Source organism: Nematostella vectensis, chromosome 9 (genome assembly GCF_932526225.1).
Source record: "Nematostella vectensis chromosome 9, jaNemVect1.1, whole genome shotgun sequence".
Classification (NCBI taxonomy): Eukaryota; Metazoa; Cnidaria; class Anthozoa; order Actiniaria; family Edwardsiidae; genus Nematostella; species Nematostella vectensis.
In genome coordinates, this window is record NC_064042.1 from 12,666,377 (window position 1) to 12,722,539 (window position 56,163).

At 39.7% G+C, this 56,163-nt stretch overlaps 3 protein-coding genes, 1 long non-coding RNA gene and 1 pseudogene across 6 annotated transcripts; 4 read left to right on the top strand and 1 right to left on the bottom strand.

Annotated features, from left to right (window-relative positions):
- Positions 1-1,082: 1,082 nt before the first annotated feature.
- Positions 1,083-21,335, bottom strand: LOC5506790 (transmembrane protein 145). The gene is made up of 17 exons (XM_048732993.1): positions 20,323-21,335; positions 20,122-20,196; positions 19,790-19,861; positions 12,951-13,077; positions 12,214-12,284; positions 11,081-11,159; positions 10,475-10,546; positions 10,141-10,209; positions 9,662-9,821; positions 8,624-8,717; positions 8,010-8,084; positions 6,596-6,693; positions 5,373-5,432; positions 4,885-4,945; positions 4,742-4,801; positions 4,271-4,432; positions 1,083-2,255 (listed from the first exon to the last, which is right to left on the bottom strand). Exons 1-17 carry the CDS (start codon positions 20,428-20,430, stop codon positions 2,091-2,093), a joined length of 1,608 nt encoding a protein of 535 aa, XP_048588950.1. The 5' UTR covers positions 20,431-21,335; the 3' UTR covers positions 1,083-2,090.
- Positions 21,336-27,763: 6,428 nt separating this feature from the next.
- LOC125572263 lies at positions 27,764-28,522 on the top strand. Its single transcript, XR_007313719.1, has 2 exons — positions 27,764-28,156; positions 28,253-28,522. It is a non-coding gene; the product is annotated as an uncharacterized LOC125572263 (long non-coding RNA).
- Positions 28,523-31,666: 3,144 nt separating this feature from the next.
- Positions 31,667-45,004, top strand: LOC5506791 (protein capicua homolog). 3 transcript variants are annotated; one of them, XM_001627423.3, is made up of 8 exons: positions 31,667-31,966; positions 33,026-34,722; positions 36,509-36,682; positions 37,906-38,005; positions 38,897-38,934; positions 39,003-39,146; positions 39,376-40,544; positions 40,833-45,004. In XM_001627423.3, exons 2-8 carry the CDS (start codon positions 33,034-33,036, stop codon positions 41,314-41,316), a joined length of 3,798 nt encoding a protein of 1,265 aa, XP_001627473.3. In that variant the 5' UTR covers positions 31,667-31,966; positions 33,026-33,033; the 3' UTR covers positions 41,317-45,004. The 3 variants fall into 3 exon arrangements, with proteins under 3 accessions (XP_001627473.3, XP_032231114.2, XP_048588539.1); XM_032375223.2 differs by having other exon boundaries at positions 36,509-36,604; XM_048732582.1 differs by lacking the exon at positions 31,667-31,966 and adding an exon at positions 32,760-32,923.
- A 1,847-nt stretch (positions 45,005-46,851) lies between these two features.
- Positions 46,852-50,300, top strand: LOC5506800 (soma ferritin). Its single transcript, XM_001627424.3, has 5 exons — positions 46,852-47,055; positions 48,426-48,518; positions 48,819-48,872; positions 49,744-49,869; positions 49,969-50,300. The coding sequence occupies exons 1-5, from the start codon at positions 46,957-46,959 to the stop codon at positions 50,110-50,112; spliced, it is 516 nt and encodes a 171-aa protein (XP_001627474.1). The 5' UTR covers positions 46,852-46,956; the 3' UTR covers positions 50,113-50,300.
- Positions 50,301-51,299: 999 nt separating this feature from the next.
- On the top strand, positions 51,300-54,847 carry LOC116614355 (annotated as a pseudogene).
- Positions 54,848-56,163: the final 1,316 nt, after the last annotated feature.

The window sequence follows — 56,163 nt, forward strand, 5'->3', positions numbered from 1 at the left end:
AACAATTCTTAAAGTGATTCGGATAGCAAACTTGCAAGGAAATGATTGGAAGAAAGCGCTTGATGATTTCCTCTTTCAGTATCGCACAACAAACCATGCCGCAACTGGATGCTCGCCAGCCGAACTCCTAATGGGAAGGCAGCTCCGAGACAAGCTACCTAGTGTAAAGATTCCGAAGGATAGAGCGACAGAGTCAGAGTGGCAACACAAACTTAGGGACAGAGACGCTCTATCAAAACTCAGACAGAAAGAGTATGCTGATGCTAGAAGACATGCTGAGCCAAGTGGAATTGATGAAGGCGATGAAGTACTGCTGCGACAGACTCGCCGCGAGAACAAACTCTCTCCAGTTTTTGAGCCTGAAGCTTACAAGGTTTTGCAGAAGACAGGTAATGCAGTTGTACTGGAGGATTCTGATGGAAATAGGAAGATGAGGAATGTAGCACAAATGAAGAAGTTCATCAAACCACAGGAAGCAGTCGCCGCAGACATGCTGCCTACTCCACCTGAAATCGCGCAGGAACACCAAACCGCACCTGAGACCCAGAACCAGTCCACACTTGATTGTACAGCTGAAATGCCAGCGTCTCCTGGTTCTCTAGCCAATCAGCGATTTAGCTCCTAGTATGGACTTTAATGCTAAGTAAGGGGGGGATGTAGTGTCCGCCGCGTTGCATTATGGATTGTTAAGGTGCGCAATGCACCATGGTAAAACACATGTTAGAGATCCGCCATCTTGTATTAAATGTGGAAGACCACGAGTCTGTTTCTTTTTGCTTTGTTCCTTGCCGAACACCACAGGAAGGAGGAGAGGGGACGGGCAACGATACAGAGACTCGAAGGATGGACAAACTATGCCCACACCGGGGTCATTTCCTGATGATCTTGAAAATCAGGGAGAGGGGTGGGGGCAAAAGCCCCCAGGCCCCTCCCACTGCTACCGTCGAGGATTTTTATGAATGCACACCAGGTTATGGAAAGTGTGAATCGCTCAGACTCTGACCTTTCTATTTACGGACCGAAGCAACCCTTCGGCCCCAAATGGTTCCGCTGTTGGTGGTTTAAAGCAAGAATGAACTCTCTCAAGATAACATTTTACTTTCTATGGCATTTATCTACAGGTTAATTAAACTCGTACTATCAAGAAAGAATAAGATAAGAGAGGAACGGCTGATACTAAAGAGTCTCTTATCTTATACTCTCTTGGTAATCTTTCTATCATTCTCACCATGACAATATCAAAACAATGGCATTTCCTGACATGACCAGCACTTAGGTTATCTATTTTAACATTCCTGTCACTACACCTGTAACATATCTAACATCTATTAAAATAATTTATACGAATGAAATCGTTATGAATACTATTAACAATTTGAATAATTACATTCGAATATTCTACAAGAATGGACACGTGTTGAATTGTAAGATGTTATACTGTGCGCGTTTGAATTCCGATTTAGCCCCCCCGAAGTTTTCCCGTTTTCTTAATATAAAATAGAAAACGATTGATGTCGGCTAGAGAAGGAATTAATTTTTGTTATACAACTTCACTGGTAAATCGCGCGCTTTGATTGGTCAAGTGACCACGTGTTATTGGAGGACACACGCACACTTGGTGTCAGCATGCGCGCGCCCAAAACTAGATTGTAATGTAAGATAACTTTTTGTAAAAAACAAATGGATCTCATTTTTTGTGCGTCTGTTCTCTAACAGTTGCACAGGAGACGTCACAGGGTGTCATGACAACAGTCACGCAACTCGACTGCGCCTCGTTGCGTATTATCTTGTTAATGACACGCTATGACGTCATCTGTGCATCTATTAGAGGACAGACACACGCAAAAATGGGATCTGTTTGTTAAGTAAAGGCACCAAACTAGAAATGTGAAACAAACCGTAACACAAAGGTCTGAATGGGGCTAGCGGCACACCATAAAAAAAGAAAATAAAAACGAGAAAATTTAGGGACTGGCTCGTTTCATTGATGTTTAGAGTATGAATAACTTAAATGTTTATTTTCGATAAAAGCATTAACGACTGAATAAACGTGCTGTATTATATATAAATAAATATCTTTGTCTCATTAATCAAGTATGCTGTACGCTTGAGTAGGGTGGGGGCTCGTCGCCCCTGTCACGTGACTGTTCCGAGCGAGCTGCAAATATATCTGGGTTTGTAGAAGGCATAGCTGTTGGACTTGATGGTTTACCATTGGATACGCCGTTGCCATAGAGACCTTTAGGCGAGGGACCCTGAAAAGAAATAAATTTTATTTAGTGTCATACAAAGAGACGGGCGTAGGGACAGACAGAGACACAAAGACGGACAGATAGACCGAAGAAACGAGACAGACAAACAAAAACACACAGACAAAGATAGACGGACGGACTATCAGACAGACAGAGACACAAAGACGGACAGATAGACCGAAGAAACGAGACAGACAAACAAAAACACACAGACAAAGATAGACGGAAGGACTATCAGACAGACAGAGACACAAAGACGGACAGATAGACCGAAGAAACGACAAACAGACAAAAACACACAGACAAAGATAGACGGAAGGACTATCAGACAGACAGAGACACAAGGACGGACAGATAGACCGAAAAAACGACAGACAGACAAAAACACACAGACAAAGATAGACGGAAGGACTATCAGACAGACAGCGACACAAAGACGGACAGATAGACCGAAGAAACGACAAACAGACAAAAACACACAGACAAAGATAGACGGAAGGACTATCAGACAGACAAAGACACAAAGACGGACAGATAGACCGAAAAAACGACAGACAGACAAAAACACACAGACAAAGATAGACGGAAGGACTATCAGACAGACAGAGACACAAGGACGGACAGATAGACCGAAAAAACGACAGACAGACAAAAACACACAGACAAAGATAGACGGACGGACTATCAGACAGACAGAGACACAAAGACGGACAGATAGACCGAAGAAACGACAAACAGACAAAAACACACAGACAAAGATAGACGGACGGACTATCAGACAGACAGAGACACAGACGGACAGATAGACCGAAGAAACGACAAACAGACAAAAACACACAGACAAAGATAGACGGTAGGACTATCAGACAGACAGCGACACAAAGACGGACAGATAGACCGAAGAAACGACAAACAGACAAAAACACACAGACAAAGATAGACGGAAGGACTATCAGACAGACAAAGACACAAAGACGGACAGATAGACCGAAGAAACGACAAACAGACAAAAACACATAGACAAAGATAGACGGGAGGACTATCAGACAGACAGCGACACAAAGACGGACAGATAGACCGAAGAAACGACAAACAGACAAAAACACACAGACAAAGATAGACGGAAGGACTATCAGACAGACAGAGACACAAAGACGGACAGATAGACCGAAGAAACGAGACAGACAAAAACACACAGACAAAGATAGACGGGAGGACTATCAGACAGACAGAGACACAAAGACGGACAGATAGACCGAAGAAACGAGACAGACAAAAACACACAAACAAAAATAGACGGAAGGACTATCAGACAGACAGAGACACAAAGACGGACAGATAGACCGAAGAAACGAGACAGACAAAAAAACACAGACAAAGATAGACGGGAGGACTATCAGACAGACAGAGACACAAAGACGGACAGATAGACCGAAGAAACGACAGACAGACAAAATCACACAGACAAAGATAGACGGAAGGACTATCAGACAGACAGAGACACAAAGACGGACAGATAGACCGAAGAAACGAGACAGACAGACAAAAACACACAGACAAAGATAGACGGAAGGACTATCAGACAGACAGAGACACAAAGACGGACAGATAGACCGAAGAAACGAGACAGACAAAAACACACAGACAAAGATAGACGGAAGGACTATCAGACAGACAGAGACACAGACGGACAGATAGATAGAAGAAAGATCAGACAGACGAGGATACAAAGATGGACGGACAGAAAGACTCTGTTCCTGATTTACGACGGAATATCACTCTACAGGTCTGTAACTAGGGGCACTCGCTTAGGAAAAAAAATGTCGTGAAAGAGCCAAATTCTGGGGATACTGAAACAAACTTGTAATATTATCAGGCAAAGAAAAATAAATCTAAAGTTGTATTTCTATTTCGTGATATTTTCATGAAAGTATATAAGCGTATGAAAAACTGTACCGCTCTTCCTTTTTGTAGAGGATTGTTTTGTTGTTGTTGTTGTTGTTACGGGCTCTACGTACCCTTGCGTTGTGTGCGAGGAACATAGCTGAAATGTCCGTGAAGGTTTGCGACTGCGGGGACCCCGACATAGGGGTGCTGTACGACGAGTTGTGGTAAATAGCAGAAGGTTGAGGAGGAACAGAAGTCATTGGGAACGAGGTTTGAGGCTCCATGATGCCGATCTGCCAATCAAAAAAATCGAGTTAAAAAAACACAGGGAAAATATGTAGAGTACTCGAGTAATCGAGTCGAAACACACGACAGAGTAAATCGGTCTCCTGAACGTAACTCGTGAAGAAGGGAACTGGAGTTAAGAACTTGTGAAGGAGCGAGAATCAAAACTCGCGAAGGAGCTAACTAGAACCCAAACTCGAGAACAAGCAAACTGTAATCAAACCTCGTGAAGGTGTGAGCAAGAATCAAACTTTGTGAAGGAGCGAACTAGAATCAGACCTTGAATAAAAACTCGATACATGATATAAATGACCCACCTGGTTAGTTCTCATATGGAATGGGAAGTTTCTGTTCGCAGCAGACGGCCTCGTTATTGCCTGAGTTATAAAGAAGAAAAAATTAGTAAACAAATTTAAATGAATGTGAAAACATGAAAAGTGGAGTTAGAAGACATACTCACCAAGAAAAAGACGTGAGCGAGAAGGGAGACACTCCACTCGATACCATGCACAATTTGCTCCCTACAAAACGAATTCTCATGTGAGCACATAAAATGAAATATTTATTTATTATTATTATGATGATCACGATAAAGAACGTTGAAGTCGATGACGGTTTACATTGGTGACAAAATAATGATTTCTGCAGCTTGATGATTCTGGTCATGAAGCTGGTAACTATAATGAAGATGAATGTATGATCATCATTTTTATGATTGTTGTGATGATGATGGTGACCATAATGAATATGATGATGACGATTGTGGTTTTGATGATGATGATGATAATTTAACTATAATGAAGCCGATGAAAATGATTATGATGACCTTGCGCCTGCACTCCATGATAACGTGATAACAATCGAACAAATTACGGTTGGCGGAAAGGTTTCTTTCTTCTTGTGTACTATATCAAATTCGGTGCATCAAAGAGGATATGACATACTGACCTTGCCCATTTCTGTATTACATATGCAGAGATTAACACTATCACTGGCCCAGCAAGAAACCTGTAAAACAGTCAAGGCAAAAGGATTTAGAACAAAAACTCGCAAAACTTCAGGTTTTTAGGGAAAGAAAACACTAGACTCCTACGCAGTCGTTCTGACCTCTTAGGCCTCTCTCTCGCTTCCTCCTTACCTACTTTCTTTCAAACAAGCCCCCAGCTTCTGTTCCTTACCGCAACCTCCTATCTAAGCGCTTAGAACAGCGATGTATAAGCGCTATATAAATGTTATTTATATTATATTTATATTATCTACCCTGAACCCCGTTTTTCCACACGAAGTGATAAACGTTCACGCGAAGATTATAATATGAAACAGTACAAACGGTAGTGAATTCTTCGTGACTCTCTGGTATTTGCGAAAAGTTCGCCAACAGTCATTCTTCCTGACTCTCTGGTATTTGCAAACACCCCGTTTTTCCCCACAAAGTGATAAACGTTCACGCGAAGATTAGAATATGAAACAGTACAAACGGTAGTGAATTCTTCGTGACTCTCTGGTATTTGCGAAAAGTTCGCTTGAAACAGTCATTCTTCCTGACTCTCTGGTATTTGCAAACACCCAGTTTTTCCCCACGAAGTGATAAACGTTCACGCGAAGATTAGAATATGAAACAGTACAAACGGTAGTGAATTCTTCGTGACTCTCTGGTATTTGCGAAAAGTTCGCCAACAGTCATTCTTCCTGACTCTCTGGTATTTGCAAACACCCCGTTTTTCCCCACGAAGTGATAAACGTTCACGCGAAGATTAGAATATGAAACAGTACAAACAGTAGTGAATTCTTCGTGACTCTCTGGTATTTGCGAAAAGTTCGCCTGAAACAGTCATTCTTCCTGACTCTCTGGTATTTGCAAACATTTCGCCAGAAACAGCAATCCTTCCTGATTGTTCTGGTATTTGCGAACATTTCGCCTAAAACAGTAATTCTTTCTAACCAATCTGGTAATTGCGAACATTTCGCCTGAAACAGTTATTTTTCCTAACCTATTTGTTATTTGCGAACATTTCGCCTGAAACAGTAATTCTTCCTGACTCTCTGGTATTTGCGAACATTTTGCCTGAAACAGACTGAAACGGTAGTTTCCTATCTCTGCCTAGCAGAAGCAGGCGTAGTAGAATTCGACAAGACCATTGTAGATTAGTTTTTACACTTATAGCACTCACCAACCAGTATAGAAAAACCAAAACGGATAATAAAAAGTGGCCTTTGAAGGAAAGTGCTTCAAGGTGAAGAATGTGCCATAGCAGAACCATAACCAAGCCTGGTAACAAACAAGATGAACTATAAGATAAAACATAACAGAACCATAACCAAGCCTGGTAGCAAACAAGATGAACTATAAGATAAAACATAACGGAACCATAACCAAGCCTAACAAGATGAACTATAAGATGGAACATAACAGAACCATAACCAAGCCTTGTAACAAACAAGATGAACTATAAGATGAAACATAACAGAACCATAACCAAGCCTGGTAACAAACAAGATGAACTATACAATGGACCATAACAGAACCATAACCAAGTCTGGTAACAAACAAGATGAACTATAAGATGGACCATAACAGAACCATAACCAAGCCTGGTAACAAACAAGATTAACTATAAGATGGACCATAACAGAACCATAACCATGCCTGGTAACAAACAAGATGAACTATAAGATGGACCATAACAGAACCATAACCAAGCCTGGTAACAAACAAGATGAACTTTAAGATGGACCATAACAGAACCATAACCAAGCCTGGTAACAAACAAGATGAACTATAAGATGGACCATAACAGAACCATAACCAAGCCTGGTAACAAACAAGATGAACTAAAAGGTGGACCATAACAGAACCATAACCAAGCCTGGTAACAAACAAGATGAACTATACAATGGACCATAACAGAACCATAACCATCAAGCCTGGTAACAAACAAGATGAACTATAAGATGGACCATAACAGAACCATAACCAAGCCTGGTAACAAACAAGATGAACTATAAGATGGACCATAACAGAACCATAACCAAGCCTGGTAACAAACAAGATGAACTAAAAGTTGGACCATAACAGAACCATAACCAAGCCTGGTAACAAACAAGATGAAGTAAAAGATGGACCATAACAGAACCATAACCAAGCCTGGTAAACAAACAAGATGAACTATAAAGATGGACCATAACAGAACCATAGCCAAGCCTGGTAACAAACAAGATGAACAATAAGATGAAACATAACAGAACCATAACCAAGCCTGGTAACAAACAAGATGAACTATAAGATGGACCATAACAGAACCATAACCAAGCCTGGTAACAAACAAGATGAACTATAAGATAAAACATAACAGAACCATAACCAAGCCTGGTAACAAACAAGATGAACTATAAGATGGACCATAACAGAACCATAACCAAGCCTGGTAACAAACAAGATGAACTATAAGATGGACCATAACAGAACCATAACCAAGCCTGGTAACAAACAAGATGAACTAAAAGTGCCATAATAGAACAATACTAAATTCTGTACAGGATTAAGTCTGAGAGAGGCTCTGAAAGGCAAGTATCCTGCATACTTACAATTACTCTGAGTATACATATCCCAATACCAGCAGGGCTCTCATATACATACAACACATCAGCTGGATCAAAAATCTAAGGAAATAATCGGGCAAAATTAAGTGAACAATGAAAGTAAGTTAAGAAAGCTTTGAAAATGGAGGGAGGGACCCTATAAAACAATGACAATGAGGGTTGCTAGCGAACAAACAAACAAAAAACATTTACCCCAAAAGGTAGAAAAGGGCATGGGAGGAGTGTGGTTGTAACATGTTTACCCTTAAGAAGTACCAACAACTGGTACTGTATAGTTGTATTAGTCGAAAAAAAAAGTATAATGAAACTTATTTCATTACGAAATCAGCTTATTTCGTAAATAAGCTTATTTTGTAAATAAAATACGTAGACAAATAACGTGTAAAACGAACCAAGTCTTTCTAAAAGAATTTTGCCACCTTGAGTTCAACAACCTTAAGGTACAGCAACCATTCGTGCCATACTTATAAAGGAGGACAGAAGAAGCGCTTGTAATACTAAATAGGCTTTATCCTGCTGGGATCACAACTGGGGTTGGGGGAGGGGGGGTAGTAAGGATGATGAAGAATTGTGTTAAAGAAACAAAATGGTATACTCACCACAGCTTCATAGATGAACAAGACAACAAAACAAACAGAGTATAAAGTGCAGAATATGCCAAGTTTGACTTGACCTGTACTACTAATACGACCCCTGCAAAGTAAAGCATAATCTTGGTTAAGGGAGAGCCTTAATGTCAAGATCTCAAATAAATAATAATAATGGAAAACACAATGAACATCTAAGACAAAGTGGTGATCAGCTTATTTTGAAATAAAGCACCCCCTCTACATAAATCTTTTGATTGTCCAATGTTATAATGCCACAATAAAACCCTGACGCATGTCTGGGGAGTAAATGAAGACCTTGGCCAGAGTTTATATGCAAGAATTTTTGCTTTTATAGAAACCTGGTGGCATTTTAGTATACAGTGATGACTAAAACTATTGCAACATTTCACTGTGGTAACCTCGGTAAAAAAACGCGGTAACCACGGTTACACCTCTGCGGTCGGACACTCTAACCTCAGCAAAAAAGTGGGGTAATTAGCCGCTGTTTTCAACCGCGGTACAAGACCCCGGTTTTACCGCGGTTAGGATGTACACCAACGTACTACAAAAAGTACACACGATCCCGGTAACATTGCTCTATAATTGATATTCACTTAGTCTTACTTATGGAAAACATAGTTTAAATTAGAACAGCGTTCTTATTGACATGCAAGCAATTGCTAATCTCAAAGGTTCTCTGTGGACTACAAGTTCTTTCTGGAAGGATAAATTGTTTGTCGATCTGATTGAAGAGGAATAATCGGCTGCAATCAAAATCAAAACCTATGAAATTCTTCAAAAATAAATTAAAATTCCAAAATATGAATACAATACTTTGGTACCCATTTATCAAATAGACTAAAAGTAAGGTTCTACAACACCATAATAAAGCTAATAAGAAACCAGAATTTAGCTAGCTAGAAGCAACAACAACCAAGACAATTGTTTTTGTTTCAGCTTGTCCTGTTTTGGCCCTGGGGTTGCCCCATTGTAAAAAGAGAATGGAATACTCTACAAGACGTAGATGGTCTTTATTTTCATATTCACCTTGTCACGGTCCAGCCCTTGGCAAGGAGAATGAGTAGAACAAGAAACATAATATGTGCAATGTAATGGATTGCACGAGCAGCAATCTGCGCACTGTATACAGCAAACCCTGTGTTGCCATAATGAACGTAGTAACCAATGTTCACACATATACTGACAACTGAAAAAAAAAAAAGATTATGTTATTAAATCACTTATATACCACTAGTTACTCCTGGTACTATTAGAACCCTGGTAACTGGAGCCCTTTGTATGAAGGGAGCTGAGTTATTTAAAATGCTCCCAGCATTTAGGAATCTCAAAGATCTTCTTTAAGAATCTCAGAGTTAAAATTTATAGGTTGCCCCCATTCTAAAATGTCAGCCTTGAGGGTGAACTCCCCTGTATCTGACACTGGCTTACTAGGTGTTTTAAGCACGACATTAAATTATCCTAATCATTTCCACATTATTAATCCCTAAAAATCTTACATCACTTACATTCTAAAAGTAATGACCATATAAACAACTTGTACGTGTAGTGAAACAGCCGTCGACTTATAAGCACATCTACAAACAACCAACAGGCAATTAACATTGATATTTAGTTAAATCATACATAAATGCATAAAAGCAAAAAAGAATAGGATTTTTTTTTCAAGACACATTTGATAGGGGGATAACAACATATAAGTTATAGTGTTTTAACAGAGATGAGATCTTAGAGCATTAGAGCATGCCCTAACAAAATCTCCCTTACATTAGGTGCGGTCAAATTCTTACTGTCTCCTTAGTCTCTGCTGCACAGACTTTGTACCCCAAGGATATTACTTACATGTCACATGTATAGCTAAAACAATGACAATCAAAAACGTCACCACAAAGAAAATATCCATCTTTAAAATATCTGTAAGCAAAAAAAATTATTTATATGTTAATACATGTCAACAATAGTCAACGATAATAAATAATATTTTTTGGACAAAATAGAGAATAGTAAATGAAATATGTACTCTTAGCAAATGTTTTCAAGTGTCACTTTTATTTCGCGATTTTAAAAGATTCGTGAAAATAAAAGGACGCGAAAATTAAGTGTCGCGAAAATTAGGATGCAAAAATTAAGTGTGCTTTATGGAAACACCTTGTCTAGTAATCTAATGTACATATAGTACGGTAAGGGGTTGAGTTAGACTTGCATTTATAGATTGTTAGAAGACTAAATTTAGCCCACGCATCGTTTAGTTACAAATTGTTTCAGTTTTGATGATTACAGCACATTTTAATTCCACTTGTTTTGCTTGATTTTATTATCCCCAAATCGCGAAAATAAAGTGATCGGTATGAAAATAGTAAAAAATCACGAAAATAGTGTAGCGAAATATCGCCACCCAAAATCGCGAAATTTTGACGTTGCGAAAATTAAGTGTAATAAGGTACTTACGTCGTTCATCTGCTGAAAAATGCATTGTCCAAAAATCATCTCCATTTGTTAGATTTAATTCATACTTCAGTTTAAGCCCCTGGAATATTAACAAAAGAGGAAAAAGGGGATTGAAAAATGGGAGGACAACCTTTAAAGATCAGCTTTATTAATTTTTACTTTATTTTTACTAGAGGGTGTGATCTTTTCTAAATATGACATTACCAAACATTATCCAAATATCCAAAGCTTATTACTGCCACAACATTTAGATATAATCCATAAAGGTCGAAGCTTCTTATTTAACCCCGGACCTGGAGGGGTTGCTTGTGTGGGGTCAAGGAAACGGTCACACCCTGATTCCATGACGGAAAAACATGACGTGACACGTCAAATAAGCCCATTTCACATCGAATAAGGCGGAGAATTTCTCTGAGTACTTAGTAACTTATAGCAAACAAAATATCAAGTGCGACTTTTTGTTAAGTGTCATTGAAATTTGAGTTTTTCGTCCCTGAGTACACAGGGCAATGATGATCAAGAAAAAAGTATCTTAAAAGCCAAAATCTGGTTATGTGCACTTCAGCATCACGTTATTTGTGTTTTAAAAATTCAGTCCGTAATACAAGGAGCCTATAGCCACTGAAGAAATTGTGTCTTCTATCTCTATCTGGGATTGCACGTTTTCCAGGTTTTTCCGTCATGTCCAACCTGATTCAACCTATGATACGGGTCCTTCAGCAGGATCTGCCAAGTAAGGCAGACTGCTGGCTATGAATAGAGATTGTGTGAGCCATCTCAGCTGATGCCGATAAAGAAGATAATGATGATGATTCAATTGATGTTTAAAGCCCCATTGTCACCAGTTTACTTCTGGAGGTCCGACGGAAACCTCAGAATCTATTATAATCCGAGATATAACAGGCCATCCGTTCTAAATGATGAATCAAAACCTGAAAGAAACTTCAAATAGACACACTGCTTTCAATATTTTGAAATATTTCTCGCGTTTTCCGTTAAAAATCATCGGAGATTGTTAGGTAAAAGACCGGAAGTAAACTGGTGACAATGCGGCTTTAATTACTGGAACTTAGTGTGCCCAAACATTTGTAGGAGTCAAAATGGAAAATAATAAAACACTCCAGTCAGCTCACCTTGGTTCCTTTGCAATTACTGACAACTATATACCACCATCGAGCTCGCATGGAAAGGAACTTCCTGTCACCTGCAGATAAATAAGAGGTCAAGGACGCAGAAAGCTAGCAAACTAAGTAATGTCAGTAGGGCTGCGTGAGAGAACTAAGAAGAAGTGTAACAACAGAATTTCAGGGTTTTATTTATGTGAGGGGCCTGGGAAAAGGGACAAGGCATGATTGAATCAAAAGGGTATCCAATCATTTTGATTTTGATCTACAGTGGAATGAATATTCTGTGCTTTGTGGTATTGTTAATATTAGACTACTACTGCATATAACAATAAGATAACATGACATGATTAAGTCAACAATCAGTAAAATTGTTTTATTTTTTAAGAGGGTGGGGGGGGAGGGATTTTGTGTACATGAGAAAAGGCCCTTGCAAAACCCCTGTAAAGAAAGCTCATGAGTCCTACATATTAGGAGATTATTTGTAGAGTAGAACTTGCCAAAATGGGGCTTGTATTTAAGAGAAACTCTACACAGGGATGACTTCCGAGTCCTTTAATCTTTTAATTATATTTATACTGTAAGGGATTTGATACTGTAAGGGAGGTGGGGGAAGGGGTCGGGAGATGGGAGACTTCCATAGAAACAGATGGGGGTGATCAGAAAAAGCTAGGGCTTTCCCTAAGTCTACTTTTATGGAGAGTCCACCCCTTACCTCCCTGAGCATTTTCAGACTAGTCACTTACTAGTGCAGTGGAGCATATCTTTGTTGTCCACAATTACTTTCTTACAACCAGACCACATAAAGGAGGTTGTTAAATTGATAACTTGATTGTTGCCCCTATAAAGCTTGTCTTCTCTAGTTGTGCATGTCTGGGTAGTAAAAACAGAGACATTTTTATGTCTATCATACAGTAGAATTACCTATTATTTCATGTGAAAACACTTTCACAGTTCACAGTTCAGAGTACAGTCAGCACTCTTGATAGGGAACAGGTGCAAATCCAGGGGTATCAATAAAGGGGGGGGGGGGGGCATATCCAGGGGTATCAATAGAGGGGGGCATATCCAGGGGTATCAATAGAGGGAGGGCATATCCAGGGGTATCAATAGAGGGGGGAGGGGGGTGCCAAGGGGTATCAATAGAGGGAGAAGAGGAAATCCAGGGGTATCAATAGAGGGGGAGGCATATCCAGGGGTATCAATAAAGGGGGGGTAAGGGTGCCAAGGGGTATCAATAAAGGGGAGGGTGCCATGGGTATCAATAGAGGGGAGGGGGAGGGTGCCAAGGGGTATCAATAAAGGAGAGGGGGGAGGGTGCCAAGGGGTATCAATAGAGGGGAGGGGGAGGGTGCCAAGGGGTATCAATAAAGGGGAGGGGGGAGGGTGCCAAGGGGTATCAATAGAGGGGAGGGGGGAGGGTGCCAAGGGGTATCAATAGAGGGGAGGGGGGAGGGTGCCAAGGGGTATCAATAAAGGAGAGGGGGAAGGGTGCCAAGGGGTATCAATAGAGGGGAGGGGGAGGGTGTCAAGGGGTATCAATAGAGGGGAGGGGGGAGGGTGCCAAGGGGTATCAATAAAGGAGAGGGGGGAGGGTGCCAAGGGGTATCAATAGAGGAGAGGGGGGAGGGTGCCAAGGGGTATCAATAAAGGAGAGGGGGAAGGGTGCCAAGGGGTATCAATAAAGGAGAGGGGGAAGGGTGCCAAGGGGTATCAATAGAGGAGAGGGGGAAGGGTGCCAAGGATTATCAATAGAGGGGAGGGGGAGGGTGTCAAGGGGTATCAATAGAGGGGAGGGGGGAGGGTGCCAAGGGGTATCAATAAAGGAGAGGGGGAAGGGTGCCAAGGGGTATCAATAAAGGAGAGGGGGAAGGGTGCCAAGGGGTATCAATAAAGGAGAGGGGGAAGGGTGCCAAGGGGTATCAATAGAGGGGAGGGGGAGGGTGCCAAGGGGTATCAATAAAGGAGAGGGGGAAGGGTGCCAAGGGGTATCAATAGAGGAGAGGGGGAGGGTGCCAAGGGGTATCAATAAAGGAGAGGGGGGAGGGTGCCAAGGGGTATCAATAGAGGGGAGGGGGAGGGTGCCAAGGGGTATCAATAGAGGGGAGGGGGAGGGTGCCAAGGGGTATCAATAGAGGGGAGGGGGAGGGTGTCAAGGGGTATCAATAGAGGGAGAGGAGGAAATTCAGGGGTATCAATAGTGATGTACATAACAAGAACACTAAGTGAATCCCTCATTAAAAAATGCATCTATAGAGGGGGGGCATATCCAGGGGTATCAATAAAGGGGGGGGAAGGGTGCGAAGGGGTATCAATAAAGGGGGGGGAAGGGTGCGAAGGGGTATCAATAAAGGGGGGGGAAGGGTGCGAAGGGGTATCAATAAAGGGGAGGGGGGAGGGTGCCAAGGGGTATCAATAGAGGGGGGGGGGAAGGGTGCCAAGGGGTATCAATAAAGGGGAGGGGGGAGGGTGCCAAGGGGTATCAATAGAGGGAGAAGAGGAAATTCAGGGGTATCAATAGAGGGGGGGAAGGGTGCCAAGGGGTATCAATAAAGGGGAGGGTGCCAAGGGGTATCAATAGAGGGGAGGGGGGGAGGGTGCCAAGGGGTATCAATAAAGGGGAGGGTGCCAAGGGGTATCAATAGAGGGAGAAGAGGAAATTCAGGGGTATCAATAGAGGGGGGGCATATCCAGGGGTATCAATAGAGGGGGATAGGGTACCAAGGGGTATCAATAGAGGGAGAAGAGGAAATCCAGGGGTATCAATAAAGGGGGGGGGGCATATCCATGGGTATCAATAGAGGGGGGAGGGTGCCATGGGTATCAATAGAGGGAGAAGAGGAAATCCAGGGGTATCAATAAAGGGGGGGGGGGGGCATATCCAGGGGTATCAATAGAGGGGGGGAAGGGTGCCAAGGGGTATCAATAGAGGGGGAGGGTGCCAAGGGGTATCAATAGAGGGAGAAGAGGAAATCCAGGGGTATCAATAAAGGGGGGGCATATCCATGGGTATCAATAGAGGGGGGAGGGTGCCATGGGTATCAATAGAGGGGGGGAGGGTGCCATGGGTATCAATAGAGGGGGGGAGGGTGCAAAGGGGTATCAATAGAGGGGGGGAAGGGTGCCAAGGGGTATCAATAGAGGGGGAGGGTGCCAAGGGGTATCAATAGAGGGAGAAGAGGAAATCCAGGGGTATCAATAAAGGGGGGGCATATCCAAGGGTATCAATAAACGGGGGGAGGGTGTCATGGGTATCAATAGAGGGGGGGAGGGTGCCATGGGTATCAATAGAGGGGGGGAGGGTGCAAAGGGGTATCAATAGAGGAAGAAGAGGAAATCCAGAGGTATCAAGAGAGGGGGAAAATTGGACAGTACCTCATACGTTTATTTACTTCAAACAAATTGACTTTTAATTTTTTTTATTGGTGGATATCCACCCAATCTACCCCCCCTGTATCCGCCCCTGGTAGCTGGAAGCAAGACAACAGAACTGGTACAGTATGGTAACAAACAAATCCTGCAATTTATGCTAAAAACAAGACATAATGTATTTCCCAGGTATTCATTGCTACTGTGGATGGACCTAGTGAACTATTTTTTTCTGTAGCCACACCCATGGTTATATACAAGGATAAATACTATACCTCAGGGCCCTAGCTGTCCCCCAATATTCCCCCCCCCAAAAAAAAAAAAAAAATATGCAAACTTGCATTTGGTTTTGTTGGGAAGTATTCTTATTCCCTAGACTCTTATTATTGCTTAAAAAACTATTAGAAGCCAGTAAATGCAAGGCTCAAGATATTTTTTTTTAGCTTAAAATAAATTAAATAAAAACAATAAATACTTTACCTGTCATTTAACATGTCCAGACTGATTAACTAATTGTTTTTAGCTATGGAACACCTGGCTTTGCAACAAATCTCTTTGTTTGAACTTAAAATCACCAAACCAAGTAAAAATATTTGATCAACAGCAAATGCCAGAAATCTTGCTCCTGTTTGGTTGAAAATTATTGGCCTTTGTTGAAAAATCTTCAGGTTTTCATTTGATTTTAACACATTGACCCCTCAACCGGCCTGTTCCGGCTTTGGGAAGTACCCACAACCCAAAAAATTCATAATGCAAAATAAACACAAGAAGATGAAGATACTCAGGCATCAGTCTAAGGGATAAATGGTCTTGCAGATATGCATCCAACCAAGGTGTTGGCATCTACTCTTAAGCCAAATAATAGCATAGGTTCTTTGACAAATCTCAAATCGAACAAGGAGAGAAAAGCAGAATCACCCCTCTCAATAAAACGCTCAAAATACCACACAAGGGAGAGAGATCAGCAAACACAGCCCAAGACACAAATAGATACCTTTATTCTGATCCTCCAGGTACACTTCCATGGCCTCAAAACACAATGTCCACTCCTTGAAGGCTTGTACAACCACGAAGAGGTATTTACGGATTGCAAAGCATTCTGGGAGATCCAGGGGAAAATTCACGAGGGGAGGGCCAGTCAACACTCCTCTCCCCAAAGTCAGATGGTTTTTTTATAAGTCTTTTCACCCCGAAGCCATACAAATCAATTCCAGGTCATACAGACCCAGAATAGCAGTGTAAACAATTTTGGAATCAATTTGGTTTCAGAAAAGACAGCATTTAGGAGAGCTGTGGTGATTCATTAGAAAATTATTTTCTCATCCAGGCAAAGCCAAACAAGAAAAAATCATCATGAATCCACCTTTGCTTGCAAATATCCATAAGCAAGGCACTCAATTATGGCCCAAAAGACTTCATGATGTCCTGAGACACTCTCCTAATATGCTCATAGCTGTATTTTTGATGAAAAATACAAGCAACCATCAACTTGTGCTGGCTTCAGCACAACGACAAGGGATTAAAAGTGGAGACCGCAAAGCACTGTTAGAAAGCTTGCATACCGCTAACTAGGTGCAGCTGTGTTTGACTTTGACGGGCTGTATAAAACTCAGAATAGGGGGGAGGTATCTGTTTTCAGTATGTTTTTGTAAATTCAGCTCAAAAAAAGCCAGGAGTCAATGGGTTAAGAAAAAAAAATCACAAAACTAAACATAGTAAGAAAACCAAATCTTCCATTTTTTTAGTCTGAAGGCTGACAATTTCCAAAATAATAAAACACTTTAATTATCAAGATTGTATCTTTAGCTATATACAAGATTGTATCTTTAGCTATATACATATCAGAATGAATATCCTTGTGGCTTTAGAATATCTATGATAAAGAACAATATGCATACAAACAACAAGAAATTAAATAGGATGTAAAGCTGGGTTTCAAAATTAAAGCCCTATTGTCCATTTGGTGACATATATTTTCATAAGCCATAAATAGAACTAATGTTAATAAGTACAGCATACTCATTTTATTAGTGACTCGACAAAAAAAAAATTCATGATTTTAGAGCTAAAAGATATATTTTTAAATATAAGTTTTCTTATGTTTAATATCTTCTGGATCATGATTATTGGTTAAAAATGAAACACAGCCAATAAAAATTGCATAGGTGTCAACCTCGCTTTAAGAAAAATCTTCAAAAAATACAGTGAATGTATCAGAAGTCACAAGATACAGTAAATTTATGGATATTCTAAAAAAAATTTGGCTTCAGAAAAGATGCACAAACTTGTGACTCCCGCCTAATGTGGAAGAGTTGACAGCTATAACAGCTATTACATACTATACAGGGCTTCTGGAATTACGCGGAGAAAAACTCCAAATTATGCTGGATTCTTTGCTAAATTACGCGGAAAATCAATCATTACGCGCTAAATTACGCGGGATTTTGCAATACATTTTTCTTTAAAAATCAAAATTTTGCTGGATTTTTTTACTGAATTACGCGCTATATTACACGGAATATAAACTGTTACGCCCATAATACATTTTGTACCGAAGGAAAGCACGAAATAACTTGAAAAGGTTATTCTTTTGCGTGAAAATATCTTAGGCAAGTTTTCATTCGCTCCTAGCCACCAGCCAATTAAAAAAGGTATTTTATTATTAGTCCTAGGCCTTCGCGGTTTAGCAAAGAATGCCTAGTCATTTTATTTGTTTTCGAAATTCAGTTTAAAATATCGCACTCTTACGAAGAATATCTCTCTTTTTTATGAGAAATAGAGGTAAGAACCCTAAAAGAACACATCAGCTGTGAAATTAAATGTTTTGTCTTTTAAAATTTGGCCAAATTACGCGGATTACACGGAAAAAGTCAAATTACGCGCTTCCACACAAGCGGGTAATTCCAGAAGCCCTGACTATATTAACAATACCTGGCTAAAAACTGTTTTTGAAAAGTTTATAAAACATCATAATAATCAAACAAATTAGAATAAAAATATAAAATATCCTTATCCACTTTCTAAGCACTGACGTTTCAGCTGTTCAAGTCTAATAAAAAAATAGTTAGTAAAATTTTCCAACATAAAAAATGCTTTATACACACCATTTTTCATTTTCACATTAACTATATATCATATTCCAGGAACAGTGAAAAAAGTTCCAAGTTTAGAATAAAAAAGTACAACTATTTGGGTTGTGTCATACTATGACCCAAATGAAATACAAATAAAATAGCTTTCTTGTAATGAGTCAACCTCCAGCTCTCTCATTGGTGATTAATAATTGAATATGGCTTTCAATATAAGAAACATTGTATTGAAAACATAGCAAATATCACAGGGGACAAAAAAATGAAATTGGTCCAAGAAGACTAATATACATTGAGTATCCCTCAATTTTGGTGTTTTGTGGTGATATTGATTTTCCACATCTTTTGACACTTATTTTATCAAAATCACACAATTTCCTCCAATATGTGTTAAAATACATGCTGCACCATAATATAAGCACTTATAAATTCTTATCTAATCATATGCAAGCAAATCAAGTTTTCCAGTCACATTTGCAAATCTGGTTGCAAATGCTACTGTTTGGTCGCTGTTGATCCTGTTTTGTTTTTGCTTAGTGGAACCATAACAATAACAATATATGTTTTCCAAACAAAACAATTTCAACCTAATTAATTTTTTTCTAAATGAACTTCATATACCCTTTTTGTTCTATCAGTTTTATGTGAAGCAGAGACAAGCAAAATGGATTCATACAACAAAAAGGTCAATAGTCACTGTCAATAGATTTTCAAAACTCTTAAAAGTAAAGGATCTTTAAAGTTAAATTCATAAAAAAAACAAGCTGAAGGTTTATAGAACAATGGATAATTGAAACCATATCTTCAAGTGGTCCATTTGTGACCAACTGACAGTTACACAGACTTGCATTTAAGTACCATTAAATTGAATACTCATATTTAATTCAATGTAAAATAAATTTGCATTTAGTGCTACTTTAATAAAAAATATTGGTACTTTATATTTTGGATGAAAAGTTATCTTTAATAATGGTATAACTTCCTAGAGCAGACGGAACAGCATATACTAAAACACTGTATAATTGCAAGAAATCTACCCCCCCCCCCCCCCCCCTACCCCTTTTAAATACATGTGCAAGCTATTTCAATTAAATCTTGATTAATCAGAAAGAAGATTATATTCTTACCATTCCGACTTGGGGATAAGCGTTCGGCCACTGGCTGTCGAAGTACATAAGTATATTTTGTACTGCATATTCCTAAAGCACACATTAATCAAAATAAGAGTACAAGAAATGATACAAGAGAGTACAAGAAAGTCATGCCTAATCCTTATTTCTTGCTTTAAAGTTATCTGTTATTAGGCTGTATTAAGAAAATCGTCTATACCATTGTAAGGAGTGAATTTTAACACAGTTGTTGTTGTTTCTTATGATAGTTATACTCTGTTGATGTTGTTCGGGTCCTATCACAGCAAGCGGTTTCGATCTTCTTTAGTGCAAGCGAAACACAACCTTACCTCCGGATACTCGAATCTGTATCTCATCTCGCCATAAGAATCTTTGAAGCAAAATCGTGCAACAAATTGCCAGTCCTAAACCGAAAGAATTAAAGTACACCACTAAGGTATAAGTTGAACCCGTATCAAATTTTCACTCCTACTTACATTCTGTCAAATCAACTCCGTTAGAAGCGAAAAATATTATTGTAAAAATCTCACCTCTCGAGTATCTATATCCCCAGCGACTATTTTAGCTGTAACTCCGGATTGAAGCCATACTATTAGCGCGATTGGTAAAACCCATACCAAGACAACAACCTTCGCCATGTTTATTCGCCTGTCTCTTGTTTGATGATAATTTATTCATTTCTCTATTTCTCGATGAATGGTGTTGCCAAAGTTACACAAAAACAAAATCGCGGACATCTTTGAAGCATGCAGCTGGGCTCTGGGACGCGTAAAAAAAATACTACGCTGGATTGCGCTTTTACAAATTCGAACATGAGACGAAAAAAAAGTCACTAAATATCGACAGTGCTAAATAACGTATGCGCATGCGCGTGTTCTGGCGAAAACAGACAAAATTTCAGTGTTTGAATCGTTCGAGTAAAGGTACGAAAGGCTTTAACCGCGCGGTACTGGAACTAGTCTTGCGTTTTTCAGCACTGTCCTAAATATCATGGTCACTAACCGGAAGTAGTTGTTCTTGTACGCATGGCCTTGGCGCAGGCGCATATTCGCTGAACTTGTTGGTTCGTATGTTCAATGAGATTGTTTGAAAAAGAAGTAGAAGTTTACCTCTAGAGTGTTTCTTTTGCATAATTTAACTGTGTGATGAAACGCGCTTTTATTTTGTTACTGAGCAATTTTTTTAAGCAGTTAAAACAAACACATGTTTTCCTGAATCGCGGTCGTTAACACGCCATATCAAGTCATTGCCACAGATGCTATACATTCCTCCCCTTCCTCTCTGTGGCTGATTTGGGGTTTTGCAATAATGCCAGTTCCGTAGGGAATAAAGAAACCAGAAAGCTGAACTTCAGTAGTTTTGGGGGGTTCATTCATTCCAATGCAGATGTTCCTATGTGTTTGAATTTACAATAAAGGTGTTTACATAATAGGCTTCCCTATAAAGCATTGTTTACATCATTCTGATTAAGACTTTTGTTACAAGCGAGCGACGCTAGTTGTCAATAAGACTAGCAATGAGATAAAGTAGAATTAAATCCACTTTTTGGCGGCCAAAAAGGTGTACGCTTGCACCCTGCGCACCCCCCTTGTACGCACCCTTTAGATGTGTGCTTCAATGGAAGCACGGGTGGCCTAGTGTGTTAGCGCGTCGGCCTCTCACCGCTGTGGCCCAGGTTCGAATCCTGGCTCAAACTGGGGATTTTTCCGGGTTCCTGCCTTGAATCGAATTTGTCACAAGTGAGTTGAAGTTACTCTCCCGTGTTTCCAGTCTTCTCGGATAAGGACACTAAACCGGAGGTCCCGTCTCTTCAAGCTGTACTACACTAAACCTGAACCGAAGGGACGTAAAAGAACCACTGGGGACGCAATAAACCCTCTGGCAGTGACCACACCCAGTGACAGTGCTTACTAACCGAGGTTACACTTGAGTTGGAGCCGTGCTCTGTTGTGTCAACCTTACCGCTATTTCATATGTGTAATAGTGGTAGAAGCCTTATAAATCATAAGCGCAATTTAGCATAAGTTAAAATCGAGGATGACCGCGCGCTCCTGGGTCTAGTCCCTGCTGCGGCTTGGGCGCCCCCGGTTATTCAGGCCTTGGCACGTTTGCATCCTCTCTGAGAGTTCTGCAAATCTCGCTCGACTCAACACTGGATTCGTGGGTTTTTCGCCCCTCCCACCACACCCTTAGAGCATGCAACTGACTAGGTAAGTATATTCCACCGAAAGGTGTAACGGGTATCTCCCTGGGGGGCGGGGAGCTGTGCCCGGAGGCCTGGCTCCTCGGGTGCGCTTGGTTAGGCGGTTACCAAGCTATCCGATACCTGATCCCAAACTTATCAGATGATGAGTTTAAATGCAACTTGTCTCGCATCGTAAAAAAAAAAAAAATTGCAAATCGCATGCGTCATGTCACACGTGATTTTTTGCGACCTGAAGACATTTGTTGCGGAAAGTAGAAGTTAGCTCTACTTTTTGTGTGCGACTTTGGGAATGAAAAACACTAGTCACTAGTTTTTTGCGAGACAATTTGAGGAGAAAAAAAAACGTACGTGTGATGGGAAAAAGCTATTAGCTTTTCTATAAATTTCTTAAAACCTTCCACTTATATCAATCTAGCCAAAAGAAAGCATAGATAATCTTTCAAATTTTGAAAAGAGAATTGCATTTGATTAAAATCTGAATTTTCTACAGATATCGCGATGTCGATTCCCATCCTGGCTAGCTCTAGTAGTAACCACCACCCCACCACTGCGCGTAAGGATTTGCTCCTTTTATTTTGTCCTACTTTCCCCGCGGGTTCCGTGTTGTTGTTTTGCCAACTCGATAGGAATGAAAAGAGATCATGTAAAATAACTCGGAAGAAGAAAGCTAGCAAGACTGGCAAATACATACTCACAAAAAGCTAAATCCCTAATTTTTGCATTTCCAGAAATAAGGGACATTAGCCAGCGGTTTCTCTGGGCTCACATTTTGCTAGGCCCGCGAGGAATAACAGCGGTATCACAAAAAAAAAGAGATTCCGGCCAGAACAGGGGCTTTCCTTTTGTTGTTAAACTAGAAGTTTTTAATCAGGTTGACTAAAATTCCAAATAAAAGAAGTATTAGCGGTATTTAAACGTGCAAGGGGCATCTCTGATTTGATACGTCCAATGATAATGGAAGTGCGGCAGTCTTGCTGAGGTTGGAAACATTATATGCGCAAATTTAAAAAAAAATGTATTTTAGAAAGGCTTTATGGTTCCCCTGTGTCTATCCCAGAAAGCCGTGGGGCCGTTTAAAAACAAAATGGAGAACGGACGAACGGAGGGAAGTTGTTCTTGCGGAGCGCACCGTTTTCCTTGCTTCATTCTGTATCTTAAAGACAACAATAATGGTTCCTGAACTAGGCATAACTACATGAAATGTTATTTCTTCGGGAACAAGATTGGAAGGCGCTACTGCCTATTTTATTGGCCAATTTGATGGAAGGATAGTCGATTTACCAATTTCGAGTCCTGCACCTGTGATGCGGGGAACAGTTCTACCTTTTAAACGACTACTTTTATGCCCGATTTCAATGAAATTACAGATAATGTATGGAGGATTGTATGCTCTCAAGCGAACAAAAGTGCAATATCCAAGGAACAATTATAGGGCTTTCTCTGGCATCGTTTGAACGGAAAGTGTATCACTCGAATGGCAAGGTTTTTTTTTCGAGTCCTGCATCGTGAGCCCAAAATCTCTGAAACGAGAAAATTTGATAAATTGTGACGTCTCCCCACATTTCCTTATAATAAATGGCAGCCATTTTGATATTGTATGTGCACTATTACGCGTGCGTGGCGGCCATGTTGTCTCTTATTTCTGGGAATGGTCTGAGCAGAAAGGAAGTACCGACGAGCGATAAAATGGCTGTGATACCGCGTTTGATTCAAATCCCGACTATATAGTATAGAAATGTTTAGAAACAAGATTAAATAAGTACAGTAATAATTCTCTCTTCATTTTCTCACTATTAGTGAAGCTCAGATACTTTAGCTTGCTGGCTTTGATCATCACAAAAGTGCATTCCCTCTCTACAAGGATAGTTTTATGAAATGTATTTTCATGGATTCCTTCTCAATTCACCGGAATATTCACAAAAATCAATATCATATCTAACATACAAATTTCGTTTGACCATTAGGAAGATAATGAATGTTGAAAAACCACGAAGAAGCTGCAAAGTTAGAGCGGAAGCGGTGTTTGAAGCACGAGGTTTTCCGCTTTTGATTTTGAAAGTCTCTTTTTTTACACGTTTTCGAAACTTTGCAATTCTCGAAGTACTACATCCCCTTAATAAACCGCAACTGCCTGTATCCTTGATGCTAGAATTAAATTTTCGATTTTATTAGTGCGAATAGATGGGGTTTTTCTTCGGTTTTAAGTCACAAAACAGCGGCAAACAATAAGATGTAAATGCCAAAAGCGCGGGTAAAAATTAGCCTCGTCCCCAGGCTACTCCCTTGCTGTCAGCTCCATGATGCTTTGCGCGCAGACTCACACTTTCCAATATGGCGGACGCTTCAGTGACGTCATAGCCATGAAGAGTGTGATAGGCCCGCCGAGAAGCAAAGGGACGAGGCTAAGTAAAAATACTCACGCTCAGTGCTGGGGGTGGTGGTCACTAAAAATAGCCAGGATGGAAATCGACATGGCGCGTGGGTAATACCAAAGTGTCCCTCTCTTATCTTATGCTCTCTTGGCCGAACCTAAAAGTAATTGAACACAAAGAATTCTTATCTTATGCTCTCTTGGCCAAACCTAAAAGTAATTGAACACAAAGAATTTGTTTTGTTCAAATGATAAGAAAATACATTCTAAACCATATCCCAAAAGTTCTCCAAAGATCTCGCAGCCAATTTTGTCGGCCATCTTGAATTCTTTTGTTATTCATGGGCGCACTGGCAGAGCAATCTGGTTGCGCCATGAATAGAATACAAGGTTGCTGACAAAAGAAATAGTTTATAGCCAAAATTCGTTGTTGCGCGACCTGCCAGTTCGCCAGGGTCGCGCAACAACGAATTTGGCTGTAAGTTGTTGAATTTCTAGATGTTCCCAAGAGAACTTTGGAGAACTTTTAGGAAGTTGTTGACTTGAATTTCTTACTTTTGGCAGATTCTTAACACACGATGAAACAAAACTGCTTTATTGCTTTATAATTCTCTGTCGGAGGCTAAAGTCCCGAGTTTCTTGTGGTGATAATTATGACTGTTGTTGATGACGGTTGTGGTTTGACTCAATGTGTAGATATACCCACCCCTCCCCCAAAAAATGAATATACTCCACCAGGAGAACATGTTCTCCTGACCCCACCCCAGCCCCCAAAAAATTATCATCCTTAAGATTTTTGGTGGTTGACAGGTATGGACATGCTACTGTCATTTAAGACCGAAAAGGTAAAACATTAGATTGGCTGGGCTACTACCGACCCTGAATCTCGTAGATCTCATAAATTGAAGTTAAAACTGATAGCTTGCTTTATTTTACCCTCCTATAACAACTAAACATCTTACCTTCTTCATTTTTAAATCAAAATGCTTGCTTTGTAATATTTTTGCATGCCCTGTTCTGTCAAATGCGCAAAGCTCTAAGAACTAACCTCCATCTTAATCAGCTGGTGTTCGGAAGAACGCCACTCGATTGGAGGGGTTCCGCTCAGATAAAGAAAATTGAGAATTTTAAACTTTAATAGTTGTCCTTACAGCCCCATTCCCCTCTCATTGTTCAATATGATCTCACGAACATTATTCAACTAGACGCATGGCTGCGTTAACTCAGGTTTCTTTTAAATAAGATTTCCCGAATAAGATTTTTTTGATGTGTAGAAGGCAATAGTAAATTCATAAAGACGTTAGTGATACTTTGAATGATCACTGCTAACGGTTACTAAGTTTGATTAGAATATATCTAAGCTGTTGGGGTTCTATTGCAGAGATAAGCTTATCCTCATATGAAAAACTTTACTTCAGAATATCCACAATACACAGTTACTTATGTGGCCTCCACTGTATGGACGGCAGGCCCGTACCCCTGAATTTTCTTGGCAGGGGGGGGGGGGGGGGGGGGGGGTGCGTGATCCGAAAAAGTGGACCTTATATTTCCGGGGGGGAGGGATTTTTCTTTCAATATTTTGACTCGATGTAAAATTAGCTGAAAACCGTTTGCTTGCTACTTCAAATAATTTTACATTTTGAATAATTAGTTAATGCAGTAGATAACAGGCTGCTACTACTTATATTGACATTTTTAACTGTAACTTTAAAAATTGTATAAACTAAATTTTAATCACTATAGACTCCTGGTGCCCTTTTGGAAAACGCTCGACATCTTTTAGTGTGGCTATACCTCAGAAGGTTTGGCATTTGTAAGCGATTTGAGCGTATTTATGATGACGAAGAAGACTCCATGATTTCCTCATTGTAACATGTCCGACGTGAAAGCCCTGCAACGCATTGATAGCTTGGAGTAGAGGCCATAGCTTTCATGGACGACAAAATGGGCCACGGGGATTCGTTCTCTTATATCATGGTCCCTTGATGTATGGCAATTCCGTAGTTTGGCTGCTAACTGCTAACAGTGCTAGCAATTCAGCTGAGTTGAAATTCTCTAGACCAAATAAATGAAATGTGATTGATGCAGAGACAAATCATGACGCCAATCAATCAATCAATCAATCAATCAATAAATAAATCAATACCTTTTTCGCATTTCCATAATTCTTAATTTATACATTATTTGTATTCGAGACTATATCTCATTTCAATTTTCTATGTTTAATTTTTTAGTCAGTCCAGGAAGAAATATAGTAGTATAATTGTAAGGAAATGCCTAGGGCCTAAATAAACCAAAATGGTTTTCGAGTTGGGTCCCTAGCCAGAACTTGTAGTGAATTAAAAAATGTAGCCTTAGAACACACATACACAAAATATAAACAAGCGAAAAAGCACACAAAACACATAGCAAGAAGCACACATGGGGAGGGTTAGAATTTTATGTCAAGAGTTCCATTTTGTTTTAATAATAGATAACTTTCGGCCTTTCTGCAAAACATATTTTTATTAAGTTGTTTTAGATCAGGGGGCGGTTTTTCCCAGAGATTAGTCGCTATAACAGAAAGTGTTTGTTTACCAGTATTTGTCCTAAAACGAGCTTTGTATAGATTGTCATTTGCTGCATAACGGGTATTATAAGAGTGAATGTCCTTAGCATATTTGAAAGAGTTGTCAAAGATAGGGGGAAGATGTTGCTTGTGCCAGCCATGTATAAATTTTAAAGTTTGGAGTTCAAAAATGTGATTTACTGTTAGGATATCTAAAAGGTTCAAGAGTGGTAAAGCACTTTCTGTATTTTCACCAAATACAGTTGAGAAGAAAATTACCCTGGCGATATGATTTTGTTTAGTTTGAAGTATTTTTGTATTTGATTTATAGGCGCTTCCCCATGCTATTATAGCATATGAAAGGTAGGGAAATATACACCTAAAGGTAGGGAAATATACACCTAAAAGTGTTTAGCCAGACACACGCCCCCAAAAATCTTATCTTTAGTTTACGACGGAATATGACTTAAAGATGTCAGGTCAAAAACGTCAAAGAAAAACTAACAGATTACCTAAAAGTGTTTAGCCAGACACATGTTTTCACGTTTCCCTACCCATTACAATCTTTATGCTATTCGTTTGCATCTCTTTATTCTACGCTTCGACCGCATTCTCTAGAACACATGAAAATGAGAATAACATAGTTACAGTACACCTAATAAAATATGACGGATCGTTGTTTAAGGACAGCCTTTATTAGCGGTGAGTCATGCCTTCAAGATTTTAATTAAGATAAAGGAGACATGATATTAAGCTTTCTTGGTTTTCGTGACTGAAATGTGATGCAAATCATTTTAGATTGCGATCTTGAGCGATTTCTTTTGTCTTTAAAGAAGCTCTCCAGGATAGATTTGTCTGCACGCGACATATTATCCCTAAAACACTGCTTTTAAAAACAAGATAAAGGATCACACAAAACATATTTTAATTCTAATTTCATAATTTAATTCTACGTCTTTTAACGTAATAACAAACTGTCGAGGAGGGGATTTTCATGTATTTGTTTTTGTTTCTCAGGCCATCACATTTTTCCCATTTATATGTTCATTAACCGGCTCGTTAAAGCTTTTGTCTGGCAATAACACGCAACTGGTGTTTCGACCAACCACCACAGCGTATTTTGAATTCGCTTAGCGTTTTACACGTTATGGCTTGTAGGTGTTTGGTGAAAGGATCATTGTAGCTTCTTTTTTGTGGCAGAAAGAAAACCGAGCGTTCACTATCAGTTCAACGCCTACGGTAAGTTTACGTGAAAAAAATATATATTTGCCACTTGGTAATGCATAAAATAGTTATGATTTATTGTGATGCGTTTCCTGTTCCTTTCATAAGCAGAGACAGCAGTATCTAACCTTGGCGAGCAACTGAATTGATTTACTACGTCATTGACGTCACCGTAAATAGTATAAAGGTAATATAATAAATTAGTTTTTTTTTTGTGGTCCCTAAGGATATGAAAATAAATTCTAACTTAGAAAACGACATTTAAACACGCCTGGAGCATACATCGATCCTCTGCTTTGTTGTGGAAGGGGACGACTTACAAAGGAGTAGTAAATTTTCCTGAGGCGCCGAGCATTTTGTTATAAAAAGCTATAAAACGCATTTTACATGTCTGCTTTTATAACAAGAGGAGGGTTTGATTGGTAGAAATGCCGACGATCCCAATTTGGAGGCGCGTGACAAATAATCTCAGGTTTCGCTCTCGTGACGTACGTATGTTTTACAGGCCCGTACCCAGGATTTTTCGGGGGGGGGGGGGGGGGGGGGGGTTGCGAAATCCAAAAAAGTAGAAGACCTCTTATTTTTCCGGGGAGAGGGGGAATGAGTTCTCTGATAAAAATCTGACCACCCCTGAAAGAACTAAAAGGGTTTTTTTACGCGTACCAGAGTACGATAAAAAAATATCTGATAAAAATCTGACCACCCCCGAAAGAACTAAAACGGTTTTTTTACGCGTACCAGAGTGATCTAGCTTTTGCTTTATAGTTTACAAATAGCACGTCTATTGGGAACCGAAAAGAAGACCTTCGGCCGTTGTGGGAGGGGTGGGGGGGTGGGGGTGCGTTCGTTTTGTTAGCTTTCTGCCACAAGGCCGGTGCATGATAAATGATTTGTGTGATTCACAATAAAGCCAGCATTGGCTGCGGAGAAGGGGGCGGAAAAGAGGGGGAGGGGGGGGGGGGTTCGAGGTTATAGGCTTCATGGATAAAGGATTATATTGGACGCTCGATTATATTGGACGATCGACGTAAGCGCAAGAAGAACGGGAAGTTTTGATAATCTTACGTCTATGCTACGCTTACGTCGCGTGAAAACCGGATCGACGTGAGCATAAGCGATACATAAGCATAAATTAACCAAACTCGTCGAGGAGGTATGGGCACTAGACTACGAACTGAGCATGCGTAAAACCTTGCGCTTACGTCGAGCCGGTTCTCACGCGACATAAGACTCTTACGCTTCCGTCGTCGTTAGAACCAGCCTTTAAACACGAGGTTCCGCTATAAAAGGAAAAGGTTCTCCATAATAGTTATCAATCAGCCGTCGGTGAGTCAAAATGTCAGGACAATTGGAGCGCTAAATTGAAATTTTATATTCAAAACCAAATTAAATATCATTTCTAGACTTGTACACCTAAAATGTTTCTAGTAAAATAATGCTATACCAAGCTATGTGCCCTCTAAAATACGAGAATTTTGTTAGATTATGGATAGCGCATAATTTAAAATTTTGCATCTAAAACGCAAGTGGATAGCAAATTACTTACCTGTACAAAAATGGTTTTATTCCAAACGACTGACTCTCAGGGATTTGTAATTTGCGACTGCTAGGGTGGTGTTATTCTGATAAAAATTGCAAATTCGAGCCCGGGGGTGGGAGATGCTTTCCCTTTTATAGCGGAACCTCGTGTTTAATAAGAAATGACCCACTTTTTTGGCGACGAAGGAGGTGGGGGTGGCGTGCACGCACCCTGTGCAGCTTACGAACCTGTTTTAAAACACCACATCATGATGGAATTGAAAACTGATAATCCATTATTTTGCTGCTTCTAATAACACTTAATGATGGTGATGCTGAATTTGACAATGATAACATTCGATAAGAATGATGAAGATGATCATTTATGTTTGTTTTGTTATAAATGATGATGATACTGATAATCATGATTATCATGATGGGTGGTTTGATTGTTGTATTTTTTTGTTTCATTACACCACAATGAATGGCTAAGTATTTATGATCCAGCTTGGGTTAAGTCCTGCCTGACTTTTGGGGATAAAGGGGCTTATTGGAGTCTATTGTATTTTCATTTGCAGCTTCCCTCTTTAAATTTTCATCGGTAAACTATACTAGATTATAATTATACTTGCGGTTTTGCTAAAAAATTAAACGGGATTGTTACCAGGTTACCATTAAAATGAGAACTTTTTCTAGGTCAAATCTCTCTGTTATTATTCATTCTTTTCAGCTTTTAAAGTACCATTTGCTAAAAGTCGTTTAGAGGCACATATCTAAAATTATATATCGAGATAACTTAAGGTGTACATCCTTTTCTTGATTTATTTGTCACTATTTGAGTATAGATTCTATTCATGTGCCTTCCGTCTACTTCTCAGTTCCTCATTTAAACCAATCTTGACATTTGTGGTTGAAAATAAACACATTGTTTGAATTTACTCAACGATTCTTTGTATGTTTTGACTAGCGCCACCATGTAAACTTGTATTGGTCCCTCTCTCAAACGCTAAAAAATACAATAGAAGGCCACTGCCATAGCAACTTACATACGCAAATTTAACGAAAATACGCATTTTTTATTGCTCGTCCTACAAGTATTATTTAATTAGGTAATTTACTTTGAATTCGTGACTTTTGTTTATTTGTTTGCAATTTGTAAGAAATTGTTTTCAAGGCCCCGAACGGCGCAAACGTTACAAACACAGCTTGTTCATCCATAGCCAGTTCTCCCCCCCAAATTAACGATATCATGGACGATATGCAAGAAGCGGAGCGACGAATTCGTAAGAAAATACAAGCTCAGCTGCCTTCTTAACGACAAGAGACTGTTTGGGTAATAAAAAGCATGCTTTTGCAAATTAGAGAAAATTTAAATTCAAATATAGAGGTTAATTACGACAGGTACCTGTACACAACTGATTTGCACACAACAGTTAAATTAATATATTCCATGTATTTTCAGTTCCGTCACAACGAGAAACGAGGGAAAAAAATTGTTGGGGGACTTGATATGATGTTGATCTGGACATGGTGGTAAGGCGTTGAATGGCCACCGCTACTTGTTAAAAACGACAACGGGAAAAACTATCTTTGTAACAACAATTTAATGATTCTCCAGGAAAACGAAATTCGTTCGTTTTAGTGTCTTTGTATTCGTGGTCATAAAAATATGGAGTGAAAATACTTCTGTAAATCACCCACCCCTCCCTTAAAAGTAATCGGTGGTCCCATAAAACGGGGGGGGACTTAGTTGTTACAATATCATATTGTATAATTGCCGCTTGAAAAAGCTTCTAGGGCAATGCATCGATAAAGAAAGGAGACAACTATATGTAATCCGTTATATTATCTTGCCTAAACTCAAGTCCGTAATTTTCGTGAGTTTGTAGCAAGCGTGTTGATTGGATGGCGATTTTGTTTGTAAGCCGGTGGGGGCAATGAAAGCTGTGACTCTATTGTTTAGCTCGACCAATCAAAGCCCTCCATTTTCGATCACATATACGGCCCATTCACTATCAAGTCTGTCGCTAGTTCTACAACTGGAGGTGAGGGACGGTTTAGCTGCCGTCGGTGCCGTTTCTCAAACTTAATTTATAGTTTGAACGGAGCAGCCGCTAGGTGCCTATAACGAGGTGGCTAGTGCGGTTTTTCGTGATGTTTCGTTAGCGCGATCGTCATCCAGACGACGGCGAAAGCAAAGCGATTGTACTTTACACGAAGAGTCCTCTCGTAATCTTTATTCACCCTCAATCTGGTAACCTGCGCAAGATTTCACATCATCTCAAACTTGTCATTCTCTATTCACAGGTACGGTAAGACATTATTTGAGGAAAGCTGGGTTGGTTTTAGTTTTCTAGAGATGCAAACACGAAGCGAAGTCGACTCGTGGGCATGCCCAGACCTATTCGCTCAATTCCATTCACCGCGATTTTATTATGGAGAAAAGCACTCGTCCATAAAATTCGCATTTCCAGTTGTAACTAAGGACTTTGTGATGCCAATATTCCCAAACAAGCACACATTCTTCAAAGTTACCTTCAAAATCACAATTCTTCCCTGTATCAACAAACTCGCACGAAAAAAATACAATCATTAGATCGGTAGCTAGTTGTCAGCTGGTTGTGTGGATTTCGCTTCAGTCATCACATTTTGCCTGCCAAAAGTCCATTATTTCTTTCCTACTGGTGTCGAGGAGATTTAACGGATTGGAATCGGGACTAAAGAGCTATTTGTTCCACCGAAAATACAATGTTTAAGTAACCTTGGTTTGTGTGTGTATGCTGATGCGACCTACTTTCGTTTTCTGTGCGTTCTCAGTTTATCGCTTAGAAGTTCATGTATAATGCAAGCTTGTTTCCTCCGAAATCGCGACGGATTATGTAGCTTTAGTTTGACCACATTCCATCTGCTAGGGTACAGAATATTATTATTCCCTCTAGTCTTATAACGATTACAGAATATCTAATAAAAAGAGGGGAGATTTAGCGTGTTTCGCCGCTAACGAAATGTATAATTGATGTTGTCGTGTTTTTTTTTTGAGAAATTGTCAATTCTTGTGACCGGACGCGAAGTTTCTTTCTTTCTGATGTTAGCGATGACTCAGTTTTAATTCTGGAAAATCTTGGTATTCATCAAAGACCTGTTTGTGAATCAGCGAGTACCGATTTCAACATTTTTCGGTAACTGTTTTATGTTGCTGTAGGCAAGAAAAATGAGACAGCGTTGGTACACATCGATCGAGAGAAATCAATGCGTCTTTGCAAGGTTGATTTTCTAGTTTGACATTCATCTCCTAGGCTAATTCGTACAGAGTTGGTCGAATTGAATTCCCTTTAATGCTGTTATCTCCATAATTTTATTTTCTAGGGCTGGAGATGAGTCACCGTACAAGAGTTCGTCGTGGCACAGCTACAAATATGGACTATAAAAGAGTGAACTCTTTACAAGCGAGTTACAACATAACGCCATTTGTTTCCCCTAAGTCCAATTCAGCTGTTCCCCACTCAGGAGGAAACAACAACCGACGAAAAAGCAGCGATGGATCTTTTGGGGGTTTGAATCGAGAGTTCGACGTTGAACCTGATACCCAAGGCCCAAACAGGTGCACTGCTGCACTGAACTCTCCTCGGAAAAACAATGTTTCGAGACAACTGGCATTTCAACAAGCGAGTAATTGCGAAGAAGAGGAAAATACGGATAGCGCTATTTCTGACGAAGAAGTTGAAGGAGTAACACAAAATTATAAACCCGTGACCCATAAAGTTTGGAGGACTTTGTCACCTAATAAATCACACAGGACTGAACTAGTATCCAGAACGCCTACCCCTACGCAGCAAAAATATAAAAAGGGAGATATAGTCCAAATGCCAAATGGAATTCGCAAGAAATTTAATGGAAAGCAGTGGCGCAGACTGTGTTCACGTGAGGGGTGTAATAAGGAGTCTCAGAGGCGGGGATTTTGCTCACGCCACCTTTCACTTAAAGGCAAACCCTTGAAGAACCTGACACCAGGACGCCAGAAAGGAACACGCAAGGGGACTTTACATGGAAAGGAACTGGATTGGGAATCTGGTGGGGATAGTGAGGGAAGTGTGGAGGGTGAGGTGAATAGTAGATTGTCAAGTAGGAACCTTGATGACAAAGAAGCAGAGGCTGCAGCAATGCTGGTGTCGCTCAGTAATTCCCGTAACCCTACTCCGTTCTCAAACCCCACGACTCCTCGGCCAATCTCACCATCATCGCCGTCTTTCAGCTTTAACTCAAATCCCAACCAAAAAACAAACTGGGCCACAACAACACCAAAATCTGGACGTTCCTCAAGTGCTGAGTTGCTGTCACCATTTTTTGCTGGCAATAACAACTCTTCTAACACTATAAGCCCAGATTCAGGGATTCACTGCCGGGATGAGTTAGGTGGCGGGACGCCAGCTTTCACTTCACCACCAAACACTCCAACTAAAAGAACATTCTCACCAATCTCTCCACCAGCTGGTTGTGCAGCATCACCAGTGCCACCAACTCCACCTGCTATATCATCTAAGCGATCATTCTCTCCAATCCCAGCACCTTCTGCCATTACTCCACCCAAAAAAGTTGCTCGAGTCATGTACTCTCCTATTCCTCCTCAATCCCTTCCAGTTACATCAAGTCGTACATTTGTTCCAGTTACTAACAGCCAGACCATCCAGAAAAATTCATTTTTGACAGACAACAGTTCCTGCAATGATACCACCAGAAGTGAAACAAAAGTTCTTGTCAGTAGCTTGGAAAGCACTTTAACAAAGAACACTTTCAGTAAACCTGCACCATCTTCTTCCAAAGAATATGTCCCAAGTCTTCAAATCCCTCCAGTGCAGGCAAACACGGTAGAAGTAAGAGTCTATCCCTGGCACACGCTTCTGCCACACATGTCTATCTCAGCGGTTAAAGAGAAGATGGAAGATAAACAAGTAGTCCAACCTTCCTGTACCACTCCAGTGTTTGATGAAGATGAGTCAGAAACAAGTGATGGTCCGTCAACGTCCAGGAAGCGCACCAGATCTGGAGGGAATGATGATAGTAAGGTATGAGTCTGAAATCGGTTCATACCCTTAGTACTTGAAGGCCAATCATGCTGCCATTTTATGTTTCTGCACAATACAGAGTCGTTCAAACAATCCATTTCCATCTGATAACTCAAGGAAGTAACTGAAAAAAGTTGAGTCAAATATTGTTAATAAACTATCCAACTTTAAAGAGTTTTAAGTCTTCTTGCAAATAGACCATTATATATTCAGTTAAAAAAAGGAGTAGTTGATCAACATTTTTAGATGAATGTCCCTCTTAATCATTATGATTTTGGTATAGTATAGTACTCTGTTCCACCCTTTCTGTTCTGTTGATTCATCATATAGTTCCACCTTATGCCCTAAAAGATAGCACTGTAAAGATAAATAGCCAGCCAGTAAAAAAAATGTACATATTCAGTGTTTATTTAAAAAAATCCTTTAAAATGTTAAGTTTAAGGCAAATGACAAACAGGAGCAAGGAAATAGAATTACTCCCCTAAAAGACTGTTGGTTAAAGCTCTGCATTATAATTGGATATCCGTCATCTGTTATGCACTTTGTGTTTTCTGAGTTTTTTGATAATATGATTTACAAGGTGTTCTATTGCTTTGTGATATTGTTATATTTCCTATTATAACCAGAAAATTTTGTGAAACTCTTCATTCACTTTATTGATTTAATCACTGACTTCTTAGTTTTTTAAAATTTAATATATGGTTGTTCAAGTTTTTAAATGAAGTTTGACTCCTTGTCTCATCGTATAGAATATTCGTGATTGCAAAAATATGGTAAAAAGGTGCAAAATGTGATGTTACCCCATATATCTTCTGTCAGACCTTTTTAGAATAAAACCATTATTTACAATACTACCATTAGCCATGGCCACAGTAACTTGCTGCTATATTAAGAACTGATCTCTGCACTTCCCCTCTCCTACACACCTCCTTTTTTGTGTGAAGTGCCATTTTCCTGCTTTATATTAGACTATATAGTCAGCTGCTACCAAAATGTGATATTGACAGGTGTTATTTTGCATCAAGATGAGTTTAGTGTCAGATAGAAAGGGACAGGAAAAAGTAGGCTTCATTGACAATATTTTATCTTGTTTAAACTCATTAGAGTTTTCCGCTGGACAGTGTTAGTTTATATGGACAGAAAAAAACTCCAGCTTTAATTGGTCAACTATTGAAAGGTCAGATTTTAAAGGGTAGATTTACATCCACCAATTGGTGAGTCAAAAGTACATTATCAAAGGGCTTTTAAGATGCCGAAAGATTTGCTTGAGAAAATCCTTAAAAAGGCTTTGTGTCTAGTCATTTCAGGTGCCAATCTAGCCCTAGTTTGTTACATTACTTATCAGTTTTCAAGATGATTTTGCACATTACAAAAGCTTAACAGGCTACAATAAACTGACTATGTATTACAGTAGCAACAAGCCATATAAAATAGTAACCTGTTATCAAACAGATTTAAAAATCAGCTTGCTATTAATTCTTGAACTCTCAATCTTCATAAATAGCTTTATTTTGACAGCTTTATTTTGAAGTATGCTGTGTTTGGCCACCCAGCAAAAAAAAACGAGGTTGGGTTCCCCCATTTTCTAAATTTTAATTTAACTCACCATATGATAAGATCCCAAGATCTTAATAACAAAGTATAAAGAAAATCTCACAATAACTTCAATTTCAGTAGAGAAACCTTAAACTCACGAATAGGGGTTCACTACATTCTCAAGTGACTGATTTTCATGTCCCTACATAAGAATCCATTGAAGCTCTGACACAATTTTTCACACTTTTAGGACCACATCCGTCGTCCGATGAATGCCTTCATGATCTTCAGCAAGCGACACAGGGCCCTCGTGCACCAGAAGCATCCCCATCAGGACAACCGGACTGTGAGTAAGATACTAGGGGAGTGGTGGTATGCACTGGGGCCTGAAGAAAAACAGAGCTACAATGCTCTTGCAGCTCAGGTAAGGAAAGAATAACAAAGACTCAAATAACAGTTTGAACCTACAAACAAGACTACATAGTAAGGATGTCCATTTTTTTTTATTAAAAGACATCTCCTTATATTGCAAGGTAGTTTTTACACCTTTTGCTTATCATTAACGAGAAATACGCATTCATTTTAGCCAAAATTACAAACATTGACGCTAATGTACTGTCATTTAAGCGATAGTAAAATCATTTGAACTAAAAGGAAATACATTAACGAATTTTGCATAATTGAGTGCACACAATTGCATTTTCTTAACACTCATTTACACTATTCGACAACCAGAAATGAAAAATCTATTTTCATTTGCGCGTTGATACTTAACAATAGCACGAATAAAATATCAATAATACGAGAACTCGCAATCAATACAGTGAACGAAATATTCATTAACATTTTTATTACAGCAAGTGCAAACAATAGTATTTTGTGAAAGTCATTTGCGTGCTTCTTATAAACGTTAGCGCCTCCGTACAAACAATAAGCCTTTATTACAAACAATATCCTAAAATAATTATTCAATTACTTTTCGTTCATTTGTGCCCTTATAATGATTTTACTTTCGCTTAAATGACAGTACATCGGCGTAAATGTTTGTAATTTTGGCTAAAATGAATGCGTATTTCTCGTTAATGAAAAGAAAAAGGTGTATAGAAATTATAAATAGAAATTTCTAATTCTTACTTGCAACTCCTATTTAGGCGAGTTGTATTTTATATATCATTTCTTTGAATCCCAGATGTGATGTTTAGGTCCAGCAATGCAGGCCCGTACACAGGGGGGTGCAGAGGGTTCGAACGTACCCCCCCCCCCCCCCACAACGGCCGAAAGTCACTTTTTTGTTCTCAATAGACGAGCTATTTGTTTACCAAACTATAAATCATAAGCTAGATCACTCTGGTATGTAGCCAAATCCGACAATAAACAAGGCATTAAATAAATCCTTTTTTTTGTTCTTTCGGATGTGGTTAGATTTTTATCAGAGAACTCCCTCCCCCCCCCCCCCCCTTAAAAATTAGGGCCACATTTTCAGATTTCGCACCCCCCCCAAGAAAAATCCTGGGTACGGGCCTGCAATGCAAGGTGCTTGACTCCTAGGGGATTTCGAATTCTAGATTTTTTAATAGCAAATTTAAATAGCAGGCTTCCAGTCCTATTTATCTTTTTAACTCTAAATACAAATTATCTCATACTTAGGTCAAAGAGGCTCATTTCAAAGCTCATCCAGACTGGAAATGGTGCACAAAGGACAGGAAGAAATCTCCTCGGAAGTCCACTGATTCTGCAGAGATAGCTGGTAGGTATCTAGGTACGATGAGGGAGATCACTTGTGTTATTTATTATTCTGTACTTTTCAACTAACTCTATTACAATACCTTTGGGACTGTAATTTAGTGTACAAAACAGCAAAAATCCATAAATTCAAATTGTTTCTTGTTTTCCGGTCTTGTCTGGGATTGTATTCCAGTCTCCGATAGCAAGGTGTTCATAATAACGGTATCCATAACACAAGAGTTGACTGGACATGTTACCATTGTTTCCATCACTACCCAACTATCCTAGACAAAGTCTTCGTGTTGAAAGTTCAAACAATCAATTTTGGCCATCCATTACCTCACATTACCATTAACTCACATCCACAGATGGGTCGCAACCTTCCGTCCTTTTTTCCTTGATGTTTTAAAAGAAAAAGGCTTTTCCCAAGCTTGGTGTCTTTTATAGCACACAATGACAAGGTCTTATGCTGTATACATACCAAAACCATGTTTACTTAAACAAGGTTTTTCTTTGCCTGATAACTTGCCAAGTTTCCCATTGTGTTGAGATCTTACTACCTAAATAATCACTTTAGTAACATGTACAGTACAGTCTATTCAGTTTTGTTCTTGGTTCTGTCCACTCTTGGGAGATTGATTAATTAAAACACCTTTAAACTGGTGTAAATTAGATTTTGATAGTGCTGGTGTGAATGTGGTCTTAGTAGAATTTGTTGACGAAAGAGTATCAGAAGTTTACATTAAAAGACATTGTCTAGGGATAGCCTCATAATAAAATGTAAATGGCAGAAAAAAATTGTTAATGCTGTGGGTAAAAGTTAAAAATAAAAAGAAATGGATTTCATGAATCATATCCCCCTTTTTAATACCATATCGGGTGCAGTGATTTTAATAGAGTACTTTTTTTTCAGGATACTCTGAAGGCAACTCTGACTTTGGGGAGATGATGGTGAGTTGTCTTTGAAATGCACAAAATTCTACTCTGGTATTTATCTCTCATGCTTTATTTATGTCCAGAGTGATGATGAGATGAAACCGAAAGCTAGATGCAAAAGATCACAAAGTACACCGATACATCAGGAAAACAGAGAAGAGGCACACAGACCATTTACCCCACAACCAGGACGTCCACTGTCTCGACAGGCCTTGGAGCTTGCCCAGGTAAGATCATTTACATGGTAATCAACGTTAGTCAAAGCTTGAAATGTGAACGATAACAAATAAGATGACTGTGTAGCTTCCAAAAGAATTGTTATTGCTGCTATCCACAGGATAAGGTGTGGAACTTCTCATGCCCCCCTGTTTGCTTTTACACTTTGTTTCTGTGGCACTCCAATTCCTACGTGCTACATCTATTCAGTTCTGTAATTATTATATTATCAAATCTCAGGCATCAAACAGAACAATAGATGCTGATCTGAAAGATACCCCATCTGAACCTGAGGACGATGTGGAGCTAGAGTGCCGTGAGAACATGGATGAGAATGAAGAGTCGGAAACCTCTGATAATGAAGACATCCCAAGTAAGGCATTCCCTCAGCAGAAATTTACATCAACTCCTCATTTCCAGCGACGCAGCCTTACCCCTGATGTCGGCAAGAACTGTTACTCTCCAGTGCCTTTCACGGCCAGAAGAGCCAAGACACCAGATGTATATTCAGTGTCAAGAATGGAAACATGGAACAGATCAGTTAAACATCAAGGGGTCGACCAAGGAGAAGACAGCAGCACTCACAGGGTTGTTGAACCCTCGTTTAGAGCACCAAAACCTGCCTCAAAGCGCCAACAATCTTCAATTGATACCTCGTCAAGTACGTTTGCTCGGCCTATGGCAGCACCATCAATAAAGTGCTCTTCGCCTGGACTTACTATCAGTGGAAGCTTCAAACCGAAGGGTTCTGTCTTCAAACCTAAGCCTGGCCTCCAAGGAAAACCTAGCCATGAACAAGGTACTGTTATCGTGAGAGTGAGTGATTCCAATCGCCTATCTAGTGCGTCAACATACCTCAACACTGAGGCTCACTTACAAAGGCACCCGTTTCCTCAAGTGGCACCCTGCTTCACCCATATCGGTTACATGCAGAGCCAACTACAGGCCATTGCCCCACTTCCACCACAGAGTACTGATCACCACACATCCCCTATTGTGAGAGCTACCAAACAGCCGATGCCAACAAGCAGGACCACAGGAAATAACCTGACAGGAGCAGGTACTTATGAGGGTCGGCCTAGTCACCTGACATTCCACCCACTGGCAATAGCAACAACTGGGCCCACAGTAACAACTCATAATCTACGACATGCCGCTGCCTCGCTTAACCAGCAGGCCCATCCCATCAATTCATTCATGACCATACCAAGGTCTTCAGTGGTTACAGCAAATGCCTCCGCATCGATGCCACCTGAAGACCAGCCTCAGGTGATGAATAGCCCGCACCTGGTAGGTGCTGCTGTCGCTAAGGAAGCCTCTCAAGGGACAGTGGGGAGCACTGAAGGTGGAGCCGAGGGCGTCGGGCACAAGGGTATCCTGAAGAGGTTTATTCCAGATGGCATGGAAGAGTAAGTAATTTCTAGACATTGCTATTCAGACCTACTACAGAGTAAGGGGGTGCCCTCCCTTGTAAATTTTGACTGTGGACATTCCCTGGAGAAAAAAAGGTTTTCTAAACCCTTCCCCACGGAGTGAAAACTTCAAAAGGTACAGTGTAGCGTAGTAGTATACCAAGGCTTGCAATGCGTAATAAAATTGATGTTGCGATGGTTATTAAATGTCAAACTCAGAGCATAATTATACCGCTGTTGTTCTACCCTTTTAATGGAGTAACGCTTAAAATGATTCACTCTCAGAGTTCTCTCCGATGTGGGCTTCGAAAAGCAATTTGCAGCACTTCCAGAGTACACTCCAACTACCATGGGAACCCAGTCCCTCAACTCCCCTCGCCCCAAGACACCCACTCACAAAACTCGTTCTGCCGTGCGCGTACACGACACCGACAACAATCCGAGTGTATCACGACAGGAGCCGAGTGTTTCCAACACAAACCTTCGAGACGCGAACCTTAACCTAGATGCCTTGGCCGAAGCTGCGGCAATGGAACAAGGGAGCAATAGAGTTGAGATTCCGACGAGTCTTCCTAGCAGCCCGTCTAGGCGTAACCCGGACTTGAGGCGAAACCTGGTAATTCAGCTGTTCAACCAACACGGTTATTTTCCTTCGGAAAATATAACCAGCGAATTCCAGCAAGCTCATGTGGAAGTGTTCCCCACTAAAAACTGCCTGCAACTGAAGATAAGAGAGGTGAGGCAGAAACTCAACAGCAACCTAAGCTAGCAAAAACTTGAAGTCATTCGTAGTCACGCAATGCGTGACAAGACCAACCAGGCACTGGCATGTATCATATGTGTCTGGTGACGTGACGTTGCCAGATCATCATAGGATACTCATGCAGCAATCTCAGGAAGCAAAGATAGATTAAAATGTATATAGTATCTTTCGGCCCGTCACGCAATGCTCGATAGGCCTTGTGATAAGTGTGTCTGGCATGACTTGGTGTTGCGTGATCATAAAAAGTCATTTAAACAGTAGCTTCAGATACAAAAATATTACTTAACAATACGTTAGTCACGTCCGGTCGATCGTGGAAGTCGTGAGGTCTCGTGATGAGCGAAGAACTAGTTTGAAATAAGTCACCTCTGGTGTGACAAGGAGTGCGTGACAGAACCCGATATTAGCATTCCTGTATTGATACACGGCGACAGTTTGTATTTATCTAAAGTCTTTTTTCAGTAATAGCTACATTTCTTACCGCTATTTTCTTGGTTTTTTCGTCTATTCTACGGATTCAATGGTATTTGATATCCACACATTTTCTTTATTTTTAAGAAATTTTCATTTGCAGTTTTCTATTGCTTTGGTCGCATATTTTTAAAGCTCATTTTGGCTTCATTTTCACTGTTTTAGATTGCAAAACAGCATGTAAATCTTTGTCTATTCAAAGTCGTTGCTTCTCGCTTCTGTTAGCTTTAATTTTTTTATAAATCCATCGTATCAATTTTTTTCTATTGATTGAAATTCTGTGGTCGTGAAAATGTTTTGTTTTTACAGTTTGTTGTTTGATTTAGACTAGCATTGTGTTGAATATTTTACGACGTGATAGCAATTTGCAGTTCCGTGGTTTTTCGGGGCGACCATGTTTTTTGTCTTGCATGTCAGATACTTTTAAATGCTAGTCCGCAATGTTTTATTCTGACAATCATTTAACGTCTTTTCTCTAAAACTCGATGCAAATAAAATCCTGATAAAAACTTTTTGTATGTAACATCGCACGCGCTATCTATAATGTATACGTAATAAAACTTTTCTAGCTTTGATATAATCCTACTCGCACAACGGAACTGATTTGCGTTAACTTAGGGTCAGGGATAATCTGATTTTTATAAGATAATCTCCGAAATATCTTCATCGGTTCACCCTCTCTAATGCAGCGCATGGTTATGATCATGAAGATTAACTAAAAAACTCATCACCACATTCTCTACCCTTTTCTCTGAATGAAATGGGGGTCCATGACTGTATTTCTAGGGCGCTAAAGCAATGGCAGATGTAACACCAATAAGAATCGGTCGAATATAAGGGTAAATGTTATACAGTTGCGTACTTTTGCGTGTAAGTTCCAGCGACTTACCCAATCCCTTGTGTCCGAGATAGAACCAAACTTGAAAGTAAAGGAAAACAAGAGTTTTCGTTGACCAAATGTAAAAGAAAAATTAGATGAAAGATGGCCCCAGAGCAATACATCATGGGAAATTTAAGGTCTACCCTTTAAGAATATAATAAACTCAAAATCCATGGTCAATCATTATACCGTAGTATACATAAGTATCAGAAGGTTACTAACCGCTTGTGGGTTTCCAAAAAGTTTGGACTTTTTCCAAGAACTATGTCTTTGTAAAGTCTCTCGATAAATTGAAGTCAGCCTACCTGTAGGCTTTGATAGTTTTTCCGGCAAACCCCGAAAACACAAAGCAATTTGATAAGAAATACGAGTAGGTTTGTCCATATGATTAGGTTATTCGTGTAAGTAATGTAGCCCGTATACTTCTCTTATTTATTCCCATGCATGTGCATATAGTTAATGTATGTCTGTATCTTCTTATCTGTACATAGCTATTATATATCAGAGTAATTTATGATTTTAGTTTTCACGTGGTCCCTTGGTAACACGTAGTGAATATGATTTGTAGTAAGTAGTATGATTTGTAGCGAAGGTTCTTAAACTGCTCCGTTCCATATTTGCGGTATAAATAGAAACAAATTTCTATCTGTTTGGATAAGGAGAACATTTATGGCCTTTGTTACTTATAGAATAAAAAAAACAGAAAACACAAAAATTCTGCTAGACCTGCTTGGTCGAGAAGGCAGATAACCGGTTTATCAAGGTAAAAGGAAGTTTTAGTTTCAAGGGCAAGAACAGGGACCGCTGGTTAGTCCTGTTATTGTGTTATTAATTCAAGCCAATATCAAAACTACAAATAGAGTTAAAAACAGGGCCGTAGCAGGGGGTGGGGTGTGCGGGGCATTGGGGGCACGTGCCCCCCAATATATTTAAAAAAATTAAGGAAATGACCAGTAGGGGCGTGGCTGTGCCCCCCATTGTTTTCTTAATGTTTCTGTATCGTGCCCTTTCCCGAATAATTCGTGGCCTGCTACGGCTATGTTAAAATGATAAATATTAGTATGCTTTATTGCTTTTAAGGCAAAGTACTTAAGAAAAGACACTATAAACAATTACTTGCTTTGCAATAATATTGGGTCAGACGAGCCATTCTCCTGAAGTTGTAGTTTGCACTGAAACGTTTTCTGTAAGTTTCAGCGAATGTCTCGTAGGATTCTGCCATTTTATTTTTTTGGTAGAAGCATTTGTAACCTGAGTCTTATCACCAACAGGTAATAATCCGCGTGTCATAATCACTCACTATACTAGCACTTAAAGGCGCATTGTCACCAGTTTACTTCAGGAGGTCCGACGGAAACCTCAACCGTTAAAAGACAAAAGAATCTATTAAAATCCGAGATATTAAACAGGCCATCCGCTCTAAATTATCAATCACATGCTCAAAGAAACTTCTAATCAACACACTGCTTCAATGTTTTGAAATATTTTTCGCTTTTTCCGTTAAAAACCGTCGGATATTGTTACGTAATCGACCGGAAGTAAACTGGTGACAATGCGGCTTTCACTAATAGAAGCATTAGGCACTAATTGAACCAAGTCACTTGACTTTTTCAATGGCAAACTCGCGTCATAATAAGCACAAAGATGAATGTCACGCCAGAGAGCGAGAAAAAGAAAACTTTCTGGATGATTCGTAAGCGCTGAATACTTTACTACAAACCGGAGTCCGCGCTGGTTTGCCTGCCAAAAAGTCGAGTGATTTCTTAGTACAACTCGCCTAGTATGGTAGCCTTTTCCAGTAAGGCTAACGTTTTATGGTCCAGAACATGTATTGTCATTATCCAGATCGAAAATATTTTTTTGTTGTTGTTCTTATTCTAGTCTTAAACTTTGTAAACAATTTTTTAAGCGCTGATTGGTTGATTAGTCGATTGAATGTATTTTGATTTGAGAAAAGGAAAGTTTTGCCAGGACTGAACACAAGCAGCGTTGTTTATTTATCTTGTTCACAGTTTGAATTCATCTTGGGTTGCTCGGTTTTGCTTAGATTTTTTAACAAAGTTCTGGAAATTTTGACGACTTTTCTCATTTCAAAATTTTAATATTCTTGCTTGATAATTATCTTGCTGCATATTTAGATGCCAGACGCAAAGTGTTTGTTTTGGCGGGAATGTTTCTCGCTATTTTCTAAACACGCGCGTGTGGTTTGTTAATCTTATGATGTGTGTTTCTTGTGCACCAAACCCGTATCGGGGGCAAATTGCCAGTGTACTTTTTCTTGGCGAGATCCTTTCTATTATGTGTTCATTGTTGATACAAGCCAATAAAACTACTTAAGCTCAATGTTTCCTGTCTGTTGCTCAGGGCCGGGTTTCTAGTAGGCAGATTAACGGTAACACAGGTATTATTGCCCTTTTTATCCAATCAAATGTCAATGTAGCCGTATTTATCCCAGGGTTAGCACTAAACTGCTTACTTTACGTGAGAGGATATGCTTACCTAGAAATGGGAGCTTAATAAAAACCCGAACATCAGTTGGGGGGGGGGGGGGTGTGAAATCGCCTAAGGTCAAGTTGTTGTTGACGTGTTTTTATATTCAAAATAATATGAAACAAAGCGTTGTTAGTTTTTTTTTTGTCTTTTTTTGTCAGAGCTTCGTTTTCAATTTCCTTCTCCTTCCCCTTCCTTGTCCGAAGCCTTCGAGTCCACGAGTAGCCATACACAGCTTGTGTTGAAAATTTTTACGGAGACTTGTTGGACAGGTGGATAGTTACATTAGAATCTCGATATAACAACAATATATCTTAGTATAACGATACATGCCAGTCAACACACATATTCCCACAGACAGTTTTCATAGGTCTTTTTGCCCTAAAGCCAAACTTCAGGTCAAACCGATTTAGAAGGAACAGTGTTAAAAATTTTGGAATCGATTTGGTTTCAGGAAGAAAGCATTTGGGAGAGTAGTGGTGATTCTTGAGAAAACTTTTTTCCAAACATAAAAAATCCATAAATTTAACTTGAAAAACATCCTAACATTTTATACCCCATTAGACTTAATGATGTCCTAGGGTACTCTCCCAACATAAGCTGTTTTTTTTAAATATTCTAATAGCAAGCAACTGTCAACATGCTTGCTGTAGCCAACGTATAGCCGATGGATTTGTTTCTCGGGTAAGCAGCTCACAAATGCTAGTCCTATCCCTTAGGATGAAAAATTCGACACAATAATATCCTTTTTAAAAGTCTGCTATCCTTTCGCGTGTCTCGAGCTGTTTGTGTCCAAGAAATAAATTGATTCGCTAACCCGAATATAACTTGTGCATTGAGAATTAATAAAATAGGTGTAACAAAGTACAACTAAGTCTAGAATACCAAATCTACGATTGAAGGTTTAAATTTCAGTGACTTATCTCTGCAGAGCCCTAGCAGGCCCCGTGAGTAGGGACCAGTCGATAAAACTGGTATAATACGCTAGAAGCATTGCTCGCTTTAATCAAAATTATGTTCGAATTATACTCGCTTTTAAAAATTATGGTCATTTTTCTCCAACATTTAATAGCTTTACTGTAACGCAGTTGCTATACGCCCGACAGTCGGGACAGGTCTTGGATGGACAAAATGCAGACAGTTTTCAATTTAATCAAATAACCCAGTAAATTGTCTTCCTAGTGAGTTCAGAGTATTTTGTTGAGAAAGGGCAAGCGAATCTGAAATGAGCTTTGCTGTGGGTATTGATTGCTTTCCGTTGTCTGTGTACATTATAAAATCGTAATTTTAGTGACTGGGGGGGCACAATACAAAGACATTAAGAAAATATTGGGGGGGGGGGGGGGCACAGCCACACCCCTACTGGTCATTTCCTTATAAACTTTGAAAATATTAGGGGGTGTGTTCCCAACCCCCTGCTACGGCCCTGCTCTGAGGGGGTCAGATTTCTCGTGCACGTCCATTCTGGCATCCGTTAGGATTAAAATATATTTTCTCGCAACATGTTACTTTTGGGAGGCTGGAAATGGAGAAGATATTGCTTTTATTGAACATCTACAGCATACCGGCCTCCCCAGACCTACCCTCGAAGTAGTGCGTTAACCAATAAACCGCATCGCAATGCATGACGGCAAATATGACTTCATTATCTTAATTGTCCAATCACAGCATCCGTAATTCGACCTTATAATAAATGCGTGATCCTTTGTGTTTTTCGCTGTTTCGCCGGTTGTCAGTGCAATCGCTTGCTCTTCGTCTCTCTACTGTAATTTCCACTCTCGCGCGTTTGAATTCTACTATTCGCCATGTCTCTTTGCCGGCAAAACTACCACGAGGAGTGCGAAGCTGGAATCAACAAGCAAATAAATTTGGAACTTTATGCAAGCTATGTCTACACTTCGATGGTAAGTGAAAGTCTCTTCATCACTAGTAAAACTAGCACGTTCTAACGATTCGTGCAATGACTTACCAATAAACTGAAGCAAATTTCTTACTTACCGCTCGCCAGCTTTTCGACAGCTGTTATTTTGCTTGATCTTAAAGTTTTATGTTATCGCTTGTAATTATTTTGTTCCGCACGTTGTTTTTGTGAAATAATTTTTTTGGTATTCGTAGTTCTAATCCTCTAAAATTTTCGGGAATCTGTTTTGTTTTCTAGCCTTAATTCAAAGGAATTCAAAAGTTATGAAACTTAAAATGCCTGTCAATTTCTCTTACCAGTGGTTTAAATGGTTATCTTCTTGAAAAACGACAAGGCATACATTATATTTGACTGAAATATTCGCTTCACAGTCAGGCAATATTTACGTCAATACTTTTTGCCTTTTTCCTAATACAGTGAAAATGTCTCCCAAAAACAGTAGAAAATAGTGAAACCTATTTTGTATCCGCTGTAACATCGAGCTTGTTTTATTGTGGCAAAGGCTTGGCTTTCTCCTGTCAGAATTTTTTTCCGCTCCAGTCACGTAAATGCTTGCTATGGCGATACTTCATATTTGTATAGGCGTCGAGTGATTATTCACGTAGTCAAACCGCCTTGATAGTCTCAACTTTGCCCTTTTATCAATTTATATACTTGTGATACTCGGTGTTTTCATTATTCCATTGCGAAACCTTGCATTTCGGAGCTCAACAGTTTTTCTTTAGCGGAGTTCTAAGTCATTGCGAAATTTTGCCCTTCCCATTTGGTCGGAGAAGCGTTTTTTCTAAATGTTTGCTTTGCTCTGAATTAAGGGGGGGGGGGGGTTATCTGGTATAAATAAACAAAAAAATAGCTCCTAGTAGAATCGAAACAATTTTTTTTTTATTTAAAGGTCGTGCATAGTTTGTGTTATCGAGGTTCCACTATATATATTTTATTCTAGTAGATTAAAAATAGCACTAAGATCCAGAAAGATAATTCATAATCGTTTACCAAAGGAAAAAAATTGTGCAGTTGCCCTATTCATGCGTATCGCCCCTATGAAGTGTCGTCTATGATAACCCTGTGGATTGAACTGTGTCCCTGCAGTGTAAACGACTCGTATATCAGCGTTGTTACTGTTTTTCAATAGATTTTTAACCAGCACGATACCACTGGTATGAACAATGTAGGGTCCCGTAGCTGCCGGTAAATGCAGTCCTTTAACAGAAGCTTCGTTTCTTCAATAACAAAATTGAGATAAATATATGAATTCTTTTAATAGCGATTTAAAGAAGCCTTATTCCCCTGAAAGGCTATATACACTAGGAGTCTATAGATGTATATCACTCAGCGGTATCTCTATCTGCGCAGGCGTGCTACTTCGACCGTGAAGATGTCCATCTACCTGGATTCCACAAATTCTTCAAGAAGCAGGCGCACGAAGAGAGAGAGCACGCAGAGAAGGTGATCATCATTGTTTTTAAAGGAGATCTAGAAAAGATCCGCTACCAAATCGGAGAATTTTATCCGCCTCCCCCGGAATTCGTCGTATTAAAAAAATAAGGAGCAGGCCCCAGTGTTTCATTTCGCAGGGGTTCATGGGTATTTTCTCATGGCTAGATCTTATGCCTCGGCCCATAAGGATTCATGTATAAAGACACTTAAAAAAATAACATAACCATTACGAGTTTTGTGCTTCGATAGGATAATTTGTATTTTTGCCATTGAGCTTTTCTTTAATTATTGTAATTCGCTTATCAACAGCTGATGAAATTCCAGAATCAGAGAGGTGGTAGAATAGTTCTTCAAAACGTCAAGGCAAGTTACTCCCTTCCCTTTCCCTAGGGCCGAAACGAGGCGCGGCAAGAAATGCAGGGGGGAGGGAAGGGGATGGAAAGGGGAAGAAAAAGAAAATTACTTTCCCTCCCCACCCCTCCAAAAAAGTGTATACGGTAAGACTGAAGTTATGCGTTGGCTAATATATGCAGCAAGGCGCTTCAGTGGTTTTTACCCATGCTTACATGCGGGCTTGTCGCGTAGTAGCGAAGCCGGTTCACGACAACCTTTTGTCAAACGACTGTATGTTTTAAATGGACTTAATAAACTCAAGTTTTTAAAAGTTTTTACTTTAAAACAACAACAAAGGGTGGCCCATATTGTCATATCGCTAGTGTATACCAGACAGCCCATTTCACATCGAATAAGGCGGAGAATTTCTCTGGGTACTTGGTAACTTATAGCAAACAAAATATCAAGTGCGACTTTTTTTAAATTGATGCGACCTTTTGAAAAATGTCATTGAAATTTGAGCTTTTCGTCCCCGAGCTGATACAGGGCAATGATAATCAAGGAAAAATTATGTTATGCGCACTACGGCCTCACGTTATTTGTGTTTTGAAAATCAGTCCGTAATACAAGGAACCTATAGCCATTGTAAGAAATTGTGTCTTCTCTCTCTATCTGGAATTGCGCGTTTTCCAGGTTTTTCCGTCATGTCTACCAGACACTATATTTCATAGCATCTGCTTTGATCGGTAGACCAACATGTAGGCTCAAGTCCTGTTTAAAGTAGCACAAACTATGGCTTAGCGACAAATTGGCATTTTTTGGCTTCTTTGATTGGACATTAGAAATGTTGCCCAGATTATCTGTTTAATGTTTTCTTACTTTTTGTTTCTCTATTAATCAGAAACCCGAGCGCGATGAGTGGGGCAGTGGCCTCGAAGCCATGCAGACTGCTCTAGACTTGGAAAAGCACGTCAATCAGGCGCTTATTGAGCTGGAGAAGACAGCTGAAAAGAACGGAGACGCACAGGTATTCTCCCGTTCTTATTCCTTTTTTTTTCTAATATCATCCTTTTTCTATCTTTCCACTTTTGTTTCTCTTCTTTACGAAACTGTCATCTCTTTTTAGATGTCAGACTTCATCGAGGATCACTTTTTGACGGAGCAAGTTGAGAGCATCCGAGAGCTTAGCGGATACATAGCGGTTCTTAAGAAAGTTGGCCCTGGACTTGGCGTCTACCAGTTTGACCACGAGACATTGGGCGAGCTGTGAGGTCACCTGTTATACCTCAAACGTTCTTCAAACGGAATTGTTTATTAATCAATAGCGTCATTAAATCAATAAAATTAACCGTAAAGATTATTAAAAAAAGTAACCAACGACCTTAAAAAATCTGGTGATTTACTTTTTCTCGCTTAGATTACCTAATATGAATAAAGACACAAGATATATATGATGAATACACGCGAGTTTACGTATATTTTATGTGCTGCTGTGTTAACAGGAAAATTAACAGCGGATCTATGGCAAGGGTTTAGGGGTTTTAAACCTTCCCTTTAGGTATTCCTCTACCCTATCATTTTTACTTACTGTTTCGATGATAGTGCTTTCTTCGGTATTTGTGTCGGAAAGCCAAATACAAAAACTACCTCCGTCCCTTCAGCGAAAAGCCAGGTTCTCCCCTAAAAAATATCAGTACCAAACTTATTAAGTTATTTTAGGTGTGAAGGGAAATATGAATGCATAAAAATACTCGATGTATAATATTTAAGTAATACTTTTAGGATAAGGTGAAGGTAAGAGAAGGAGGTGAAGGAAAGAGAAGGAGGTGAGAGTAAGAAAAGTAGGTGAAGGTAAGAGAAGTAGTTTAAGGCAAAAGTAGCATGTACAAGGTAAGAGGAGGAGGTGAAGGTAAAAGAAGGAAGTGAAGGTAAGAGAACGAGGTAAAGGTAAGAGAAGGAGGTGGAGGTTAGAGAACGAGGTTAAGGTAAGAGAACGAGGTTAAGGTAAGAGAACGAGGTGAAGGTAAGGCAAGAAGATGACGTTGAGAGCGAGTTGCAAGTTGTCTCGGGTGAGTGGGTGGGGGGCTGTTTCGGGGCCCTAATGTATATCGGGCTCAGTGAAAATTCCATTAATTCACTGTAGTGAAGAAATCAACAGTTCACATGCGAACCAAGACAACTCGGGCCACGGGTTGTCTCGCTCTATAAGGTAGGGATAACCCTAGTAAGAAAATAATTGCCTTGGTCATGTGAACGGTTTACCTGGGGAGATAGGAGAATGCGTTTGACCCATTTTGTTTCTTTTCGATTGACAACGAGCGACTACAAATCACCGTTCACCCTGGCTCGAGGGGCAGCTTGGGGTTTGAACTGTTCCATTTGTAAATCAACTGCTGCACAATCGTTATTGGAATTTTCATAGACGAAAAGCATTCCTTTGTCATAATTTGTTACAAAATGAATGCAACTCGTGCAGAGAAAACCGTGTACACGTGTGAACAAATTGAAGAACGCGTGAGACTTGACTCGTATGCGGCAATATCAAAGTATGAAAGGTTGTTTTTGCGACCTTTAGGACGCGATTTGACCCGACCGATAGACCGATAACCCCATATTCACATTTAAGCGATCAATATTTGAAAAATAAAATCCTTTTTGACACAATAGTTGTTTTGTTTTCCCATTGAACACTATTTTTCGTAGTTGAACTCAATAACAGCAATTAGTCCTGAGATGGGCGTCAGAAGATATGACGTAATAGGTATCCTTAACAACTGTGGCATGGTAAAGTATCTACCACACTTTTCTCGACAAACACTTTCAAGACATAACAGAGGCAAGAATTGTTATCAAGAGGCATGAACTGTTATCAAGTCGCCTGAAGAATACTATTCAAGTCCGTCGAGAACGTTAGAGTCCTTCAAAATTCTTCTCTTTCTACCATAATCACAATCCATCTACTGCTGTAAAGAGAGCCCGGGACAGAGAGGTGATATATTAGGGCAAATAATCTCTTGTTTCGTTTGCCATTGCTTTGTTGTTCTCTGGTGTATGTTTAGATAAATCTTGTGAAATTATTTTTTGCTGTTTTTAAAAACAGAAACGGCGACTATTTATCCTTTTTTGAGGACTCCATAAGTCTTACGACAAAACTTTTACCTAAGGTCGCAAAAAGAATTTTTAATATTTTGCCAATATTTTTTTTTCGGAGGAATGTGGGTGCCGATGAAACCTCAGATTATCTCTTTTTCCTTAAGGGAACCAGTAGATGAATACCGAATACGAAGTAGTAAAGAAACCGGGGCAAACAAATGACTCGAACAACGCATTTTGGGTCTACGGCATTTCGCCTTCGATTGCTAACTTTGTAAAACAATTAAATGGGTAAATTATCATGGCTTTCTCATCATTATGCACTCTTGTATTATTGGCAAATCAGGTGTGACTGATGACAGGTCGGAAAGTAAACGTGTTCAACGACTTACGATTCAATAATATAATCATTGATGACCATTTTGGGATTATCCTGATTTAAGTGCATTCAGCTACCAACAAAGCTATGATGAATCAATTCATTTATATCCCTTTAAAATTATTATATTTGTTTTAAAAACGGTAACTATTAGTCATTTCTACATAATCCAAGATGGCAAACAAAAGAATATTATAAACCAACCATACAAGAGTAATTCACAAACAATAAACATTCAATTACAGTAATTCCCCATAACAGTAATTTTGTGAAGATAATTCGGTTTATTGGAGCTGCCTTAAGAAAACAAAATGATACCAAGCAAACACAGTATCATAGAATTAAATGAGGTATAACAAAAATTTACTTGGGCGATGCCAGTTAAGAATGCCTTTTTATTTATTCAGAATATAGTACTCCAATCACGTCATACAGTGGTCAATTTTACTGAGAAAATAGAATAGACTAGGCGAAAAATCGAAAAAGACGCATATTTAAACTTCATACGGCAAATCTTTGTAAAAGTTTGTGACATAGCCTATCTTATGTGAAATTTAACGCTGATTTCGAATTTTACGGTCGCCAGTTCTGATTTTGCTTTTTTAACATAATTATGACTTCATAATGATTGACACTTGGAATATTTAGCAAATCTCGTCAAGTTTCGTTTTTTGTAAAACGAATTGCTGTTATTTCGTCAAATACCGCTTTTCCTTATTCGAGAGCATTCAAAGAGGACGGAGTTATTGCAGGGCAATAGCACAATAACAAGGCTAGATATTGTATGATCGATAAGTTTTAGGTTGATATCAGCGAATCAGGAGGATTAGGTAATAAATGCGGGCTGGTTATAACGCTTTTGTGTACATGAGTCCGCTAAAAAAAGGTCTCGATGAAATGATCAAACATGAGAGTCTCGACGAAGTTTCCCTTTTAGAGCCTCTGGTTTTACATTCAAAACCAAAATGCGTTTCATATCACAGCAAAAATCTACCTGTTTTTTTTTTTTTAAACAAGGCATTATTCAATTAGTTTATTTATATATGGAACGTTTTTGTTTTGTATTTCTGAGGCGCCGTCAGAAACATTTCATTGTTTCCCCGTAACACAATTTACTTTCCCTGCTTTCTGTCATAACTCAACCTGGGAAAATTGCTCTTAATAGAGACATGGATCCTCTTTTATCTCTCAAAAGACCTTCTGATCATGATTTCAACGCGTGAATTTTCTGTCAAACGCGTAAAGATGATATGAGGAGAGCGACTGATTATGGCAACGGTGTGGTGACTGACACTATGGAATTGATGATCGATGAGGGGAAAATAAGGAGACTAAAAATCGAGGGACAATTGAAAGGCTTCAGGGAAAGTGCTATTCCCTTTTCACAATCATGGATAAGATGCAAAGATTGCAAGAAAAAAAATTTTTGAAGAGTCATCAGGCAGAGAGAATGCAAGCGAGGCCGCACAAGACTTGAAGTCAAAGCAAGAAGTTTAATAATTAACCAATGTTTGTTCTGCCAGACTGAGAATAAAGAGCGGCTATCCTCAGTCATGGCTACGAAAATGATTGATCAAGTTAAGTGATGCATGGGAAAGATACGCAACTCTAGCAAAGCAAGCAGAGATCACGATCCCCTTATCTTTTGTAAGTCATAAATCAACATTGAAAGACGCTTATGCATCTAGTAGCGCCACGCCCTTCTTATTCCCAAGAAGTTTGTTGGCTTGGCCCTATCACAGCTAATAAGTCAAGCCACGGTAGAAGAAAATGGCAATCCTTTACCAGCCTATTATCAATTTGAGGATATTTTTCTGTCGTTAGCTCACGTAGCGCTCAAAATACGCAAAGACCTTCGTGAAACGCCTGGGTTCAAAGGGCTTGACATTGGCAATATTAGCGCTCAGGATTTTATTCCAGAAAGCCTCAAGCTATTTTTGCAACTTCTGCTTGGCGGCGAACAGCTTCTGGAATATGAAACGGTGGACGGGAAAGATGCCGAGTTTCGCAGCAAGTTCATAGCCCAGGACATAGTATATCAAGCTAGCAAAGGGAAAAAGTGGACACCGAAAGCACATTTGGTCTTGGAAGCACTTTACACCAAGTAACGAGATCTAAAAACCTGGTCAAACTTTTCCATGAAGCAGGCCACGTTTTGGGCTTTGATCAAACTCCCCAGATTGATACTGGCGTAGCTGAGTATCATTTTGAGTGCATTTTTCTGCGGATGACATTCTCGGCAAAACGATGGACGGAAAAAAAGACCTTCCACGCTACTCAAGTAGCTGCCTGGCAGTGCGGAGCAGAGGATGTGTCACGTTTGAATGGCGTGTGTCCCTTGGGAAGGCATGCCCTTGAGGCCCCGGAATCACTTAATAGTATTGAAGAGATTTATGTAAGAACGGTGTTTATGAGGGCGGTCAAGACGACGTGGTATAATCAGAAGCAGGAGAACACAGAGGTTCAGTGCGCGATAGCAACAGATTTGGCGTTCCACATGCTGCGTTCAAAAGAAGTTACTAGAAGCGGCTAGAACCATTTCAACCAGTGAATTTTCAAAAAAGTTCAGACAGAGGTAACAAACGTAGGGTATATGCCTATTATTCAAGCTCCCGCACACGAAATGGATACTTTGAATGCCGTCGTTAGAAAGTGTATGCACGTCACTAAAGCTCTTGGATAGCATTTCACAGTAATACCCGTTGATCAGGCACTCTATTGTAGTCTACTTAAGTTGAAATGGGCTGTCCCTGGATACCAAGCTTGTAGTGCAGCTTGGTGGGATCCACATATCTAGGTGCTTTCTTATACTAATGCTATTGGAGATCGCATGAGCGGATGCGGGATCAAAGAAGCTTGGGTTGAAAGTGGCCTCCTTGGCAGAACATGTTCTCAATGCGCGCCAACAAACTCACTATGCAAGCCCTCTGGCGTCTGCTGATGCCGCTGCTCCTAAGATCCTCCAAGAGGGCAAAACCTGCCCTTGCCTGACTGATCTTGGAACTATCGTCTTCAGAGGATAGCATATCTCAGCTCATCGAAGCACTAAAGTCTCCCGAATTCCAAGAACTAGTGAATGAGTTGGTAGCAGAAAAATCACGATGGAGGCACTGCTCTTGCGCCAGATGACGAAGGAACCATTACGCCGTAAAGCTTGTAAAGAAATCATCTCATTCAAGGGTAAAACGAGATTCACAACACTGCGCGGCAGCTGCAAGAAAGCGAATCTGTATTGTACCGGGGCCTGGGGTCGCTGTTTTATTAAGACCGGTTACTGTAGAAAGGTGTGTGAGCACCGATAGTGGCTAGGTCTTTGTCATGATTATTCGCGGGTTAAAGTGCAACACCATGATTTTAAAAATTAGACATTAACTTGAAGCTATCTACTCTACAGGAGATCCATAAAATACTGGCTTGAACTGAATTGCTCGATTTATATATAATATCGAAAAGTGAGTACAAGGGTATGATGACGTCATGTGACGTCAGCATTAGAAAATGCGAGTTAATTTTCCATATATTTTAAAAATAAGCTCAGAAGTCGATAACTTATTTGTTTGTGCTCATTTTGAACGAGGTATTTACAATTTGTTTGTCTAAGATTGGACATTATAGAGATTTCCTAAGTGTCAATAATTATGACGTCATAATCACGTGAAAAACGCAAAATCAGAACTGTCGCCCACCTTTACTACGATTTGCTGTATGAAGTCATTTTTCTCGATTTTTCGTTTAGTCTAGGAGTCATGGCCAAATATGGTCACACATTAAAAAACGGTAAACATTTAACACATTGTTAAATATGCTTAGGTGATCAATAGATAGGAAATATGTTTAAAGGAAAAATTA

Coding starts and splice junctions, on each gene's coding strand:
- LOC5506791 (XM_001627423.3), top strand. CDS start 33,034: ATGAGTCACCGTACAAGAGTTCGTCGTGGCACAGCTACAAATATGGAC. Junction 34,723..36,508: donor GAGGGAATGATGATAGTAAG/GTATGAGTCTGA, acceptor TCACACTTTTAG/GACCACATCCGTCGTCCGAT. Junction 38,935..39,002: donor CTGACTTTGGGGAGATGATG/GTGAGTTGTCTT, acceptor ATTTATGTCCAG/AGTGATGATGAGATGAAACC.
- LOC5506790 (XM_048732993.1), bottom strand. CDS start 20,430: ATGGCGAAGGTTGTTGTCTTGGTATGGGTTTTACCAATCGCGCTAATA. Junction 8,085..8,623: donor TGTTCATCTATGAAGCTGTG/GTGAGTATACCA, acceptor TTATTTCCTTAG/ATTTTTGATCCAGCTGATGT. Junction 2,256..4,270: donor TCCTCGCACACAACGCAAGG/GTACGTAGAGCC, acceptor ATTTCTTTTCAG/GGTCCCTCGCCTAAAGGTCT.
- LOC5506800 (XM_001627424.3), top strand. CDS start 46,957: ATGTCTCTTTGCCGGCAAAACTACCACGAGGAGTGCGAAGCTGGAATC. Junction 47,056..48,425: donor GCTATGTCTACACTTCGATG/GTAAGTGAAAGT, acceptor CTATCTGCGCAG/GCGTGCTACTTCGACCGTGA. Junction 48,873..49,743: donor TAGTTCTTCAAAACGTCAAG/GCAAGTTACTCC, acceptor TCTATTAATCAG/AAACCCGAGCGCGATGAGTG.